Raw genomic sequence first — 72089 nt, 5'->3', positions numbered from 1 at the left:
TAACAATAGGGCCCATAAGTCTGTTTCACCCTGTATATGTGTCTCCTATTGAAAACATTCCTTTCCTTATTGGCAAGGACCTGCTCAACAGGCTTGAGCCACTGATTGACTTCAAGTGCTTGAAAATCTGGGCACAGGTTCACAAACCCCTGCCCATCTCACACTCACATAACCTTGAAGCTCAGTCCTGTCATCTGAAACATCAGGCCCACAGAGACTATTAACACCTTTCACACTTCAACAGTGACAAAGGATGCCATGAGCCAGAGAATCTCAGTCTATGATGAACAAATCTGAGAAAAAGAAGAAGAAGAAATAAGAAGAAATATAGCCGCAAGTGGCAATTCTCGGGGTCCAAGCTAGTATTCGCTGGTAGACGAACAAAACGGCAGCATATGAGCTTTCACGAGATAGAAGGGGGTTTTTGGGGAAGTTTGTGTAGTGTTTTAAAGGCAGTCCTTGGTGTTCTGGCATCTCTGTGGAGCATGAGATGGAGGAGTAGTGGATGACAGTGACAGCATGGAGCAAAGAAGTCACTCTGGAGTTGCTCACTGGTTTCTCACCCTAATGTTCAGGACCCCCAAACAGCAGATATGATGTGGAGTTGCTAGTACTTGAGTCTGTCATCAGTGGACACAGGACACTGTCTGCTGGATGTGTTTGGTTGTGGACTATTCTCAGTCCAGCAGAGATGCTGAGGGATTTCAATCTCTAACACCTGAGTCATACCTGCTGTATGGGTGTACTGACCATTGAAGACCAGTGTGAAAGCGAGTAATATTTGCAGAGCAAGAGGTTAGCCTATGACATTTCCTGATACAAGAGCCATACTTTAGGATAGATTTTATAGTGCTTTTAAATGCTATCCTTGGTGTACTGTTGTCTCAGCAGAGCTGGATTGTAAGAGGGAGAGGTATTGGATGAGTGGGGGAATTTCTGGTCTGCAGACAGGTGAGGGTTGGGCTTGGGTTACAGAGACAGCACAGAACTCACTCTGGTATTTCAACCTGGATTCTGACCCAATGTTCAGGACCCCCACAAAGCAGATATGACTTAGGTGGTGGATAATTCTCAGCACTGCAGCGACACTGACATTGTGGTGATATGTTAGTGTGTGTAGCACTCTTATGAGTGGATCAGACACAACAGTGCTGCAGGAGATTTTAACAACTGTGTCCAATCTACACTTTAACACACACCTACTTTGTTGGTCCAACTGATAGATATAAAGGCAGAAACAGTAGGTAATCTGTTGCAGCACAACTTGTGCTGATTGTCCTGTAGTCATTCATCAGTAACCACAGAACACTGTCTGCTGGAGGACTATTCATAGTCCAGCAGTGATACTGAGTGCTTCAAAACTCCAGCACATAAATCATACCTGCTGTGTGGGCATCCTGACCACTGAGGAACAGGGTGAAAGGGAGCAATGAAATTATGCAGAGCAAGAGGTACACCTATTGTATGGGTCCATGTTATAGATCATCTTTTCTTATAAATCAGAAAGGTAGCTCATACATTCTCAGCACCATAGTGATACTGACATTGTGGTGATATGTCAGTGTGTATTGTGCTCTTATGAGTGGATCAGACAGAGCAGTGCTGCTGGAGATTTTAAAACCGGTGTCCACTCACTGTCCACACTTTTACACACACCTACCTTGTTGGTCCAACTTATAGATATAAAGGCAGAGACAGTAGCTCATATATTCTGAGCATACATGCTGTGTGGACATCCTGACCATTGAAGAACAGGGTGAAAGGAAGCAATTAAAGTATGCAGAGCAAGAGGTGGACCCCTCTCTGTAATTTTAGATGTACAAAGTGCTCCTGTGGACAGTGGAGCTAAAACATGGACACTGAATGTAAAATAAGGAGGTGGTCATTATGTTATTGTTGATTTATTTAGATCTGCATTCAATTGTCTGTGTCCTCTGGCCCTCTGACTGGCAGGGGGGAGGGGAGAGGTGACAGGCAGTGTGTGAGGAGGAGAGGGAGGGGTTGAGGGGGGATTCAGCATAACAGAGAGAAGTCTGCAGGCATAGATGAGATGTGACTTGAACTTTAATAATTAGACACAGACACAGAGAGAACACAGTAATCTGTGTATTCTGTGACTCAAGGTGAGGATCGAACACAGAAAGTCAGCAATTTCTTGTACTGATCTTTTTAACACATGTAATGAATGTTTTAGGGCTTGTAACAACAAAGCAAAGCTACAGCAAAAATAAATAAATGAAATAAAATTAGTCATTATTTCCTGGTCCCTCTTTGAATAAATTTAAGTTTGTTGCTCTGGCCTAGACTAAGGCCCAGACTAAAACATTTGATTAAATTTTATTTTCCAAAGAAGTTGGGACACTAAACAAATTGTGAATAAAAACTGAATGCAATGATGTGGAGATGGCAAATTTCAATATTTTATTCGTAATAGAACATAGATCACAGATCAAAAGTTTAATCTGAGTAAAAGTAACATTTTAAAGGAAAAATATGTTGACTCAAAATTTCACAGTGTCAAAAAAATCCCAAAAAAGTTGGGACAAGTAGCAATAAGTGGCTGGAAAAAGGAAATTGAGCCTATAACAAACAGCTGGAAGACCAATTAACACTAATTAGGTCAATTGACAACATGATTGGGTATAAAAAGAGCTTCTCAGAGTGTCAGTGTCTCTGAAGCCAAGATGGTAAGAGGATCACCAATTCCACCATTGTTGCGCAGAAAGATAGTGCAGCGATACCAGAATGGTGTTACCCAGCGTAAAATAGCAAAGACTTTTAAGTTATCATCATCAACCGTGCATAACATCATCAAAAGATTCAGAAAATCTGGAACAATTGCTGTGTGTAAGTGTCAAGGCCGTAAAACTCTACTGGATGCTCGTGATCTCCGGGCCCTTAAACGTCACTGCACCACAAACAGGAATGCCACTGTCAAGGAAATAACAGAATGGGCTCACGAATACTTCCAGAAAGCATTGTCAGTGAACACAATCCACCGTGCCATCCTCCGTTGCCAGCTGAAACTCTACAGTGCACAACATCATGGCTACATAGGAGAAGGATCCGGGTACTGAAATGGCAGCCTGCAGTCCAGATTTTTCACCTATAGAGAACATTTGGCGCATCATAAAGAGGAAGGTGTGACAAAGAAGGCCCAAGACGATTGAACAGTTAGAGGCCTGTATTAGACATGAATGGGAGAGCATTCCTATTTCTAAACTTGAGAAACTGGTCTCCTCTGTCCCCAGACGTCTGAGTGTTGTAAGAAGAAGGGGGGATGCCACACAGTGGTAAAAAAATGGCCTTGTCCCAAGTTTTTTGGGATTTGTTGATGCCATGAAATTTAGAAACAACATATTTTTCCCTTAAAATGATACATTCTCTCAGTTTAAACTTTTGATCTGTGATTTGTGTTCAATTCTGAATAAAATATTAGATGTTGGCATCTCCACATTGCATTTAGTTTTTATTCACAACTTGTTTAGTGTCCCAACTTTTTTTGGAATCCGGTTTGTAATTTGCAACTTGAGTGGCATTAATGCAAAGAAAAAAAAGACAAAGCAAATGCAATGAAAAGACATTTAAAATTCTGATAGTCATTTATGTTACAATATATCACTCATACAGTTTGCTGATAATGTAATTTTATAGTACTTGCTGTTTAAAACCTACAACACCATGTTTTTGAATGTAAACACTCAGTAGCACCTCCTCAGGGAGTAGTTCTTAAATGTGAGTACATTACAAATCTGAGTTGCTTTGCGTTTAACGTCTTTGTTTTCAGTAATGTGGTCTGTAGTAGAAACCTTACTCCAGTGACTTTTTGACAGTGTCAGGATGTAAAGCACTTTGATATTTAAATAAAAAAATTATTCCAAAATTATTTTCTTCAGTGTGTATAGATAGTGTACTCACACTGTGCTGAAATGTCAGTCTGTTAATTGGTTGAGAGTTCTTCACCACTAGATGTTAGAAAAGACTAATTTCCCCCCAATATGTTGCAAACATCAAATTAACAAAAATTGTCCAGTCAAATATAAATTATATACTTGGTGCATTTAGAAAATTTAAAACGTGTGTTATTTGACAAGCCTAACTGAATATGAATCACCAGTCCCCTATAGAGCACAGAATTATACAGAATTATTTTTGATATGTGAGAATGTCCTGGAGGCAAGTATATGTAAATATTTCAAGAACTTGAGATTTATCTCACCTTCATTTTGCCAATGAGATTCTTCAACATTTTCATTACATTAGCAAGTAAAATATCATCAGCCCACACAATGATTATGAGGATATTCTTCAGAAGATTTTCACAGTAAAGGAAGTTTGTGGACAGTGGCTAATTTTTAATATACAGAAATCCAGGGCATTAATCGGGACTTATTTGCTTTTTTCCTTTAGTATCAGTCTCTACTCCTCTAGCAAGGCTTTATATCAGATGTTGGAATGTTTCTGTGAGGATTTGATGGCAGCCACATTAATAAATGTTACTCAGTGTTAGGAGAATTAGCTCTGGATCCCAACTCATCCTAAAGATATTGGATGGAGCTCCATCATTCCAGAGAAAACCAGCCTAGTGCCTGGCTGCTTTATATCCCTCTAGCAGATGCTTGGAATTGAGCCTCGTGACCTTAGGCTCTGGTTTACTTTGAAAATGTACTATGAAGATTATACAAGCTCTGTGTCCACAGAAGGTGCACCTTAATTTAATTGAATTCACTCATTTAAGAGGTGCCTAAATGCTTGAATATATAGTGTAGCCGAAGCTTTTATGCTGTCAGTATTACAGACTACTCTAGACTCAGCTTTAATCAGCTGCAGCTCAGAGAGACAGGAGACCTGCTGTTTGAGGTGAGCTCAGTGTTGTATTTTGTTTTTGGCCTGAATTAACCTTGAGAGCGTGGGAGGTTTGGACTTGGGGCAAAACCACTGGATCCACATCCACGATGAACACTCACATACACTCAGTTGCAGAGAAAAGGAGAAAGAAAGAGACTGAGGTACAGGGGTAGGTACTTGGATGCATGGAGATGTAAGTATCCAACTAAGATAACAAGCGATTTAGTGAACTGTGGACTCATATGCACTAGTGAACTTCATAAGCACTACAGTGAATACCATACAGTATTGTAATGTGCCTAATGACAACTGGTGCAATCAAAAAAAATCCTAAAAATGTGAGATATGATCATATTTACCACCATAATACCACCTACCCTCTTTCAAAAGATACATAGAGCAGTTTCTGCAGTGCAGAGCCCTGAGTAGAAATGGCACAGGTGATGTTCTCCTTTTTATAGCTCAATGAAGCATCGCAATGATTTTGAAGCTGTAATTTTAAGGTAAAATGTTAAGTAGTGTTCTCTTAAACACAGGTTATTGAGGTCTAAGGTTTGATGCTAAGTGGGATATAAAGCCAATCGTGTACATAACAGTGAGTGAATTAATGGCTAATGTGGGCGGTACAGAGCTAGGTAGATTCGGTGTCACACAGCTCCAGGGTCCTGGGGTTCTGGGTTTGAGCCCCCGCCTTAAATAACTGCCTGTGAGGAGTGTGTTCTCCCTGTGTTTGTGTGGGTTTCCTCCAGGTGCTCTGGTTTCCTTTCACAATCCTAAAACACACATTGCTAGGTGGATTGTCTGTGCAAAATAGCTAATATAAAAATAGCTATAAACTAATAGTGTCAATAGCTGTGAGTGTGTTAGTGTTTTGTGCCCAGAGAGTGTTGGATTCTGCACCCACCGTGTCTCTGAACTGAATAAGAGGTTACAGGTAATGAATCAATGAAATAATTAATTAATGCATAATTGGTACTTCATTCACAATGTCCAAAGCCTAGAGTTGGCTTGATTAGTATAAACTACCAAAGTCCAGCTCGGTCAAATTAAATTTAGCAAATGATTAACTGTAACTTAAAGTTCACAATGAACTGAAGTTTGTAATATAACAATTAACTTATGAAGGCATTCCTTTAATTGTGTGGTTTGCTTCCATCTGTTAATTATTAATTTAAAGGTAGCTCTGTAGTTTGACCTCAGTATCACCTTTGTTCCATAGGCAGACGTTGATGGTGCCAGATGTTGTCATTACATCTACTGGATACTCAGGAGTGGAGAGTGTGAGTGTTGTATGACGAGAATCTTACTCCTTCATAAAATTAGGTCTCAATACTTTCAGTAACTTTTGAATAATAATTCATTCATTCATTGTCTGTAACCGCGTATACTGAGTTGGAGTGGGTTATCTGGAATCACACCCTGGAGTACCAGACCTTCGCAGGGCAACTCACACTCACACATTCAGTCAAACACTCACACCTATGGCCACTTTTAGACAATCTACCTTCCAATGTGTGTTTCTGGACCATTATTATTATTATTATTATTATTATTATTATTCCATGCTGGGCTTCATGCTAACAAATAATGTGACCAAATCGATGCATGTAAATTATGATGACGGCGGGGCCAAAAACGGAACCCTGTGGACCACCTAGTGCAGCAGGTGGATTAGTGATGTCTGATCTGCAGTGAGGTGGGATATAAGCCAGGAAAGAGCAATAGCAGACATGTTTATAGCAGACAGATGGGCAAAGAGTAGGTCATGAGAGACAGAATCTAAAGCAGTGTTCAGTTCACACAGAAGATTATCTGCTCTAGAATAACATACTTATTATATTCACTCTATATGTGTTTAAGATTATCATCTGAAATGAATGGTATTAGAAGTTTGTCACTTTTTAAAGGAAAACATTACACTAGATGTTGGAAGGTTCTGAAGGATTTGATTGTATTGCAGATGTGAGTAATTTATTCTGGATCTGAAATACCTCTCCAGTATATCTCAAAAGAACCGAAGGTGCTACACTGCTCAACAGCCCCGTGCTGGGGGGCTTTATACCTGTCTAGCTGATACTTAGCATCAGGCATGGTGATGTTAGGCTCATGCAGCTGTTCCAGAGGATCCTATTTCATGCTTTTCTCTGGAGATTATACATCTACAGGGTGGCATGTTAGAACAGATAGTGTCACTGCCACACAGCCCCAGCCTCCCACTCTCTGTGAGGAGTTTGGTGTGTTCTCCCTGTATTTGTGTGGGTTTACTTTGAAGGCTGTGGTTACCTCACAAAAAAAAAAAAAAAAACACATATTGGGATGTGGCTTGGTTGTGTGAAATTGTCCACAGTTGTGAGTTACTGGGTTAGTGTGAGATCCTGATGGACTGGCACTCCATCCAGTGTTTGGTCCTACCTTGATCCAAATAATTCCAGATAGGCCCCAGACCCACTGCAGCCCTGAACAGGACGAAGTAAATACAGAACATGAAAAGTAAGTATGATACATCTGAATCCACCAGTTTTTAATTGTGATTCTTGATTTTAAGACTCATACATAATTATATATAAGTTATTTTTAGGCTTTTAGTTTAATAGGCATTAATTTGATCTGATGTTCATTGATGATGGGCAATTGACCAAAATCAATTTTAAAACAGCATTTCACTGATTACAAGTGTTTACCTTTAAAACTGAGATTTGAAAAAACAAATGCAGGAGGAAAGGGAGTAATATAGAGGGAAACAACACACTGTAATTGTGGACACACACTTTTCAAACCACTGCATGCAAATCCACTGGACAGTTTAATGCACTTTGAGGAGAATGATAATTATCCAGATTTGTCACATCAGCCAACAGATGCACTCACTGGCTAGCGCTGGGCTTGGATGCCTGGGGAGACAAAGGGCTGACCTACACACCCATAGATTGACACCAATTGTGGTATTTTGGTTTCCAGTCCACAGACTCACAACAGTAGACCATTTCCTACAGTCTGTCCATCTACCTACATGTGTTTTTGAATTATGGGAGGAAACTTGGGGACCTGGAGGAAACCCTCGCAGACACAAGGAGAACACACCATAACCCTTAAAACAGTGACCCCTCAGGGCCCATGACACTGGAGCTGCACCACCTAAACTTTTCAGAATAAAAAAAAATCTAGAAATATAAGTTCATATAAAAGGTGGAATTTTCAAGTTAAAAAGCAAAAGTGGAGATGCAAGTTTCTGACAGCAGCGCTATGTTCTAAAATCCCCAGGAGCTCTATATGTGACATGTTGAAATGTGTCTCTATGTGTGTACCAGAAATGTATCACTTTGTGGGGAACAAAACATTTACACACATTGTCAGGACACAATGTAAATCATTACACTGTTCATTAATCATTAATTAGGATTAATCTATAGTAGTACTTATGGAAAAGTTAATGGTATGTCTCCAGAAAATGAAAGGAAGTCTATATAATGTCCCCACAATTCACAGATACAAGATTGTGTGTGAGTATTGTGTGTGTGTGTGTGTGTGTGTGTGTGTAACCTATTCTGTAGTTATTAGAAATGGATGACTTCTGAGGGAGGTGTAGAGGCTGTGAGTTTCAGACGTTTGACCTAGAAATGTCTCTCTTGAAAACTGTGCTTAAGTAATGAACTCTGAGTGGGATGCCATCCGTTTCTGCGCTAGGGATTTTCTCAGAAAGCCCCAGCAGTATTCATAAGATTTTATTATGGATTACATGGCATACATAAAATTACTTATAATGCCTGACATGACTCTGTATCTTTGCTCTTTAGCAGTTAGAAGTATACATGTAACATCACATAAACAGTGACGATATTACGTTCATTAAGCCATGATCCATTTACAAGAACATTGTAGAACAGAACACGTTTAAACACAACATTCACAATTTTAATCAAAAAACACTTTATATTAATTTCTGTTTGCTCACCATATGCTGCTCTGCAGTCTGTTTGTGTACTTGAAGCCGAATGTGTTTATGAACCCCGGTGTCTGTAAAAACAGCCCAAATTTCCTCTGTCCAATTTGCTCTGTCTAACTTTTTATACAAAGAAGAGACTTTCAAACTTTGAAAAGCATGAACTGAGATGAGGATATTGCTCTATCACTACTCCATGTGGGTAATACTGACTTATTTGCCCTAAAAAATCAGAAACAGCAGAAATAAGTCAATATTGTTATGCTAGGGAGCAGGAATAAAGCAATATCCTCATCTCTTTTCATGATCTTCAGCGTTGGGAGGGCTCTTTGTGCGGAGACCGAGGAAGTCTAGCATGTCTGACAAGTTTATTTAACTGTTTACTGACACTAGGGCATTGTAAACAAACTAATCTGGTTTCCAAAGTACAAACAGCTTGAAGAGCTAGTAAATTGTGAGAAAATATCTGGTGGAGTGGTGTTGCAGTCACACAGCTCCAGGGACCTGGAGGTTGTGGGTTTGAGTCCCGCTCCAGGTGACTGTGTGTGAGGAGTTTAGTGTGTTCTCTCTGTGTCCGCGTGGGTTTCCTCCGGGTGATCCGGTTTCCTCCCACGGTCCCAAAACACATGTTGGTATGTGGATTGGCAACTCAAAGTGTCCTTAGGTGTGAGTGTATGAGTGAATATGTGTGTGTGTGTCATCCTGTAAGGGACTGGCGCCCCCTCCAGGTTGTGTTCCTGCCTTGCACCTAATGATTCCCGGTAGGTTCCGGACCCACTGCGACCCTGAATTTCATAAGAGTTCAATAGTGTAATTCAGAGGTCTTCAAATCTGGACCTTGGATCTAGGTCCCAGGCCAGGATTTTACAATGGCCAGCATATTTAGACGTCATATTTCTGTGACTAGAGAGAGACAGAAAGAGAAAGAGGGAGAGAGTGATAGTGAAAGAGAGAGAGAATCTTCACATCACACTGGTTCACACACAGTCAACATTTTAGAACCACATACATTTAAGTGATACCTATATGGAAGAGAACTTGTGGATACTTTTGGGGGGTTGGTCAGATTCAGATTCAGAATTAGAAATACTTTATTGATCCCAGGGGGAAATTGCTGTTGTTACAGTTGCAACAGTTGCAAATTTATGTAAAGAATAAACACTCTAATAATTATTTTTTAAAAAAGGGAAAAAATTAAAACAAAAAAGAAATTTGCAATATGTACACATATTGTAGTAGTTTGCTTCCCTTTGGGGCGGCACAGTGGCACAGCAGGTAGTGTTGCACAGCTCCAGGGATATGGAGGTTGTGGGTTCGATTCCGGCTCCGGGTGACTGTCTGTTAGGAGTTGATGTGTTCTCCCTGTGTCTATGTGGATTTCCTCCCACGGTCCAAAAACATATGTTGGTAGGTGGATTGGCGACTCAAAAGTGTGTGTGTCTGTTGCCCTGTGAAGGACTGGCGCCCCCTCCAGGGTGTATTCCTGCCTTGTGCCCAATGATTCCAGGTAGGCTCTGGACCCACCGTGACCCTGAACTGGATAAGCGGTTACAGATAATGAATGAATATTTCCCTTTGCTGCAGTAACATTTTCTACTCTCCTGTGCAAGCTTTAGAATAGACTGTGGAACATTGCTTTGAGGAGTTTATTGAAGGAGTTGATTGCATTAGTATGGTGATACGCTGATGTTGGACAATTTGTTCTGGATTATAAACACCACTCCATCTCATCCCAAAGCCTATTGGATGGTGCTCCATCATTCTAGTGCCCAGTGCTGGGTGGCTATATACCTCTCGCTCCAATGGGCATTTGTCTTGGAGAGACCTTCATGATATCAGTCTCTCTCTCACTTTCTCTCTCTCTCTCTCTCTCTCTCTCTCTCTCTCTCTCTCTCTCTCTCTCTCTCTCTCTGTCGCCTAACCTCTGAAATGTAGGGATAATAGAAAGCCATTTGGGCAGTGGAGTGGAGGCTGGTGGTCTGATGAGAGAGTAATGAATATGAATACTCTGTATCTCTCTTGCTGCTGAGCCTGAGGATTGAGAGAAAACAGGAGCTTGATTCAATTACACTCACTAATAAACTCCCCCACTGTTCTCAAACTGAGCTCCCACTGACACTAAACACTGTTTTATAAACCTCCCTGAAGGACAGAGGATTATTTCAGCCCCCCAAAATTAAATTGATAGTATTTCACCTTCATTACTTTCTTCCTTGTTCTGGAGCTATAGGCACTAGAGTCTGATGATACACAGTAGGCAGGGTTGAATTTACTATGTTTCCAACACTCTTATAGTTTTAACTTGATAAGTTAATTTTAAAAAGGGTTTTAAAGAGGCTCCTCATTGTTGTCGCCTCCCAATTGTTTCCTAAATCTTTACTCTGCACTGCTTTAAGGTATATTTGTGATTTGTTTGCTCATGCTAAAGGCTTGTTCTGTTGAAATTTGTTTCTGAATATTTTTCCTGTTTCTGATTGAGAACACTCATTTATTCATTATCTGTAACCGCTTATCCAGTTCGGGGTCACGGTGGGTCCCTGGAATCATTGGGCGCAAGACGAGAATAGACCCCAGAGGGGGTGCAAGGGCAACACACACGTACACATTCACTCACACCTACGGACACTTTAGAGTCGCCAATCCACCTACCAACGCATGTTTTTGGACTGTGGGAGGAAATCGGAGCACCAGGAGGAGACACAGGGAGAACACACCAAACTCAGACAGTCACCCAGAGCAGGAATTGAACCCACAATCTCCAGGTCCCTGGAGCTGTGTGACTACCTGCTGCGCCACCATGCCGCCTGACTGCACATGGGGAATGCCACAAATAAGTGACTGACATGACAGGGTTTAAAAAAGAGCCATTTAACAGAGGAGTCTTTAAGGAGTAAAGATGGGGAGGGGTTCACCACTTGGTTAAAGTGAAACAATACAAGAACCACCTTTCTCAACTCAAACTTTCAGAGAAATAACTGTATGCAAGAGACAATTCCCATTACTGGATTGCTGTGGTCTTTGGGGCCAAAGTTGACACTGGATGCAGTCTCCTGTGGGTTAAAGAGGATTTTTATAAATGCACATTTCAAAAGCCAGCATCCATGATGGTATGGGGTGCATTAGGGCACAAGTGACTTCTATGTCTTTGAAGGCACCATTAATGCTGAATGATAAATATATAGGATTTGGAGCAACATGCTGCCTTTAAGACAACTTATTTTTTGGGGAAGGCCATTCATTAAGAAAATGATTACAACAACATGGCTCCTTAGTAAAAGACTACAGGTGCTGCACTTGTCAAGGCCTGTAACACATTGTAAACAATTGTTGCATTATGTAAGGGAAAGTACTATTATGGAGACCCTCAAATGTTGAGTGGATGAAATCTTATATCAAGCAAGAATTGAAATTCACTTTCAAACCTACAGCGACTGGTCTCCTCTGTTCCCAAATGTTTACAGAGTGTTATTAAAAGCAGAGGTGATATAACACATTGGTAAAGATGACCCTCTTCCAACACTTTGGAAAGTGCTTCTGGCATCAAATTATCCACCGCTTGTCCGGGTCCGGGTCGTGGGGGAAACAGTCAGAGTAAAGAAACCCAGACCTCCCTCTCCCCAGCCACTGCTTACAGCTCCTCCAGGGGGATACCAAGGCATTCCCAGGCCAGTCGAGACATGTAGTTTCTCCAGCGTGTTCTGGGTATTCCCTGAACATTCCCTCTGCATTGGACATTGGGAGGCATTTGAACCAGATGCCCGATCCACCACTGGATCCTCTTGACATGGAGAAGCAGCAGCTCCACTCCAAGTCTCTGAGCTCCTAACCTTATCTCTAAGGGGGAGTCCAGAAACCTTGCGGAGAACACTAATTTCAGCTGATCTCATTCTTTCGGTCACTACCCAAAGCTTATGAACATAGGTGAGGGTTGGGACGTAGATTGAACGGTAAATCAAGTGCTTTGCTTTTCTGCTCAGCTACTGGATCTGAGGTTCAACTATCAGTCGGACTCACTTCTCCAGTACCCCCATGTAGACCTTACCGGGGAGGCTGAGGAGTGTGATCCCATTATAGTCGGAACACACCCTCCAGTCTCCCTTCTTAAAAAGGGGAACTACCACCCCTGTTTGCCCGTCCAGATGCTCTGCCCCCAATGTCCACACGATGTTGCAAAGACGATGTTGCCAGGACAGCCCCACAACATGCAGAGCCTTTAGGAACCCGGGGCGGACCTCATCCTCCCCGGGGGCCCTGCTGCCAATGAGTTGTCTTACTATCTCAGCCACCACAGCCCCAGTGATTGTCAAGCCCTCGCTGGGATCCGCAAACTCTACTTCATCTGTGGAAGATGTGCTGGTGGGACTGAGAAGTTATTCCAAATTTTCCTTCCACCACCTAATGATGTCCCCAGTCGAGGTCAACAACTCACTGCCCCCACCATATACAGTGTTGGTGGAAAACTACTTTCCCCTCTTGAGTCGACTGATGGTTTGCCAGAATCTTCTTGGAGCTGACCAAAAGTCATTTTCCATATTCCTCCCACATCTGGGTTTTTGCCTCAGCGACAGTCAAAGCCATAATCCACTTGGCTCTTAGGTACCCATCAGCTGCCTTCGGAGTCCCTTGAGCCAACCAGGCTCGATAGGACTCTTTCTTCAGCTTGATAGCCTCATGACAGGCACTGACAACCTTGCAGCCACAGCTCCAGCAAGCCTCTTCAACAAGGGAGGTCCGGAACATGGCCCATTCGGACTCAGTGAGACCAGTCTCCTTCGGGATGCAGTCGAAGCTCTGCCGTATGTGGGAGTTGAAGATCTTTCTGACAGGTTCCTCTGCCAAACATTCCCAGCAAACCCTCAACATGCGTTTGGGCCTGCCAGGTCTGTCCGGCATCCTTACCCGCCATCTGATCCAACTCACCACTAGATGGTGATCAGTACCTCTCTTCACCTGAGTGACCAAAACATATGGTCGTTGATACGACTATAAAGTCGATCATCGAAATGCGGCCTAGGGTATCCCGATGTCAGGTGTACTTATGAACACCCTTATGCTCAAACATGGTGTTCATTACGGATAAACTGTGACAGACAGAATTCCAATAACTGAACACCACTCAGGGTTAGATCAGCAGGGCCATTCCTCCCAATCGTGCCCCTCCAGGTCTCACTGTCATTGCCCACGTGAGCGTTGAAGTCCCCCAGCAGAACAATGGAGTCCCCAGAATGAGTACTCTCCAGCATCCCCTCTAGGGTCCCCAAGAAAGCCAGGTACTCTGAACTGATCTTCAGTGCATAAGTACAAACAACCGTCAGCGCCCTTTCCCCAACCCAAAGGCACAGGGAAATTATCTTCTCGTTCACTGGGGTAAACCCCAACGTACAGGCGCTAAGCCGGGGGCTATAAGTAAACCCACTGTTGCCTTATGCCTCTCACCCTGGTCAACTCCAGAGTGAAAGAGCATCCAGCCCCTCTCAAGGAGATTGTTTGCTGAGCCCATACTGTGAGTTGAGGTGAGCCCAACAATATCTAGCCGGTACCTCTCAACCTCACACTCCAGCTCAGGCTCTTTTCCCACAAGAGAGGATCAGAATGCCAGTCCCAATCCACATTGCACTGGACCCGCATTACTACCTCTCCCACAGGTGGTGGGCCCATGGGAGAGTGGACACATGTTGCTCTTTTGGGCTGAGCCCGGCCGACCCCTAGAGTAAAAGTCCGACTACCAGGCACTCGCTGAGGAGCCCCTCCCCCAGGCCTGGCTCCAGGGTGTACATTTACCATTTCTATTTTATCAGTTCAGATTACTATACAGTAATCCCTCATTTTTCGAGGGGGATGCATTCCAAGACCACCTGCGAAAAACGAATTTCCGTGAAGTAGAGGAAAGATTTTTTTTATGTATTTAACGAGTATTTGGTCTTTTAAAACCCTCCCTGTACTGTTAACAACCCACCCTTTGTCATTCTATAATGTTTTTCAGCTGGAACTACATGTGATATACTACCAGTTTCTTTAATAGAGTAATTCCTAAGCTGTGATTTAGTGTAAGTAAATATCACTCGGATGTGGACATGAACAATACATGAACTGTACGTAAAAAATACTTGTAAATGATATATTTTGTCACCTACAGGCGTAGTCTAATACATGTTTATAATAAAAATGCCCCCTTGAAAAAACCTGTGAGGTAGCGAATCCACAAAAGATGAACCGCAAAATAGCGAGGGATTACTGTAGTACATTTTTCTTGGTGCATTAGTGTCTGTTGCACTGTGTAGCGTTGACTGGAGTTTATTTACACATACACAGGACCATGTATGAGTACAGCTGGATGATCTCAGTCTATCTCAGGATGATCTGAGTTTTAGAAACTGGAGGTTCAGAGATGGAGGTTTCCTTCACGTGCATGCAGAAAAGCATGGGCACAGCTTGGTCATCAGTTTGTCACCAGTTCAGTCTGTTCCCAATCCAGTCTGTGACTGTTGCCAGTCTAGTCTGTTCCCAATCCAGTCTGACACCAAATATTTTAGGAGGGCCTTATATACATTGGAGTAGTGGGGGAAGGGAATTGGAGGAAGACGAGGAGTGAGAGGAGGGGTATGTAGAATGAGGGTGATGAAGAACATGTAAGACAGAGGAAGGGGGAAAAAGGTGAGAGAAAATGGAAATCAGGGGAGGGATAGGAGGAAGAATAGGGGTGAGAGGAGGGGTAGGTGTGATGAGGGTGATGGTCAAGGAAATAAGGAACATGATGAGACATGAAACTATGATAGTTTCTCTCAACTGACATGCATGAAAAAGACACAGCAGTGCTGGTTCAGGTTTTAAACAATGTTTTCACTGACTGGTAACTCTATTAGGCACACCTGCCTTGTTGGTCCACCTTGCGGATATAGAGTCAGACGGGAGCTTGTCTGTTGCTGCAGAGTTTCTGCTGGTCATCCTCTAGTCTTTCATGAGTGGTCACTGGACGCTGTAGGCTGGATATAGTTGGTAAGTGGACTATTCTCAGTCTGTAATAGATATGTAATGTAGAAGTGCACATATTTACTGTTTTGGCTGATTGAGTTTTAATCAGCTCCAGTGTACTACTGAGCCTTGGCTGAATATTAATAACCGTGTCTGTATATACAGACTCTTAAATAGCAGTCTTTAGCAATTCCAGTGATTATAACCTCTTCCCCACTGTTTATTTGCATCTGAAACCTGCTGTAGAGGTAAACATTCTCATACGAGCCATTATTCAAATGTGTTCAGAGAAGCTGAAAGAGGGTATTTCATCCAATCGGCATCATACAGAACACAGCCTCAGAAAAGTGCTCTGTATTCTTCTGCTGAGTGGATTAAATGAGAGAAACTCAAGAGGAGTAATTAATATGCAGTGGCTATTAAAAGCTATTGGAATGCTTGCTGTAAATTGTGAGGGATAAACAAAGGAGCAATGAAGGTATGAATAAAATATCACTCATTATGATTAAGCCTGGCCATTTGAGAAGATAGTCTGATGCACTTCAATAAAGATTATAGCAGTAATAAGCCCAATTTCCCAAAAAGGGAATAGGTAACACCCATGCATTTATCCAGTCCAAACAGCTTTAGAACAAGCTGCTCATTTTTTTGAGAAATATTAGAGATTAAATTTATTATACTGTCCATGTGAAATCGCAAAGATGAAGTTAAATGGAACAAAACAAACACAAATTGTGTGGGGGAATGAGTATACCGAATAAATAGGGAGACAATGAAAATAAAAATTTTTCGCATTGCACTGAGCTGTAGCTCATTCTTATTTAAAGGGACATATACTGAAACTGGTCGTTCTGAATGGGGATATTTAGACAGGGGTAGAACATGTTTTATCTTTGTGTTATCTTAACCGAAACATACAGTTTACTGGCCGGATGGATATAATATGTTCCTTTTAAGGGACAGAACGAAATGGATCTACTTCAAATCCGAATAAACTAGATACATTACATAAATAAATTATAACCTAACACACTATAGAGGCGAGTACCTTAATCCTACACCAATCACATTATGGCAGTCAGTGTCATTTGTGGAGATAAAGGTCAGTTCACACCATGAAAATGCCATGATAACTGCTGGAATATTAGGAACACATGCTAATTACCATAAAGTGGTGTTTTTCCAGAGGTTAGAGACTGTGGGCAGCGAGTGGAAGTGAAGAAAGAGATGCATCAAAGACAACAGAGTTGTCTCCTGATAATTACTGTAACATTCACTTTGATGAACAGCACACGGTACGTTAGGACTGCTCTTTCACAGCAGACACAGCAGCTGTTTCTGATAAAAAAATAAAAAAATAAAATCCCCTTAGCACACGATGGGAAGGAACCAAACGGCAGCAGGAACACAGCCACCAGTGGACTTTAATTCAACTGTAAACCAGTTTTGTTTATTTTAGTTATGAAGTGTGTCCAAGTCTCTAGGGCTAGGGATTTACTAAAATCACACTTGTGGACATGTTGTGGCCACTGGAGTTGCCTATGTCCATCCAGCCCTGAGTACCTGATGGAGGCTCTCAATTAGAAACACTGGCAAAGATGTGCTTAAGTGGTATAAAAGGCTGGAGAGAAGGAAGAGTTAGAGTTGATTTGTTGGTTTTCTGAGCTGAATGGCTTAAGTATTTTGAGTTTGATTTTCATGAGTGTAACTTTAAATAAATCACACCTGCCTCCAATGTCCACTTTCCCCAGGTCACATGGTCACACTAAGACATTAATGACAACGTACATAAATTTCAGGGCAATATCATCTCCAATATCTTCTCCAATAAATGGAATTAATCAGGATTTTCCCCCTTTTTCTGCAGTCACAGCTTTTATCCTTTTGGGATGTATTTACACTAGATGCTGCTATATTTCTTTGAGCGTTTGATGGCATTCGTTCCACATGAACATTAGTGAGGTTAGGTACCAGAGGCGATTGCTCTAAGACTGCAAGGGAAGCTCAGCTTCCCCTAAAATGTCAAAAAATAAGTGATCAAATATATACTGTTGTGTGTACATGTCATTGAATAAATATGCACTACAACGCGCTCAACTTTTGTTTAGAATCAGCTTCTTATCACCGGTAAAGACGTGGCTTTCCTCTCTATCATTCCCGCAGCTTCACAGTGCTTTAAACAGTGAGGACGCTGAGCGTCCACAGAGTTCAGTAGCGAAGCAGTGAAGTGCAGCTAAACGAGACGAGTCATTCGATAAATGCTGGGCTTTGTCCCGTTTTGACGTTCAGCGTCTCTGGGGGTCTATGGGGCAGTGGGCTGGCCTCGGCTGGCCCGGACGCTCAGCTTCTGCATGATGATTGGATGTTCTGTCTGAGGCTGAATCCCTTTTTGATTGACAGCGAAATGAGAGAATCAGCGACCCTTTGGTGTAAGCCAAATGCTCTGTGGGAGCATTAAATGTTTATTCTGTTCTGAGCATCCCCTCCTTGAAAGACCAGCATCCGCCACTGTTAGGTACTGAAGTTGGATGATTAGTTCTGGAACACAAACATTATTCTGACTCATCCCAAAGATACTGGATGGGGATCCAGCAATCCAGAGAATACAGAGCAATGCTGGGAAAGTGTTATACCTTTCTAGCCCATGCTTGGCACTGAGCATGATGTTTCATGCTTTTTTTTTCTATTGCTATTGTTAAACTGATTATAAACCTTGAAGTGAGGACAGTAAATCTCACTGTGCCGTCTCACTGTAGGAATGGGAAGAGCCTCTTTTTAACAGGCAGTGTAAGTTCAATAAACGCACATTTTTGCTAATGGTTAAACAGAACAATAATGTAAATATCAGACATTTTTGCAGTAAACATTTCAAGCAGTGTCATATAAATGTGTTAATGCATCTGAAAAACTTTTTATTAAGAGTGTAAATATATATTTTATAACAGAGCAACTGACATTGTACAACTAATGGTTTATATTTATACTGCATGTCACACTATCTGTATAAGCATTGTATTTGATCGTTTTAATACGTTTCTTCACTGAAATGAGGACACAAGTGAACTTTTTCTTAGGCTATTCTTGTCTGCCTGTCTGTCCGCAGAGTTCTCGAGCCAGATGGTGATGCATGGGTTCTGGTAAGGAACACATTACCATTGCTGCCCTGAGCCTCTAGGTTACCATGGCAACCAGGTAACCGTCGCCAAGGGTTTTTCCAAGCATGTTCACTAGCAATTTGATGATTGCTGTGAAAGTACTTCAGTCCTTAAAAACACCAGAGACACATTTAACCTTTTTGCTGATCTAAGGGGATAGTCCAGGATTTGGCTAATAGTGGCCTAAATAGTCTCCACAGTCATTTAGAAACTGCAATACTGTAAACCTTAAAAGAGTAATCTGTAGGGTGTTAACTGTACTTAGTCATAAAATGTCCAGGGTGTGTGACCGTAGATTAAGGAAACTGCTGCCTCTCACAGCATTGCTAAAGCAGTATATTTTCCTTGAGAAGTGCCCAATCCGGTGTGGAGCTCCTATGATCCCGCCCTCCAAACTCCCAAGTCCCAAGACCCAAAAATCCCCACTGCCCTTCTAAAAATCTCCATGACCAGAGACGGAGTAAAATGAAAGGAAATATTGGCCTTTTGAAAACTGAAGGCAGTTTAGATGCAGCAACAATACAGAACAGAACCAGAGCTGGTTAATTTTCTCCTGAACAGGTAACAGCAAATAATTTCTGAAAGAATATATATATAAGTACAGACACCTATGAATAGATTAAAAAGAAGTAAACGCCATAGTTTGTGTGTTTTAACGTTTCAAAGTTGTGTGTTTTATATGAAGGTGAATAACAACCTGATTGAAAGGTATAAATACCATTGTTTGTTTTAAAGAAATTGATGTAGATTCATGTGTGTTTGTGTGTGTGTGTTAAACAAATTAAGTACAGTAATCCCTCGCTACTTTGCGGTTCATCTTTTGCGGATTCGCTACTTCGCGGGATTTTATTATTATTTACCTGTATTACACTAGGCCTGTAGGTGACAAAATATATAATTTACAAGTATTTCTTACCTACAGTACATGTATTGTTCATGTCCACATGCGAGTCAAATTTACTTACGCTAAATCACAGTTTAGGATTTACTCTATTTAAGAGACTGGTAGGATATCACATGTAGTTTCAGCTGAAAAACATTATAGAATGACAGTTTAATGCAAAGGGTGGGTTGTTAACAGCACAGGGAGGGTCCAAATACTCGTTAAATACATAAAAAAATATCTTTCCTCTACTTCACGGAAATTCATGTTTAGCGGGTGATCTTGGAACGCATCCCACTCGAAAAACAAGGGATCACTTTAGTAAGAACTGTGATAAAAAAAAGCCACACATGTTCACCTATTTAAGGTGGAATGGAGAAATCAAGTTTGGTACACAGCAAATATAAGCGTTTCTCTAGTAGATAGATGTTTTAGTGACATGCTGTACACTTGGTCGTGTGTTTTAAATAGATAAAATGGGAAATAAGAAGTGTTTCAAAACCACTTTTGTTTATAAATCCAGTGCTAGATTTAGCTTTGCATAGCTGTTTAAGTTGGAAATGAGTATTCAATAAGAAGCAGGAGAACAAAGCAAATAATAAACTGACACATTTAAGGTGGAACCAGACAAAAAGATTTTGTGTGTGTGATTTAAACAGATAAAGTGGAATAACAGTTGCTTCAAAAAGTTTCAAAAGTTATAGAGCTTGCTATAAGTCAAGAACGTGACAAATATTGCCAATTCGTAAATGGACACATATAATGCTGAATGAAATGTTTGACTATGAAAATTGTGGATAAGGTCTGCCTCCTAAATAACATTTATTATGGAAGCGTGTAAATGCAGGGAAATGGCAGCCGCATGCTGACTCTTTTGCGTAGGTAGATGTTTTAGTGAAATGATGAACAATACCCAACAATACCTGCTCTGTTGTCCTGAGTATTGAAATGGATGAAATGGGGCAACAAAGTATACAGAGCAGCAGATGAACAACAGAGTGCTCCTATATGGTCAGTGAAGCTGGGATGGACAGTGAGTGTAGTGAGTAGTAGTGGTTATTATGTTTTGGCTAATCGAGGTGTGTGTGTGTGTAATCTCAAACCACTCCATCATGTTTGAAGTTCTATATTTTCTGTTTATTTCTATAATATATTAGTTGTAGATTTGTTTGGATCTGAAGAGAGAGTGGACTTTCATGCTCTCCTCTCCTCTCTTTGCTACGACACCTGTTCTTGTGAGCTTGTTAACTGCTAAACATTTTCTTTCAATTTTAATTTGAAGTGGGTTTATTTTAACCTTCATGAAGCAAATGTAGCTGAAGCCAGCTGCCGGATCCCCAAATAATCCGGATGTCAGACAGATGCTGGGTGAACACATCTTGATTTTGACGTCAGCTGCTGCTGCATAGAGCTGTGCATAATTGCCGCTGTGATTCACAGACTAGAGCAATTAAATAAGTCATGTACCAAAACATCATGGACAGAGACACATTCCCCCATTTGTGTGTTTATTTTTGTTTTTGTCCATGTGATGTTGACTGCAGACTTTCTATTTTCAGATTTATCAGTCATGCTTGGATTGTGAAGTTTGTAGAGAATAGCTTTGTCTCCCTCACTACAGAACAGAGAGAAATTCATTTCATGAGTAATACTTGCAAATGCCACTATTTACTCTGTGTCAAAGTGCCCCTCAAAGCCTTTTGTAATACACCACATAATACTTTGTATCAGATTATACATAGACTGGATGTCTCATTATTAATTTATCATTTTTATGTTTTATTTTTTAATTTTAGGTATTATAAACCCAACCAGCTGCACCCACTGTGGACCAGTGGACAAAGAACACAAACTATGTAATTGAGTAAAAGTACAGATACACAAAGTAAAATATTACTCCAGTAAAAGTAGAAGTCCTCGTTGTAAATCTTAACTTGAGTAAAGGTACAAAAAAGGATTTACCTTCAAATATACTTAAATTCAGCCCTAGTATTTTGGCGGTGTAATTGCAGAGGGACGCATAGGTGAACACTAGGGTGACCAGACGTCCTCTTTAACCCGGACATGTCATCTTTTTTAGACTTAAAAAATGTCCGGGCGGAATTTCACAAACGTCATGGATTTTGTTTTTCTAGAGTTTACAAAGAACTTAGAACACAAACTAGACCCACTCTCCCCTACTCCGATTGGTTCGCTTGAGTGAGAAGGGGGCATGGTGAAGTAGCCTAAAATCTTCGGATTGCACGGTCCAACTGTAGAGCTACCGTTATTGGTCGATAACATTCTCTGTAAACATTTAATTGGTCAATCTGCATGTCAGTAGTCCTTGTTTATGTCAGGCAAAGCTCATGTACCTACCCTCATCTGGAGCAGCTATGCCAAAATGTAAATGTAAGTTCTCGGATTAATTAAAAAAAAAATTCCCATGTTTTCCCATGTGTAGCAAATAAAGGTGTAAAGGACGTAAAAGCACACACAGGTTCAGCTAAGCATACAACGAGGGGCGAGATCTCATCCATCTCATCAAAAAGTAAGATATTTGACTTTGAAATGTAGTGGAATAAAAGTAAAAAGTCACCCCAAATGGAAATACTTCAGTAAAGTGCATTCATTGTCTGCAACTGCTTATCCAGTTCAGGGATGCGGTGGGTCTGGAGCCTACCCGGAATCGCAATGGGCGCAATGCCGGAACACAACCTGGAGGGGCACCAGTTCACAGGGTTACACAGACTCTCACATACACCTAAGGAAACTTTTGAGTCACCAGTCCACCTACCAATGTGTTTTTGCACCATTGGAGGAAACCGTAGCATCGGGAAGAAACCCACACGGACCTGGGGAGAAAACCGCCTCCTCAATTCCTTAAAAACAATCACCCAGAGTGGGACTTGAACCCACAACCTCCTGGTCCATGGAGCTGTGTGACTGCGACACCACTCCACCAGATATTTCCTCACAATTTACTAGCTCTTCAAGCTGTTTGTACATTGGAAACCAGATTAGTTTGTTTAAAAAGCCCTAGTGTCAGTAAACAGTTAAATAAACAAACTATCTGGTCAGACATGTTAGACTTCCTCGGTCTCCGCACAAAAAGCCCTCCCAACGCTGAAGATCACGAAAAGAGATGAGGATATTGCTTTATTCCTGCTCCCTAGCATGACAATATTGACTTATTTCTGCTGTTTCTGATTTTTTAGGGCAAATAAGTCAGTATTACCCACATGGAGTAGTGATAGAGCAATATCCTCATCTCAGTTCATGCTTTTCAAAGTTTGAAAGTCTCTTCTTTGTATAAAAAGTTAGACAGAGCAAATTGGACAGAGGAAATTTGGGCTGTTTTTACAGACACCGGGGTTCATAAACACATTCGGCTTCAAGTACACAAACAGACTGCAGAGCAGCATATGGTGAGCAAACAGAAATTTATATAAAGTGTTTTTTGATTAAAAATGTGAATGTTGTGTTTAATAGTGTTCTGTTCTACAATGTTCTTGTAAATGGATCAATCACCCGGAGTGGGACTTGAACCAACAACCTCCTGGTCCATGGAGCTGTGTGACTGCGAAACTACCTGATGGGCCACCATAAAGTTTACCTAAGTATAGTACAGATGCATGAAAAAAGTACTTAAGTACAGTAACAAATTATATTTACTGCTGTGACCACATCTGATAGAATAGCCTTAGAAATATAGGCTAGAAAAAATGCAATGTGATGAATCAGCTGACCTGTACAGTGTCACAGCTGGCAGTGTAATTGAGAGGCACAGCTCAAGTTGATACACATGTAATTACACAAGCTGTATCCCTATATTTCACTTGTACCTTGAGTTGTTTATAACTCATAAATAAGTCAATAATAGACTATTCAGGACAATATCAAAGCCTCAAATATAATGCAGCTGATTTTTCTGGAGAAGGACCAGGAATAAACAGGGAGGATTCTGAGGAGAAAGAAGCCCAGAGAAACAGAGATCATGAATTTCAAAGACTCTTTTCTTTGGTTCTTTGTGTGTCAGAGTTGGAGGCAATCAGTCATGGGTGAACTGTGGAGAGACTGGAACTGTGGTGAGGATGAACCCATTCTGCTGCTTTAATTAAGACTGTTCTGAGCTCAGTTCCTTTGGGGAACACTGTTCCCATTCGCCTGGAAATGAGGGATTCTGCTCCAACCAAAACGAGCCACACATTCAGCACACACTCGACAAGTGTTAAACAACAAAATAGGCAGAGAATTTTGTATCAGTGGGAAATCTGACATTTTGGCAGGATGTTGGCTTGTCATTCATCAGGCTTCGCCTATGCGTCCCTCTGCAATTACACCACCAAACCACTAGGTCTGAATCATCAGGTAATGATGTTGGATCTTTTGTTCTGGCACTAAACAGAGCCAAATACTGAGGGGCTATACCACTTTATAGTCCTGTAGCCGAGACGTAATTAGCGTAATGAAATTAGACTCGTCTAGCTTCTGTGTTTCATACTTTTCTGTAGTGATTATACACAAAGAGTGTATAAACCCACAGGCGAAAGTTAAAAGTAAATTATTATTATTAGGGGTTCATTCATTTATGAAAATGAAACATCTAAGTGCTTTCTTTTATTTTAAAGCCTTTGGTTAGCATTATAATCGCAGCAATACCTGGCGTTCTGAATGTTTAATTATTCCACTGTTGACTTTTGCACATAACTAATAAGTTAAATCCCCTCCAGTGACGTCACATGAGTCACTCAATCTGTCGTCTGCCAGCGAGCGATGCTGCACATTTCATAGCTTCAGTAAACATATCCAGAGTTAATTTTAGGTCTCGATGCAGTTGGCAGGGAGCCTAGAGGGAGATTAATCGAGTTGGAGATTGTTCTCTGAAACTCTAACTGTCTTTAATACACTTTTCAGTATAAGATCAAAAGTGTGTGGACATCTGCTCGTCCAGGATTTCCTAAACACATTAATAAGGAGTTTGACCCATGTTTTCTGCAGGATCAGCCTCTATCCCTTCAGAGGATGGAGTTCTGTTGTTCCACAGCGTAAAGCTTGGGTGCTTTCCCCGTAACCAGTGTTTGGCACTGAGCACAGTGACCTTAGGCTTAAATGTGGTGTTTGTGATTTTAATCTAATACACTTTTTATTAACAGAGAATGTTTCCATACCATTTCCTAGCTTTTTACTGATTATTTTTGCTGTTAGTTGCATTACTTAAGGAGGAACTGACTCCAAATTTGGGAGAGCACTAACTGCATGAAATTACACACATACAGTCTATGCCTGGCCCACACTACAGGATAATTTGGCCGATTGTGAGGCTGATTTAGTCATCCCAACAATCATGCAAATGATCTTCTCCCAGTGCAGTCTAGGCTGCCCCAATGAACGTTCAATATTTACGATTCAAAATTCAGTGTGCGAAACGCCATGTTAACGTCATGCCTGAAAGATGATAAACCTATAAGAGTCAAACTGGTATTCACCGTTTGTTTACATCCAGTCTGTGTCTGAAATAACCAGAGTGCTGGCTGTTTTTGCTCCAATATCTTCACAGTAATAATTCTGATGAGGGAGCATTATATAAACTGTTAATGTGCTGAAATATTGAACTCTAATATGACTCGGTTACAAACACATTAATTTCAAAATGCTGCAATGTGAGGCAACAAGAGAGCATGGTGTCTGCTGCTTTCTGTTTTGAGAAATTCCCACCTGCTCTCACGATTTAACATTTCGGGAAAAACTCCTGTGAGGTTTTGAGGAGCGGAGCTGTCTGTTGGTGTGTATGACCGGACAGCGTGTGGTGTCTCATTCAGGTTGGATTGTGTAGTTTGGGGACTTTGAAGACTAACAATGATCACCCACAGACAAATCTGTAAAAAAACATCTTTATGTGCGGTGTTTCATGTTTTCAACATTAGTTTAGATTTAAAATCCTGCAGTGTGGGCCAGGCAGAAAACAACAGTGCTACAAAACTAAACAGCTCAAGTTACAAATGATTTTCTGTAATTCAAAAAGCAAATAAAACCTTACAAAGAAGCTGTAAAGCTTACAAAGAAGAGACTTGGTGTAAATGTTATGTTGTGAGAACAGTAGTGCTTCATATTGCTTTATGTTGCCTTTAAATCCCTGATTAGCTCTTATAGACCTCTGGAAAAATTAAGGCAATCCCAGTCAGGCATTTTCTTTCCTGATTTATCATCACTCAAGAACACAGCAATCATACTCATGCCTAGTGACCTGGACATGTCACATATTTGCTGGACCGCCTGCCGGGCTGGCCTACAAGAGGCATATGCTCTTACTGACTGACTGACACCTAATGTTGAAACATGCATGTGCGAGTAGGAACTGTTAATTCATTTTACAGAAAGAACTTAATGTGGCGCCACTACACCACTGCACCACTTGTTATTACTTCAGACACATTTCACATTGCAGTTCGTGAACTATATTTGGAACCGTTCAGTGGTGTCCAGAGGTCCTCTTTTCCCTGGACAAGTACTCTTTTTGGGAACTAAAAAATGCATGTTCAAGTGTTCAAGAGGTTAGAGAGTTGAGAGCAGGACTGGGACACCCTCGCTCTGCTTCAGCGCTGTAGGTCAACCGTCCACCGTGGTGCAGCTCAGTGTTTTACTGGAGCCTCGAACAGAAATGTGTTGAATGTTGTTGAGGTAAAATTTATCATAGTCTCTTCTATATGTTTGGAGAACCTTTCTGTCTTTTCTGTCAAACAGCCTTTTGTTTTCTACTATGTATTTAACAAACAGCGTCATCTTGTTTGTCTCTATAACGACACAAATGACACGGACACATCTCACCGTTACTGACTTTCTGATGAGTAAATTACATCTGCACAGCTATTTGTTTAACTTTACACAAAAAAGGGCAAAATCTCTGGATTATTAAAGTCAGAACACCAGAGCGAGGTGTTACTCAAAATAAACAAGGCTGTGAATTTGTTACAGCACCGGTTTATCAGTCGGACACTTGTAGAAATGTAAGTCAGTAATAAATATCTAGTTCCAGCGAAGCCCTGTTCCTTTAATATAGATTACTTGGCCTAGTTTCTCTTTGTTTATACTAAATTTTAAACAAATCTACCCACATGTGGGGAACCCTCCCTATGACGCAAAAAAAAGTAATTCAAAGACTACAAAGCCATTGAACTTATTGTGTCATTTTAGATGCACTTTATAGAATTTCAATAATAATAATAATAATAATAATAATAATAATAATAATATTTTGCTATAAATAATTATTTTAAAAATCTCTTTTATAAAAACAAAGATAAAGCTATGATCATATTTATCAGGAAATAATTTGGCGCTCTGAACACAATTATAACTGTAAAGGATAATTATAGGACAAAGTTATCTGAGCAGGAACACTGTGTACTTAAGAGGTGCATTAGCTCCTTGTGCTGTGTGATTAAAAGGATTTGAAGTAGCTTTTCCCTGGATGCCTGGCACTGAGTCAGATTTGGAACTGATTGTATGCTCAGAGTCACCTACTCTCTCTCCAGATCCAGCTGTGTCTGAACTGTACCAATACTTCTAGATGCAGATGGAATCAAAAAAAAGGCAGTGTTGCCATGGAGACAAGAGGTGCTTCTTGCTCCTCATATTACTGACGGCATCCACATCCATGTGTTTATGGGAGCACATTTAATTATAATGTATTTTGAGGAAAATGTCTCAGTGTGTTAATTATGTATTATTAATAAATTCATAATTATATCCTCCAAATTCGGATGATGATAATTGTTACTTTTCTAAGAGTTTGAAAACCCCAAGGAGAAGACAGTAGCAATTCCCCTACATGTTGTTCTACATTTAAATAGCCATTGGTCACTTTACACTCACTAAAAAACAGCCTATTTTTTGTAATGAATTGAACAATTTAAGAACCTATTTTAAAACATGTATCCTATTTGTCTTTCTCATAACCTTTAATTTTTTTCTTGTTTATCTCTCCATCATTTCAAATCAGATTCACAGCATACCATGTCACATATATTTATTGATTTTTCCTTTAATGCTCAAAGTAACAGCCATTAAATGCAGAGTGAAATGAAGCTCAAACAGAGACTCTGCTTTCAACATGCAGTTTCTTCAAGTTAAGTTTCTTCAACACCCTATGGGTGACAGATTGATCTAGACCTCCTTTCACAGTTCTACAGACTTGCCCGAAGTTGCTATTCTAATGTAAATAAGCTGCCCTATATGTTCAAATGTTCAAATCTATATGTCATTTATAATAAGTGATTTCATCTACTTTAAGGTGCCAACATGATATAATCTGCTTAGAACAAAGTCCAGATCAGCCACACTTGGCTAGAGGGTTATAAATCCCCTCAGCATTGAGTTGGAGAACAGTGGAGCTATTCGTTGGAGTGATGGAACTCCACTATCACCTTTGAGACGGGTTTTGATCCAGAATTAATCGACTACTTTAGCACCACACTTTGCCATCCTGGCTAAATTCAGTTCCATCAAAGCAATGTCCTGACATCTAGTTTAAGCAGAAGTTTGACAAACAAACGAATATCCTTCATTTCAAAGGAAATGTTGAATAGGTGTCCACAAACCTTTGGACATATTTAGACTAGAAAAGTACGTGGTTCCAGTCACTTATTTGACTGTGATTTGAACAATAAAGTCTTGTAAATGAAGGGGAAATGGCGGCTGCATATTCACTTTTTTTGCGTAGGTAGATATTTTGTGAAATGATGAACACTTTTCTGTGTAAATGTGATGATTATGGCAAATTCTTCTTAGCTATTACAGCTCAAATCCTTAAACTCGTCACTTGCTTGTTCGTTCAGTTTTCCTCAAACTGGCAACCTGCTCGAGCTTCACATCTAGGGATGAGGGAGAGGAGGCAGACAGCTCTCTCCACTTTTCAAACTGTGTTATAGTTCTGTTTTTAAACACTTGGTGTCTATATTACAGATTGTTCCTTTAAAGGGTGGTGTGTTCCAGGTGTAAACAGTCTGGAAAGAGTAGGGTAGTTGGATTCATTCTGATAAAATGGGAGCTGGTGTTGTGGACTGTGTAAAAATAACATTTGAGACTATGAGGTAATTTAATTTTGGTTAGATGGCACTTCTGAACAAAGGGATTTAACAATGCTTCAGCAATGAAATTCAGAGTCAACAAATTAATATTTAAACTTGTCGCTATGTCAACTAATCATTTCCTTAATTTAGGCTCATCTGCAGCTGCTCCAGGTCATTTTTTGATGCATGCTTTTTCACAATGGGTACCTCAGTGTAATCTAATTGACTCATTAGTGCATATTTGGCTGTAATTGGAGTCCTTTTCACCTTTAGGCTGTATATTTTCAACAGAATAAAGAACAGATAACAAGAGATTACACATTGGAATTTATGCTGGTCCACACTTCCAGTCACTCAAGGTAATGCCCTTATTTGAATGTAGCTGAAGATGAAAAATATCTCCTACATTTCCATCTACACTATAGGGTTTTTGGACCAACAGTTCTTCTGAAGTGAAGATTAGTAATAGGAATGTTTCTGGTCAGGTGAACATATCTGTGAGGATCCGTAAGAGCATTATTGAGATAAGGTACTAATGATGGATGGTTTTGGCCAACCCTATTGGTTGGAGTTGGACTGCTCCACTGCTCAAACCTTGCTTAAATATACGCTCAAATCAATTTTTTTTGCATGAGATGTTACGGGTGCACGTTTCAGACCTGTTTTGTACGTACGCACCCTTTATAAATGGGGCCTCAGGTCCCAAAAATTGAGTAGAGCTGAGTTAAGCAGTGTAGGTACTATACAGTGGAAGAGTACCAGTAGCCCACTGTACACTCAGTACTTTCATTCCTCATTCATACTGGTCTATGTTTATACACTGCTCTTTGTTTAGCTCTGATGTTGATCAGAAGAAGATGGGCTCCATTTTTGAGTCTTGGTTCGTCTGAAGTTTTCTCCCAGATGCTCTGAGTGAGTCTGCCCTGCCACTGTCATCTTGGAATGTTGGGTGCATAAATGAGACTAAGAAAAAAGTGAGAGGAAAAAAAATCTATATTTAATCAAGTATTAAGGTTTTTTTTTCCTCTGACATAAGAGGGCCTAATTAAGGGTCTTTGTTCCCATGGCCTGTGACACACACTCTGTGGAGTTTCTTTGCTTTAGTTTAACTGGAGAACTAGTTATTCATGGCTCTGTGAATCATAACCCACTGGTCACCTCTTTTAAAGGAGGATGGATGTAAAAGGTAATTTTAATTTAATTAAACTTATGCAACTTTTCCATCCTGTTTTCTGACTAAGACACATCAGTAGCTCAGCTATCATTGACAGTTAAATCCAACAGATAAAAACATCTGCCTTAAATGTCAAATCTGACACTTGTCTGCTAGCTGCACTCTGAGAGAAATCATCCTGAATCTAGTCTGTGTCTAACATTTCATTCTGTGACTAATAAGAATATTACAGGATCATTCTGCTTATTTCTAGACATTTTGGCTTGTCTTCAGTGATATTATCAGGAGAAAGTGTCTCATTTTCTTGCAATTCCTTTTGATTAGTTCCAGAAATGATGCTCCAAAGATCTGATGTTGGAATGAGAGACTGTTCACCTGATACCGCCATGAACTAATCATGATATAAAACCAAAATGTCTAGAAAAAAGCTGAATAGCCCTGTATTTATCCTTACACTTCCTTCAGAATAAGTAATACTAGATGTGAACTGTCAGTTCTTCAAAGTAATGTTTTAGAAGTAGGGAAAAATGGGTGAGATTGTCTTGATATTTTGGTCAGAGCATCTCTGAAACAGCAGATCCTATAGGATATTCTAAGTATTATTGATCCAGGTGAGTTATAACTGGTGAACTGGCGAAAGGGTCATGCACATTCAAGGCTCAATGATGCATGTGAAGAGCTAGGGTAGCACACAATGCTGAAAATAGTTAATGCTGGCTCTGACAGAAAGGCACTGTAGCTTACTGCCTGTGGGGCTGTGTAGCCGCAGAGCAGTCTCCCTAGGTCCTGGCATTCACGTAGAGAGCTGTTTTGGCAGCATGAGGGAGACCAGCAATATCAGCTTTTATTGTTTTTATGGATCTGTGTATATTGAGTGGATTTGAGATTACCTGAGAAGATCTGTTCATTTATGACTCTCTTTAGAACAGTTGTAAGAGCTGTTGTTAATTATTAGCCTGGCTAATAACCCTGTCCCTATTAGAACCCAATGAACATCATCATTAGCAGCTGCTATAAACCAGCAGCTAATAATCTCAGCCATGAGAACTTTCATTATTCCTTTCATCTGTTCTGTTCTCTCTCTCTCTCTCTCTCTCTCTCTCTCTCTCTCTCTCTCACACACACACACACACACACACATTTCTTCCTAGTGAGAGTCTTAAATTGGATGCCCACTGAGGTTTCCTCCCTTCTACTGTAGGAACAGGATTTACTCTGCTGGAAAATGTTTACATTATTTTTTTAAAAATGTTTTTATTTGATATATATATAGTTTGTGTGTGTGTATTGATTTATTTCAGTAATCCCATTCAAAAAGTGAAACTTTTATATTATACTCATTCATTACACAGATTCAATGCCACGCTGCATTGCTGCAGGAATTCAGGCAAAAGGAGCCCCAACTAAGTATTGAGTGCTGTACATGCTCTTACTTTTAATGTTTATACTTTTCAGTTGGCCAGCATTTCTAAAAATCCTTTGTTTTTGTATTGGTCTTAAGTAATATTATAATTTTATGAGATGCACTAAAGTATTCTTTTAATGGCCAAAAGTGTCCCTTGTGCTCCGCACTTAACCTTGTTTCTTCTCAAATGGAGGTGTTCTCTACTCCATCAGCTCCACCTGTACCTACACAGTGAAATAAGACTAGTGTCAGAGCCTGGGTTGCCATGGTTACAACCCATAGATCTGACCTATGCAAAGGGCTATTACAGGGCTTAGGTGCATGGTCAGTGACCTGCGTATGTGTGTGGCCGTGGGTGTTTGTGTGTTTGTCCCAGCGGTCAGCCTCAATTACTCTCAGTTGTAGAGGTGACCAAGCTGTAATGATGCTGACTGTGGAGTGAGAGTGTTCTTGAGAAGATCTCCGCTCTTCTCAGATGGTAAAAGTGATCATGATGTTGAAGAAGATGGCAATTATTTTGTTGTTTTCTTTTTAATGGCTCTCTTGGTGGAGGGGGTCAAGCTCAGGGCTAGTCAAGCTCTGATTGCAACTTCAGAGAGAATCTTTTTGCTTGTGGACACTTAAGCAGTGGGTCTTTTTATCCTACCAAAACTAACATTAGCATGGGGTGTTTATTCATTGCCTGTAACCACTTATTTAGTTTAGGGTCGTGGGTCCAGAGCCTACCTGGAATCATTGGGCATAAGGCAGGAACACACCAGTTACTCACAGGGCAATACACACACTCACATCTAAGGACACTTTTTGAGTCGCCAGTCCACCTCCCAGCATGTGTTTCTTGGACCGTGGGAGGAAACCCACGCAGACAACACACCAAACTCCTCACAGACAGTCACCCGGAGTGGGAATTGAACCCACAACGTCCCGGTCCCTGGAGCTGTGTGACTGCGACACTACCTGCTGCGCCACCATGCCACCTCAGCATGTGGTGTGTTTTATTTATTTTCATTTTTTTGAGTGCAGCTCACATGAAATTCTAGCCCCTAGCTGAAACAGTTTATGATCCATAGAGTGGGTCCCTCACAGGGTGGGTGACATTCATTCATTTTCTAATTCAGGGTCACGGTGGGTCCAGAGCCTACCTGGAATCATTGGGCGCAAGGCAGGGAATACACCCTGGAGGGGGCGCCAGTCCTTCACAGGGCAACACACACACACACACATTCACTCACACACTCACACCTACGGACACTTTGGAGTCACCAATCCACCTACCAATGTGTGTTTTTGGACTGTGGGAGGAAACCGGAGCACCCGGAGGAAACCCACGCAGACACGGGGAGAACACACCAACTCCACACAGACAGTCACCCGGACCGGGAATCGAACCCACAACCTCCAGGTCCCTGGAGCTGTGTGACTGCGACACCCATGCCTGGGTGGGTGACATACATACATACATACATTTTCTTTTCCGCTTTTCCATTTCAGGGTCGCGGTGGCAACAGGGCGAGCAAAGAAGCCCAGACGTCTCTGTCCCTTGCAACATCCACCAATACCTCCTGGGGGATCCCAAGGCGTTCCCAGGACAGCCGGGAGATATAATCCCTCCAGCGTGTCCTGGGTCTACCCGGGGGCCTCCTTCCAGTTGGACGTGCGTGGTATACCTCCAGTGGGAGGCGTCCAGGAGGCATCCTGATCAGATGCCCAAACCACCTCAACTGACTTCTCTCAATGCGAAGGAGCAGCGACTCTACTCCGAGCTCCTCCCTAGTCACTGAGCTCCTCACCCGATCACGGAGAGTACGCCCAGCGACCCGTCGGAGAAAGCTCATTTCGGCCACTTGTATTCGCGATCTTGTTCTTTCGGTCATTACTCAGAGCTCATGACCATAGGTGAGAGTGGGGATGTAGACTGACCGGTAAATTGAGAGCTTTGCTTTATGGCTTTGCTTTGCTTCTCTTCACCACAACGGTTACTGCAGACACTGCACCTATCCTATGGTCAATCTCTCCATCTCTCTTCCCATCACTCGTGAACAAGAACCCGAGATACTTGAACTCCTTCACTTGGGGCAGGTTCTCACCCCTTATCTGAAGGGAACATGCCATCTGTTTCCGGGAGATAACCATGGCCTCAGACTTGGAGGTGCTGATCCGCATACCGACCGCTTCACACTCAGCTGCAAACTGCTCAAGTGAATGCTGGAGGCCTCCGTGCGAAGAAGCCAGAAGAACAACATCGTCCGCAAAAAGCAGAGATGCCACCTCCTGAGCTCCTCGACGGAAGCCCTCCTGCCCCAGGCTACGCTGCACCACCCTGTCCATGAATATCAGGAACAGGAATGGAGATAAGGCACAGCCCTGACGGAGTCCAATGCCCACACTGAACAAGCTTGACTTACTACCAAGGATGCGAACACAACTCAAACTCTGAGAGTACAAGGACCGTACGGCTCGCCGGAGCGACCCTGGCACAACTTTCCCTGCCATCGGATCCAACTCACCACCAGATGGTGATCGTTGACAGCTCAGCCCCTCTCTTTACTCGAGTGTCCAAAACCTACGGCCTCAGGTCAGAAGACACAACCACAAGGTCGATCATTGACCTTTGGCCCAGAGTGCTCTGGTACCAAGTACACTTATGATCAATCTTATGTTCGAACATGGTGTTCGTTATGGACAAACCATAGCTAGCACAGAAGTCCAACAACATCACACCACTCGGGTTTAGATCAGGCAGTCCGTTCCTCCCAATCACTCCTCTCCAGGTTTCCCAGTCATTGCCAACATGAGCATTGAAGTCCCCCAGCAAAACAATAGAGTCAGTGCATGGAATCCCCTCTAGAACTCCACTCACTGCCATCAAGAAGGCCGAATACTCTGAGTTGCTGTTCGGTGCATACGCACACACAACAGTCAAAGTTTTCCTCTCTGCAAGCCGGAGCCGCATTGAGGCGACCCTCTCGTTTACTGGGAAAAACTCCAGCTGTACAGGCGCCAGCCGGGGACTTGTAAGTATACCCACATCCGCCCAGCGCCTCTCACCCTGTGCAACTCCTGAGTAGGAGAGAGACCAACTCCTATCGAGGAGTTTGGTTCCAGAGCCTACACTGTGTGTAGAGGTGAGCCCAACTATATCTAGCTGGTATCTCTCAACCTCACGCACCAGCTCTGGCTCTTTCCCCCCCCAGTGAGGTTATGTTCCACGTACCAAGAACCATTTTCCACTGACAAGTTCCACGACGCCAGGGGCCCCTTCGCCCCCGTTCTGTGCCTGATGGGCATTGCACCACACCCCTACTCTGGATCTTGCGGGTGGTGAGCCCACATGATTCTCCCACATTGCCATTTCGGGCTGAGCCCGGCCGGGTTACGTGGGCTGCCCGGCCACCAGGCGCTCGCCGTCGGACACTACCCCCAGGCCTGGCTCCAGGGGTAGGTCCTGGTAACCCTTTCCCAGGCAGGGTACACTGAATTATAATGGGTGTACTCATAGGAATGCTTTTGGATCATGTTTGTCTGGATCTTCACTCCGGACCTGTTCGCCATGGGAGACCCTACTGGGAGCTAACAGCTCCCGACGACATAGCCCTGGAGGTCATGAGACCACACAAGCCCTTCCGCCACAACAAGGCCCTGATCCAGGAAGGGGGGTGGGTGACATGTATAAATGAAATCTTTGATACATCCTGACAACATGGTATCTGTATAATGATTGTTAAAATAAATATTGGCACCAAACTAGGCACCCTCTAAACCTGTCCTTACCCTTAAGAGGCACCCATACCCTTGGATTGAGGTGTTGGTTGAGGTTGTTGAGAATGAATTAGACAAAGTTGTGTGTATGTGAAGAGAGTAAGGATCATTCATTCATTATCTGTAAGCGCTTATCCAGTTCAGGGTCACGGTGGGTCCAGAGCCTACCTGGAATCATTGGACACAAAGCAGGAATACACCCTGGAGGGGGCACCAGTCCTTCACAGGGCAAAACACACACATTCACTCACACACTCACACCTACGGACACTTTTGAGAGTAAGGATGTTTTATTTTAAAATGGAGATGGAAACGTTAACCGAGATGTTTCTTGTTCGCGACTTTCCCATCCGTGGGAGCATACACATATTATAGAAAATGTTATCACCCTCAATTGTTCCATAAACAATCTTGCCCTCAAGCATCAAGGTTATAAACCGATGAAACACAGGCAGAGAAGAGACAAACAACTCCAAAAGGGTTCACAGTAACCTAAAACAAAGTATAAGAGAATCAGAATAAAATATAGAATTAATATGAAATTAATCACTTTCCAACAGAGATCTACAGTTCAGTCCCTGGTGATGTCATCTGTAAGTGGGAGTCCAAGGGTGAATACTATTTCTTAATGTTTTTCACCTACCCGTTGTTTTTCAGTGTTAACATGCTCTTGGGAACAGACTTACAATGTGTAGTGGTTAAAATGGTCCCTTTTGAAATGGGACAAACCTCCAAGAGCCTCATACAACTTCAGATCACACAAAAAAGCAGCTGTTCAGGTTGCACTCTGCTGCCGATCTGCAGTGATATCAGATTAGTTCTGGGTTTTAAAGTAGTTAAATGTTGGATTTCACTTTGTCTTCCAAAGTGTTCGACAGTCTAATATCGTCACCCACTCCTTACTCTCTGTGGTATGAAGCTGCATTCAGCTGCTTATTCTGTACTTTTTTATTTGAACCTTTCAGTTCCACTTTAAATGTTGCTGTAGTCACAGGTGCTTGTATGCAACTGGAAACTGACCAGCTAACCATGATGTTTGTTATTAAGTCAAGGGACATAATGCACTGAAATTATATCAAACTAAGACATTACAATGGTTATCATAATTTTTAAAGCGGAAAATACTTACAATTGTGGCTTTTTGTTTGCTTGCATAGCCATCTTGCCGATAATTCACAAGGCATTCTTAATCCTTCTGGTATATACAACAGAGTATACAGGCTTGCCCCATTTTCCCAAAAAGAATTTAGACACCCTACTCCTGGCCAAAATGGAGGAGTAGGGCTAAGGGGGGACCTCACTCTTCCCCACAGCAGAGCAAAATGCTAGCCAGTGTATAAGACAATTTGTTACAGTACATACTATTACAGCTCTACCATAGAGCACTCTAAAGAAAATGGAGGTTCAAAGATATGAAAAAAAGTAGATAACACCCAAATCTTGCATCTAAAACCACATAAAACATAAACATCATCTTAGTCAGTGTGATCTCAGCAGAGGACAGTGTGTGGGCTGTCATTATGCAATTTCACAAACAAGCCGCTGCTGTATATTTAAGAGCCATTTCCTTGTCTGTAATGTGGCCATTAATTAGCAGTTTCTGTCCGCCTTTTAGTTTCTCGCCTGTTAAGACCGAATTAAGCTGGGAGCTGATTTTTAATTACCCTTTCCCCTTTTAATAACACATGTGAGGAAACATTCCTGGAAACATCTCTGTAGACGTCACTGTCTGTAACTGTTAAATCAGTGTGGAAAATGTTGGAGGTATTTCAACATATCTCTATGTAAACCACATTAGAATGTTAATCGACACTCATGAATACAGTACCTTGCTTGATAGGGACTAAAATCCCACAGTATTTACTGTTACTACAGCTTCCATTCTCTTCAGGACACTTTTTTTTCGAAGGGACATGCTTCCAGACGTCCACAGTTCACAGTAGCCATTGTTCTAAATGGGGAACCTCTATCATACCTTTACGATGTCCTTTTCTCAATGTGGGATTCTCTTCTGCTCCACATTCTTTCAGACCCACAGTGCTGTGGTATCCTCACAGTTGAAGGATGGACATAAATGGCTGCTGATTTGTTCAGAAATGGGCGGCTCCCGATCTCCTCTTTCCTCTCAAAGACAAAAGTTGTAAATTTCTGATGGAGATGAAGAAATTTCCCTTTCACACTCATATTTCCTTTAGAAATATCTCTTAAAAATCAATAATTTGCACTGTGCTGAATACTACAATGATCAATAAGAAAATGAGAGAGAGAGAGAATTCTTATACCTTCTGACTGATATGAAATGGTGACTGTGTAATATAAATGAACCAGCTTGCTGTGCTCTTTAGTGTACACTAGCTCTGTGAGTGAGTTAAAATTCAGGGTTTTCTTGAGAGGAAGGTGATCTCCTTTTGGGTGAATTTAGCCTCCACCCACCCCCACCCACATCCATGATCTTTTAGGTTGCTATGGAAACATGGAACTAATTGCTGGGATTGTGGGGATATCCTCGATAACAAGGTGTGTGTGCGCGTGTTTGCGTGGGCGTGTAGAGTAACAGAGACAGAATTCTCTTGTGTTCACTTGTTTGTATCTGACTGTGAAGAAGTAATGTATTGGTAAGCAGTGAAAGGACATTAGGTTCACTATATGGACTTCACTGAGGCCTCCACGTGTATTCCACTGCAAAATCACTGCATTTATATATGCATATATAAATATATTAACATGAAAATAAATAGTATTTACAATTGCAATTTGTGTAAAAAAAATTACTCAACTGACAACACAGTCAAAGTCCTGCAGTCACCAAAATACCCACTAAAGGCAAACAGGGTTAACATAGACCTTTTAACATGGGGTCTTTCGCCTTCATCAACAGGGATGAACAACTGATTAAAAACTCACACAAAGCATTATATTATAGTCATTGCCCAGTTTATAGAGAAGAGGTGGTGCCACAGGGTGCTCATTTGCTCAATTGATTAAATACAATCCGAGTTAAGAATAGAAGAATAGAGAAGTATTATTCCCCACTATTTGAAACATTTAAAGGGGGACGTCCCACCCCACCCCTTTTAAAAATGAATTTCAGGCCCTGCAGGAATATAAATCCCCCCAGCACTGGACTGTGAGGCAATGGAACCGTGTTCTCTGGGGCAATGGAACCCAATTCTATGTTCAAGATGGCGCCGAGGATGGCAGCCACGGTGACGAGCTCCTCCGTGTTATGTTTGTTTTTGTTAATTAATGTTGTCTATTGTACCTCAAACTTGGTCAGCTGGAACAGAGAACAGTTATTAACCGCCAGGGACAACATTTCTCCTGATTTTATGCCGGAATTTATTCAAAAACCTTCAGAGTGTGTGGAAATCTTTACAACGGCCGCGCTGACGCTGCTCGGCCTCGCAAGGAGACGCTGGAGTCGCAGACGAAGGGGCAGACGCGCGGGCGCGCTCGTGCGTCTCAGGCGGCGCGGGCCTCGCACACCTCTACCATCATTATTCCTCTCCAACCTCCGATCTCTCAGCAACAAAACTGAGGAACTACTCCTGCTCCACCGGACCAACAAGGACGTCTCCTCTGCTTCTGCCCTCTGCTTCACGGAGACCTGGCTGAACGAGCTGATCCCGGACAGTGCGCTGGACGTACCGGGCTTCCAGCTACTGAGAGCGGACAGAGACGTGGAACGTAGCGGGAAGAGTAGGGGAGGAGGAATCTGCTTCTACATCAACGAGCGCTGGTGTAGAGACACTACAGTATTGTTAACATCATGCTCTCCTCATCTGGAGTCTCTCTTCATTAACTGTCGGCCGGTTTACTCTCCCAGAGAATTCAGCTCCTTCATTCTGGCCGGCGTGTACATTAGGCCGAGCGCGTGCACCAGCGACGCGCAGAGACAACTGGCCGAACAGATAATGGAACTAGAGAGAGACCATCCAGACTCGCTGCTGATCATTCTGGGGGACTTTAACAGCGCTAACCTCACGAAGGAGATGCCCAAATACAGGCAACATATCGCGTGCGCTACACGTGAAGGCAACACACTAGACAAATGCTACACAAGCATCAAGAATGCCTATCGCGCTGTTGCGCGCGCCGCTCTCGGGCTCTCCGATCACAGCCTCGTTCACCTCATTCCCACGTACCGGCAGAAACTCAAAACCAACAAGCCGGCCATTACAACAGTGAAGAGGTGGACCAGTGGAGATATAGAGAAGCTGCAGGGCTGCTTCGAATCCACAAACTGGGCTGTGTTTGAGGAGGCGACAGACGGACTGGACGAATACACAGACGCTGTGACGTCATATATAAGCTTCTGTGAAGACAGCTGTATTTCAACTAGAACACGTGTTAAACACAGTAACAGCAAACCCTGGTTTTCTATAGAACTGAAACAGCTTAGGCGAGAGAAGGAGGCCGCATTCAGGAGTGGAGACAGAGCTGTCTACAAAAAAGCCAAGTACAGATTGGAGAAAGGGGTTAAAGCAGCGAAAAGAAAGTTCTCAGAGCAGCTGAATAACCACATCACAGCTAACGACCCATCGTCAGCCTGGAACAGTCTTCAGCTTCTCACTGGCTACAAGGTGAGAAATACCCCCCTCCACCTGAACGACCGTCAGCTCACCAACGACCTGAATGAGTTCTTCTGCAGATTTCAAACAATAGACAATCAGCAGACTCTCTCACCCCATCATCAACCCCCCTCCTCCCCCACACTGGCTCTCACACCTCCACCCCCAGCTTGTCTCACCATCAGCCTGCAGGACGTCCACAGACTCTTCAGCAGACAGAAGGTGAAGAAAGCCCCGGGACCTGATTCAGTTTCTCCATCCATCCTAAAACACTGCTGTGACCAACTAGCACCAGTCTTCACCAGCATCTTCAACAGATCACTGGAGCTCCGTTGTGTTCCAGTCTGCTTCAAGACCTCCACCATCATTCCAGTCCCCAAGAAATCCACCATCACTGGATTTAATGATTACAGACCTGTCGCCCTGACATCTGTGGTCATGAAGGTCTTTGAACGCCTGGTCTTAGCCCACCTAAAGACCATTACAGACCCCCTGCTGGACCCCCTGCAGTTTGCATACAGAGCAAACAGATCTGTTGATGATGTGATCAACCTAACTCTCCACTTCATCCTTCAGCATCTAGACAGCTCTGGAACCTACGCTCGGGTTCTGTTTGTTGACTTTAGCTCGGCTTTCAACACCGTTGTGCCGCAGCTACTTCAAAGCAAACTGTCCCAGCTGTCAGTGCCGGACTCCATGTGTCAGTGGATTGCAAACTTCCTCACAGACAGAAGACAGTATGTGCGGCTTGGGAAACACACCTCAGACCTTCGAACACTCAGTACTGGAGTTCCACAAGGGTGTGTTCTTTCACCCCTTCTCTTCAGCCTTTACACCAACGACTGTGTCTCCAAGGAACCAGCTGTAAAGCTCCTGAAGTTTGCAGATGATTCCACTCTGGTGGGCCTCATAGCCAATAGTGATGAGTCTGCTTACAGAAAGGAGGTTGGTCAGCTGGTGTCCTGGTGCAGTGACAACCACTTGCTGCTGAACACAGACAAGACTGTAGAGATGGTGGTGGATTTCCGACGCAACCCACCCCCTGTATCCCCCCTCTACATCAAGGGCACCGCAGTTTCCACTGTAGAGTCACTCAAGTTCCTGGGCACCACCATATCCAGGGACCTGAAGTGGGAGAGGAACACCGTCTCCATCACCAAGAAAGCTCAGCAGAGAATGTTCTTCTTGAGACAGCTCAAAAAATTTGACCTGCCACAGACCCTGATGATCCAGTTCTACACAGCGATCATCGAGTCCATCATCACCTCATCCATAACCACCTGGTTTGGTTCCTCTACCTCACAAGAAAGAGCCAGGCTCCAGCGCATCATCAGATCAGCAGAGAAGATCATTGGATGTAACCTGCCAACGCTTCAGGAGATCCACACCAGCAGGGTGAGGAAACGCGCTCGCAAAATTATGCTTGACCCCTCACATCCTGGACATCACCTCTTCCAGACTCTCCCTTCTGGTAGAAGACTAAGGACCATCAAAACCAGCACAACACGACATGCTAACAGCTTCTTTCCCAGAGCTGTAGCTCTCCTCAACCACAGTGAACACCTCTGAGTCTCCAAACCACTGAACTAAACCGACTGGACATAACTGCACTGAACAGGACACTTTACTCACTTGCACTATGCTATTTTGCACAGCTGTACAGAAGTTCTATTTCTGTAACTTCTACAACAATATATAATATAACCTACTTTAGGAATATCTGGAAACATTTTTATTCATACGCATATCTGTACAGTATAGATTTTATATTTTATGTTGTCTAATTTATGTCTTAACGCTCTTTTTTTCTAGTACTTAACTGTATTTTTTTTAGTCTATTTATTGTTTATTGTACCTCTTTTAAAGTTTTGTTAACAGTCTGTGTACGTGTTACATGTCATACATGTGTTGCTGTCACCAAGACAAATTCCTAGTATGTCTAACATACCTGGCGAAATAAAGAGATTCTGATTCTGATTCTGATCTGATTCTGAATTCAGTGACTCTGGGATGAGTGGGGATCCAGAACTAATCCTCCATCATCAGTGCTTATGGCTTTGTTTCAACATCTGGTCTAAAGCCTTCCTAGAAGAAGCAAGCTCAAGTACATTTGAATGTAAATACATTTGTACTTTTACTCAAGTGAAGATCTACAACGAGGACTTTTACTGGAATAATATTTTACCTTGAGTAGCTGTGCTTTTACTCAAGTACACGGTTTGTGTACTTTGTCCACCACTGCTAAGCGTGCTGAGCTGTCCAGTGACATTGCATTAACTCCATGTCTTGGAGGAAAGTTCCAGGTTGGTGGCATTGTGTGTGATTAAAAAAAGGTACATCAATTAATAGAACATATTTCATACAAACTGCCAATTCAGAGTGCTTGACAGCCAAAGTATAGGGAAAAGAGTAGTAAAATAGTAAAAGTGTAAAGAATAAGAAAAACTGAAAAAGAAAAAAGAAATATTTTGGTAGTTCCTAGCTAATGACGGGAATGAAATTGGGATAAAATAAAATAATTCGTTTTTAACACACCATTGTTCAGTTTGGAAGTGTTTCTTGCAGCTTACCGCTACGGAGAAATAGGTGCCTCCCAAAAGCTGCCTCTTTAAAATTTGCCTGGAATAAGCTGAACTAATTAATGTTCCCCTGTGTTCATCACAGAGTCAACATTAATTTCACTGATTGGCTTTTGTTTGTATCTGTGTATTGCAAATGTGTCTAATTTTTAGTGAATCAAAGCTATTCTTCCTTCCTCTCTCTTATTTGTCAATAATCACTGGTCTTTGTGTCCTTTCACTGGGAGAAGACAACTCCACACCTTGGGTCTGAAAGGATAAAAAGCATGAGAAAAAGGAAACAGACAAAAATAGCAATCAATGAGTTTCTCATTCTAATGTTCACATTGCTGAATGGCTTGGTTTGGGATTCACTTCACACACGTACAACCAACTTCTAAGACTAATCTATTGAAGAGTGGAAGCTGATAAGGAGTTATCACACTAAACAGTGAAGTAATCAAAATTATATTTTGTTGTCAAGGCTTCTGGGTAATTTTCTCAGCTCAGTCTATTCTCTCTCTCTCTCTATCTCTCTCTGGTTTATCAGGAGGATTGATAAAAATGAGTCATGCTGAGATTTAGAGACTCTAGTTTGCAGAAGGATGTACTCCATTTGTTCTCCGTTTGGGGGAAATGTTCAGGTTCAGTCAGGCAGTATTTACAACTCACTGGTCCTGAGAAAACAATACCATTGACTATTTTTCAAATATCTGCATAATTTAAAATGTTGGAGACATGCAATCTATGCTTTCTTCATGCAGGCATAGTGCTAGAGTTATAAACTATGAACTAAAACACAAATTCATCTCTCAGCTATGATTGGAAGCAAGGATACATCAATAATTGGGTGTTGCTAATTGTTCAGTTTCAGAGTCAAAGATACATGAAAAGAGCCAGGACAGAGTCATGATTTATCCAGTGTTCACAGCAGGGTCAGATCATGACACATGATACATGTGTGTAAATGTTGCCTAGTTATGAGCCGTGGAGTGTGGGAACAGCTGTGAAAAGTATTCAACATGCCTCATGTCAGGTGAACCACAGCTCCAGAAAATGCACAGAAATTATTGTAATTATTTATATAACCTACTGTAAATGACCCGTCCAGCTCCACTGTGCGATAACACCTTATTTGAGACTCTGTTCTCTTTCTGGAGTTTCTTTACAGCCATACGCCCACAGACACTATCACAGTTCTTGCTGAAGAAGCTACAATTTCTTGGTTCCAACTCAGAAACTGTACTTAAACTTTCATCTTTGAGAGATTCAGAGACAATCTGGCTCCACTCTTGCTTCAGGTCCTGAAGAAAAATAGGTCAACACAATGGGTCTGAAAGGATGGGAACCTAGGGAAAAAATAAATAGAGACGTTAGGGGGGAAAAAGCTGCTGGTGGATTAGCCACCACAAAGCCCACAGCTCATAATGTGAGTAACTTGTAAGACTGGGCTTCGGAGGTGTGGATACATATTGCTGTGAAAAAAAAAAAATGCAAAGAAGCAATGGCATAGTCCTGATGTAAAACATTGACTTGTTTTTAATCTTGAAAGTGAATGTCATTGATGGCATTGACCTTCATTGAGCCGTCACTCGCCTGCACGCGCACCCATGCACACACACACACACACACACACACACACACACACACACACACACACACAGTGAAGAGTGAAATCAATTTGCTCACCTGAGTGTGTGTTCGCCTGAAGCAGGTGAACACATGCTTAGGTGAGCAAATCGATTTCACTCTCCACACTTTGTGCTTGTGACCAAAAGACTCCTCTTCATCACTTTTCATTTAAAGAAAGCAGAGCATTTCTATTTTATTTCTATGTTATTTAGTTCTATGCTAAATGTCATAATATTGAAACCTCATATATACATTAAAAAAGTCCTGGACAGGTGATTCAGGCTCCAAATAGTCTTATATACATGATATTTCCAAAAGTGTTCACTTGTCTGCTTTCACAAGCATATGAAATTGAGTGACATCCCATTCTTAATCAATAGGGTTTAACATGAGGTCCACCCACCCTTCTCCTCTGGGGAGGTTTTGCACAAAGTTTAGAAGTGTGTTTATGGGAATTTTTGACCATTCTTCCTGAATCGCATTTGTGAGGTCAGATGCCGATGTTGGACGACAAGGCCTGGCTTGCAGCATCCACTTTAATTCATCCTAGTGGTGTTCTATCAGGTTGAGTTCAAGCCAGTCACTTCCACACAAAAATTCACTAAGGCACGTCTTTATGGAGCTTGCTTTGTGCACTGGTGTACCATCATGTTGGAGCAGCAAGGGGCCACACAAATTTGAGAGCATGAAATTGTCCAAAATCTCTTGGTATGCTCAAGAATTAAGAGTTCCTTTCACTGTAATTATGGGTTTGAGCCCAACTGCTGAAAAAGAAACCCACACCATAATCCCCCCTCACCAAACTTGGCATTCAGTCAGACAAAAATACGATTCTCCTGGCAACCACCAAACCCAGACTCATCCGCTGACCCTGCTGTCATTTTATGTGACCTACCACTTCGTGGCTGAGTTGCTGTCATTCCCAGTCACTTCCAATTTTGTTATAATACCACTGACTGTTGACTGTGGAATATTTATTAGTGAGGAAATTCCACTGGACTGGACACAAGTGGCATCTTATCACGGTAACATCTTATCCATGCTTGAATTCACTGAGCTCCTGGGTGTGACCCATTCTTTCACAAGTGTTTGTAGAAGCAGTAGCTTGGTTTTATATACCTATGGCCATGGAAGTTATTGGAACACCTGAATTTAGATTGGGTTAATGAATATTTTTGGCAATGTACTGTATATTGGATAAAACACTTCATATCAGACAACTTAGTTCCACTGCTCCACAGCCTAGTGCTGAGAGCCTTAATGCACCACTAGCTGACAACTAGCATGGGGACCGTGGACCTTGTGCAATTGCTCCAAAGAATTTTACACAGTTTGTCTGAATGGAATTAAACTTAGATGGGTACTCTTATTTTGCATCACGAGAACAGATGGAGCTGCCATAGGGTGAGAGATATTACAACAGAGTGACATCTAATCTGTGAAAGAGAGAGACAGAGTTGACAACAAGATAATCACTGTGCAGAAGAAACTGAACAACAGTGACTCTTCAACCCAACGTCTACTGTCCACCATATATCAATCAATGTCTCTCTCTCTGTCTCCACTCTTTGGCTTTCCCTCTGTTACTTTGAAACCCTATTACATCCTATATATCTCCCAATTTTCCCCTTACTCACTGACTTCTCTCATTCTTTCTAATTCATCGTTTTGGTTGCTGTGTCCCATCTCTCTCTCTGCCCCCACACCCAATCCCATGGTGTACAGTGTTAATTAGGCCAGGTTTCTCTCTGAGCTCAGTTTGATCAGAGAGGTTTGAGGGTGTGTTTTTGAGTGATATTTTGTTAAGGATTAAGATATTTCTCTCTCTCTCTCTCTCTCTCTCTCTCTCTCTCTCTCTCTCTCTTTCCTTAACCCACTCACTTTTCCACCCACACATCCAGTCGACATACCTTTAAGGAGGTGTCTCTCCTTTATTCTTTCATTCCTGCTCCCGTGACACTCTCTCTCTCTCTGTCTCTCTCTCTCTCTCTCTCTCTCTCTCTCTCTCTCTCAACTCCGTAGCTCAGTTTTAAGTCCAGATGGACTATCAGTAAAGCTGGGAAATCCTCACAGAAACCTTACAGAAAAAGCCAGAGGTCACCATGCCCAATGCCAAGTGTTTGAGAGGATCATACAAGCCCATTTAACTGCAACTATGTTCTCTGGAACCCACTACGTGGAACATAAATGGTTCATTCGGGTACTACAACGTACAACATAATCTTAAAGAAAGAAAGCCTACATTCCTTCTCTGATAGACAGGAGCTGCACTTCATAGAAAATTTTACAAATAATGAAATCACTTTTGCTGCATGTTCAGCAGCTTATTACGCCTTTAATGACCTTTTGTGAGGAATTTTATCAGACCTTTTTGGTGAGCATGACATCGGAAGTTGAACATATGAGACAGGTCAGGATTTAACGAGGACGTCTCAAAATATGTTGCCCAAACCTGATGCCATTAGCCTCCACTCATATGTTCATGTGTTTATGAGAAATCCTGACGTGGGAGGCATTAATAATCCCTCTCTGTTATATTGTGCCTTCATTACTGTCTTTTTTTCTCATCCGCTGCCCCCCCCCATACCTTCTTTTCTTCTGAACCTGGCAATTAAAGAGACCTGCGTTCCTCCTTTCTTCCATTCTTTCTTTCCTTTCTTTCTTTCGTTCCATTGTGAGCTTCAGAAAAGTACTGCAGTCAGCTGGTGGGAGGCAAACTGTTTAAAACCATTTCAGAAACTAATTATCTCCCCCACATTTTACCATTCTGTCTGTCTGTCTCTCTCTTCCTTTCTCTCTCACACACCTCCCTTGTCTCTCACACCAAGCTGTGTAATAAAAAAAAAAGCCTAAATTCCTTCACAATCATTGATCACTCCTCAAACATACAATTGTTATCATCTTTTCAAAAAGACACTGTTTATTACTCCAGTCCCATAGTGAACACAGCTGTAGCAAACTGTAATACTGCAGTTAATTATTTTGCATAACAAAAATAAACACTTTATTCCTAAGGCATCACGTTTGCACAAGGAACAAAAAAAGGAAAACATTCTCAACAAAATCAACAATTTCTGTGCCAGAAAGTCAGAAGCCATTTCCCTTCATTTGGTTGATCTCCAATCAAAAGAAATTGCAAATTGTATTCATTTCAATACAGGTAGATATATTATAATTATATATATAAAATATGGTTCTGAAAGGATGTAGACCAGTCCACTATGGAAAGGAAACTGACACACACCTAAAAACAAAAATTGAAGATGACTTCCAAGAGGTGTGGAACAAAAACTCCTGCAATTTATTTTGTGATGTCTTTTAAACCCTGATGTTCACCAGGTTAGTGTGAGACCAGAGCCCACTCTGGATCATTGGGCACAAGGCAGGAAAACACCCTGGAGGGGGCGCCAATCCTTCACAGGGTGACACACACACACACACACACACACACCTATGGACACTTTAGAGTCGCCAATCCACCTACCAACGTGTGTCTCTGGGCTATGTGAGGAAACACATGCGAACATGGGGAGAACACAACAAACTCCCCGTGGTGGGACTTGAACCCAAAACTTCCAGGTTCTTGGAGCTGTGTGACAGCGAGACTACCTGCTGCACCACCATGCCGCCCGGTATTATATTTAGTTACTGGAAAATATACTTACATAATAATGTAATGACTTTTACTGGCTATAAAATCAATGAAAGAAGTGGTCTCTGGCTTTAGCACTGTAAATCCCATTAAAGAATATAGACACTGTGTTGAGAGTAGACTGATTGCACATTACAAATGACATATGAGAACCATCTCACACTCACATTCAAATATAGAATAGAAACAACCCTGTTTAAATCCCTTCCTGCATAAAAATACATTTATAATAACAAAGGAGCTCCAGTATGAATCAGAACTAGACTTTACACCACTTTACACACAGAATCTTTACAGAAGCTCAACACCAATACATTACTCTCAGGTATCCTTGTCTCCTTTAGGGAGGGAATAAACTGATGTGGTTCCAAGAGATACCACTTGTATGTGCTTTGGACTACACTTTTCATAACAAAAACCAAAGACTTGTGTCCAGTCGAATTCTATCCACAAATGTAATAAACCGCTCTCGGAATTGAGGAATGTCTGTATTTCAAGTTAAAGCTGAAACTGAACCTGACGGCATTATTGTGTAGCTCAAAATCTCCTACAGTTCTCTAAGGCACGGTGAGATCCATCAAAATGAATTTTTACAGACTCTGAGCTACAGTTTGGCAGTTGAATCTGAATTATGGGAATGTAGCTACAGTCAAGTCAACTCTATATCATCATATATATTGTCATCCTTGGGTAAAAAAATAAAATAAAATCATTAATTGGAGGAATTTCAAACAGAGAATATGAACGATATGAGTCTTTTAAAGCTGCATATGTATTTAGAATCTCTAGGAAACGTATCTAAAACATCCATCCATCCATTATCTGTAACCGCTTATCCAATTTAGGGTCGCGGGGGGTCCAGAGCCTACCTGGAATCATCGGGCGCAAGGCGGGATTACACCCTGGAGGGGACGCCAGTCCTTCACAGGGCAACACAGACACCTTCACTCACACACTCACACTTTCGAGTCGCCAATCCACCTGCAACGTGTGTTTTTGGACTGTGGGAGGAAACCGGAGCACCCGGAGGAAACCCACGCGGACACAGGGAGAACACACCAACTCCTCACAGACAGTCACCCGGAGCTGGAATCAAACCCACAACCTCCAGGCCCTGGAGCTGTGTGACTGCGACACTACCTGCTGCGCCACCGTGCCGCCCGTATCTATGAGACCTGAGTGGACACTGAGGTTTCACTGGGATATTAGCGTGAGGTGACACAGAGGCCAGATTCCCTCTGGAACGTGTATGATTAGAGCATACATAAATAAAGTAAGATGACCTCTTAAAAGCAGCAGGAACTTGGATTGGATCGGTCTGGAAATTAACACATAGGAAAAAAATTCCACATTGATCTTGGGTACAGACGTATAGAAAATGCCAAAAATTGAGCTGACTGTGTTTGGATTTTTAGACATGTCATGGGGCTGTAAAACATAGTAGAAGTAAGAAAAATAAATACATATTTTAAAATACTTATTCCTTTTCTGATTGTAAAGTAACCACTTTCTTTTGACTGTGCACTGGATTCAAGTAGTACTTATTTTTAATATTACTTCATGAGATCAAGGCATTAATACAAACAAAATTCAAGTCTTATCAAATAAATACATTAAATAATTTCAATCCTTAAAACCATTAAGTCCAGTATTTTTTTTGGCCCCCATATACCTGTTTTTCTCTCAGTGACCTAGTTATGCTGATATTCAATGACAACCAACAAAAATAATCATGTATCTCCTACTGATCACGAGCTAGCAGCTTTCAACATAATAACATCTGAACCTCATTGTTTTGAAGGTACTGTAGTCCTACTTCAAAAGCATGTCTCTGGAATTTGGAAACATATGAGAATATTTGAAGGTAGAAAAGTAGAAAATGTTTGAAGCCTCATGCTCTTTCTCTTTGTGCAGATGTAGCTGCTTTGTTGTGGTTTTTGTTGCTACATTTTTAATCTCTGGTGAGTTCTTAGCCAGTAGACCCTGCTTCAATGTTCTCTGGTTTCGTGGTACATTTTGCAGTAGATTTTTCAGTTTGCCTTGGTTTCTCAGTCTTCGCAGAGTTGACAGCCTTCTGTAGGCCACCGTTCTCCTGTTGCTGGATGGAGGAGTTGATTGTTTGTTTCTGAATGAATCGGTGGACCAGGTCTCGGCAGGTTTGGCGGTACTGGTGCCGGAGGAGTGAGTACACAAATGGGTCACAGGCTGCTTTACTGTAGGACAAACTCTTACACAGCACGCCCCAGTACGGACTGATCGGGACATCCACAAACAGCTCCACAACCCTGAACCAGCAAAGACAAATGGCGCATTAGGCAAGTGCTTAAAGATTCAAGGCAGATTATTTTCAGCCAATGAAATTACACAAGACATTACATTATTTTTGGGATGAAAACTAGTGCCATCTTTAAAAAAAAACTATTTTTATTCTGCTTAAATTACAAAGACCTTTACTTCAAGAACACAGTGTAACAAAATTAGACTTTATACAGTGGCCTTTACTCAGCAACTGCCATGTGACTATTAAATGAAAGTTTCTTGTCAATCATTTTTAAATCATGAATTTTAAAGTGTTATAAAGACAAGTGTCCTGTATATGGTAATCAGCAGATTATATAGAGGTTACAACAGAGGTCACAAAATGCAAACGTCTGCCACATCTCATGTCCTACCAAAAGAGACTTAGAGGAGATTCAGTACCTGTGTTTGGGGTCAGTGCACTGACCTGGTGATGACATAAGGGGTGAAGCAGATGACAAAGGTCCCAATGAAGGTGCTGATTTTTCGAGTCGCTCTCTGCCTCCTCTTCTTTTGCTCCTCCAGACATCGCTGTCTCACACTGAACATCACAAGCTCATTAGAATTTCCAAACAATCTCATCAAATCTCTTCACAGTCTCTCTAGTCTCATGGAAATCTCATTAGTCTCTACACACTCTCACCAGGTTCTCCTCACAATCTCTGTCTTGTGGTCTCAAAATCTCTTCACAGCTGACAAATTGTCCAATCACATTCTCCTCAGTCTCATATTAATTTCAACACATTCTCCTCAGTCTTACCTCAATCTCAAACACAGTCTCACTAATTCTCACATTGTCTCTTCATGATTATCTCCTTTCAATATGCCCATATCTCATTACCATCACCATACAATCTCACCAAAGTCTCAATACAGTCTCTTCATGATCTCCTGGTAAATCGAAAATGATCTCCTCATGATCTCCTCAGAACCCTCCTGTATGATCTTATCAGTCTTACCACTATCTCAAATGTAGTGTCACCCAGTTTTATATTTTGTATTCATTATCTCATCATAATCTCACCACTATCTCATATCACTATGCACGCAACTCACAACAATCTCCACACAATCTCACCAGTCTGTTCACAATCTCAGTAGTCTCTTCATGATCTGATGATCCCAAAATATTCTCCTTATAATCTCAAAATGATCTCCTCACAACCCCTGCAATCTCACCATGATCTCATAAGCTCCTATATTCCTTACCACAATCTCCTCACAGTCTTAACACAATCTCAATCTCCCCACAGTGTCCAGCCACTCTCACCAAAATCTGATCATATATCTGTCATAATTCTCATCACAGTTACTTAACGAGCTCCTCGCAGTGTTTACACAATCTCTGAGTTACATCACAGAATCGTCACACGATGGTGACCACTTCTCTAAAGCAGGTTTAAGAAAGTGATGTCGTAAACAGCTGCTGAGTTCACTGTAGAGATCTGTCAAAAAGCTTTTATTTCTCATAAGCTGCTCTGGAGGGTTTTTCGGTGATTGCCTGAAGGCAAACACAACTCTGCACTCTGAAAAATCAACAGAAATGGTGCACTGTAGCTATAATCAAATAAAAAAAAGCAAAACTTAAAAAAAGCAAAACTGCTGACGGACCTGCTCTCATATGCCTAATGTTTCTGACTGCAGCAAAACCACATCTGATATAAACAGTTCTAATCCATTGACACATCTGCACAAACATACACTATGTGGCCAAATGTTTGTAGACACATGCTCATTAATTGTTAGTTCCTCATACAGCTACTAATCATCAGCTATTTATTTAACATACTGGAACACTGCTGTGAGGAGCCCCATGAAGATTAGTGAGGTCATATACTGAGGTTGGATAATTCAGCACAAAGGAGAACACAGTTTCACTGTTCCACAGCCCAGTGCTGGGGACTTTATAGCCCTCTTGGCATAAACAATAGAGACATTCTATTAGACAAATAATTACTGTATTGTTGGGGTGTATTTAATGATCTACCTGGTGCACTTTATAGGGCACAATTTGAGACACAGCCAGACACATTGGCCTCCACTCTCTACACTCTACACTCCCCTCTCTGGTTTTGCTTTTTTGCTTTAATCAAAAGCTTATGTCCTCAATTCAGAATAACTCTGTTGTATGAGGCGACAAGCTAACAATGAATAAAAGTGCCCAGCTTGACACTTCAATATCAGGATGCTGCTCGGAGACATTTGATATATTGCTTTCCTGCCTGAGAGTGAGCGGGAGTGGGAGATGTGCTAGAGCAAAGGCAAATGCGTGGCCAGTAGACACTGTATGGACAAATGTTTATGGACACCTGCTCATCCAAGGAAGGGTATTGATGGATCCATTTTTTTTTCACATTTTACTGCAGTGAGTCTCTACTCCTCTGAGAAATAATTTTCTTATGGAGATTAAATTTGTGTGTGTGAGAGGGTAAAGTGGAAGAGTGGATATAAAAGCTTTCTAAAATACATTAAACTAAACAGTGAATAAATAGAGAGAGACTATAAAGTCTGTGAAATATAATTTGTCTATTTTACACAATGGCCCAATAATCCCAAAGCCAGGGTCTACGCTGATGTCTGTGTAAAGTGGTAAAGAACCAAACTATTTGCAGTCCCTGAATAAACCAACTTATGCTTCATAGGATGGGTCCCAAATTTCAAATGTGTTTAAACCAGAATCTCTGACAGATCGATGTCACTAGGTGTCAGCACCTGTTTTATAATGTGAGGAGAAAGTTATTGATTTAACTGGCATTCATTCATTCATTCATTGTCTGTAAGCGCTTATCCAGTTCAGGGTCGCAGTGGGTCCAGAGCCTACCTGGAATCATTGGGCGCAAGGCAGGAATACACACTGGAGGGGGCGCCAGTCCTTCACAGGGCAACACACACATTCACACTTACGGACACTTGAGTCGCCAATCCACTGGCATTCATATACAGTATAAAGACTATAAAGACTCAGGTAAACTTGTGTTCTTTTGCTTTTATGAGCCAGTTATAATGAATGATACTTACAAGTTGTTACATATAATCTAAAGCTTGTTGTGTTGTCAAACTATGGGTGTGACATGTTGCCTTCTAGATGATGTCTTTTTCGTGGATATCCAAATCCATGCTCATTTGGACATGAAGGCAGAAGTCACATGTAAGCATGTAATGAGCATGTAATGAGCTTTGAAACAGCTGCACATGAGCCTCCCATCACCATGCTCTATATCAAATGTGGGATAAAAGGGTGTAAATTCCCCCAGCACTGAAGAAGAAGAAGAAACATCTTAACTGATCCCGAGGGAAATCTTCTCTGAATTTGACCCATTTGTGGTAATGAAGACACAAATATACACTAGTGAGCAATTCTTCACAAACACTAGGGGCAGTGAACACACACACACACACACACACACACACACACATACCAGAGCAGAGGGCTGTATGCTCAACGGGAATTGAACTGGCGACCCTCCGGCTTCAGTCTCACTTCTCTACCCTTCTTCGTGATACCTTTACTAATTATTCATCATTGGAAAATGATATCATGCATTATGCCATCATAATTTCACAGCAATGTAAAATATCCCATATATATCATAAAGCGGCAGGTGCGAAGCCAGGGGGTAGCCAATTAATCTTCGGCCACTCCCCGGCCCCCCCCAACACTGCTTTGCAGGCAACTTTTTCGGGAACCATTTCTGTAGGGACTCAATTTAACAGAGCACCTCAAACAAGTAGTTCTCCGAAGAGTCGATGCCTGTATCAGTAAATGGGTGACTGATCAAGAAACACTACTAGATCCACAGAGGTTTCACACAGAAAAAAATAAGGTATCATTTTCTGTGCCACCCCTGTGTGAGCAATAGTCTCAGTCTGGCCACCCAATTTTCTAGCTCCACCACTGTAAAGTGGTGCCAGAAAAGTAGAGGCTGGGTTTCATGTTCTGTTCAAAAATGTGTCACAATGCACTTCATAACTCAACACAAGCTCCATTCTGAGCATTTCCACAAGGGGTGCTACAGCGAAAGTAAAGTTGTCTATTGTTAAATGTCACGGTAGACTAGCTGTCTGAAGTCATTTGTAGAATCGATTCCTCAAACAAACAGATATTCCACAAGGGCGAGGCCAGCGTTGAAATTATAATACAGCATCTATTATATTTTACTCATACATGGGGATCTGAAATCTAGTGCTATCTGGATGTTTACATACATACATGCTGTATGATGTCAGCGTTTTAAAAAAGATGAGTTTTGGCTGTAAACACAACTCCACCAGCAACATTCTGGAGAACGTTTTCAGTGGCCTAAAACAGTTTTCTTGTGGACAGGAGTCCAAAGTGCAGACAAAGCCTTCGTTTTTAAAAATATCCAGATATATGTGAACCTCTAGCAAAGAGAAAGAAGCTAGAAATGCTGGATGAGCAGGTGTCCACACGATTATGTCCATAAATAGTAGCCGTAGGTAAGAGCATTACAGTCCAGTCTTACCTGGGATGGATGTCCACGAGCAGCACGAGCGTCTGCATAGTGATGACGTCGATGCGCTTGCAGTGGAAGCGTGCCACGCGCAGCACCTTGAGGTACGTGATGCACAGCACCACGAGTACGAGCAGGAAGGTGAGGGCGTGCATTGACACGGTGTAGGCGGCAAAGTGCGCGCGCGAGGAGGCGGAGTTTGCTGTAGAATCGTAAAGCGTGCAGGAGGCCGTCGGTTGGTGGTAACCGAGCCAGGAGAGGCACGCGGGCGCCACTGAGAAGCCTAGTGAGTGGAACCAAGCGTAGGTGAGCGCGAGCACGGCGTCGCGGCGGCGCATGCGTGAGTGGTAGCTAAGCGGGAACACCACAGCGAGCCAGCGGTCAATGCTAAGCGCGGCCATGCTGAGCATGGAGTTGGAGGTCAGGAAAGTGTCTAGAAAGGCCGCGAGCTGGCAAAGTCCTACCGGAGGCGGTGGCGCGTGGTTCAGGAGACCCGCCACGGTCAGGGGCATGTTACACGAGGTAAGCAGAAGGTTGCAGCACGTGAGGTTAAGCACGAAGAGGCCTGGCACGTGCTTCCGGATCTCAGCGCTGCACGCGAAGCAGGCGAGCACCAGCAAGTTGGAGAGCAACGACACTGCGATGATGGCCACGAGCCCCAAGGACAGTGCCACGTCCACCGCGTGCATGGTGTTTAGCGCGTGGAGTGGGGGTAAAAGGGTGAACCTTGACCACACTGTAGAGTAAGATTAAGGTTTAGGCCAGACACAGACAGGGGTCATTTTTTGGGAAAAAAATCCATAAATAAAACATACCAGGGACAAGCAAATAAGCCCATTATTAAAATTTAATCAATATTTAGCATTTTGATGTTGGAATTGAAGTTACTGAAGTCTGATCAAGTGGATATAAATTTCATAAATGTTCTTCTGTATGCAATAGAATCAATATGTCAATTTTTTATCAGTTTTTTTTCTAGAAGCTGGAACATTTGGTTCTGAAGCTGAAACGGCATTAAAAATAGTTTGCAATTAAGCTTCAAATATATACATTTTTTTCTGGTTAGCTCTAAAGATGATTTTCACTAATATGTGGTGGCAGGGTGAGTGGAGCAAAGCTTTCATTAATGTTCATTAAAATTTGGAGATAAATTCAGTAAACAACTTGAAATAAACATGTTTTTCTTGAGGTTAACCATGTTATTGATAATTGATCCAAATTGAATTAGCTTCTGCTTTTGTCCTGTTGTAAACTCATTAACTATTCTATTGGGTTGTTTCCATAGAGACAAAATGTAGCATTAAATGCATTAACCTTATGAAAATAGAGGTTTACCTGTGGCAGCCAATCACATTTCCCAGATATGCCACGGTCGGATGTCCACATCCAAACTGTTCTCTGAAATAAACATTGATGGTAGATGGCGAAACATTGGCCCGAGTTGTGTATTTGAACATTAATTAATTGGTTATAAAGTCATTTTAAATACATGTTCTGTCCAAACAGGAGCACCGAACTTAACCAGAACTTAACAAATCTGCCGTGCGTTTAGTGCCACGGTGTAAATGTGGTGTGTATTAATGTAAACAAACCGAACCGTTAAGCCACTTTTTTTAAATCAAATATTACTCCGTCACCTCTCGCTCTTCGCGCTGCCGCGTGCACGCTCTCGCGCTCCATGTCGCCAGCCTCGCGCCGGTCCGGCTTGTGGTGGGAAAATCCATGACAAGTTTAGCATAAAAAGTCTCTCACACGCCTCTTTGTGGTCTTCTAGTTTTGACGCGTTTGTGTCTCTCTCCAGCTTCGCAGTCCCCTCCGTTCAAGCGTCGCACAATTGCGCAGTTCGCGAGCTCGTGCCCTGCTCCGGCTCGCGCGGGCTGCTGAGGCGCTTATGGGGGATTTCGTTCGTTTGAGCGCGTTTTATACGTCAGGAATATCGCTCTCCTCCTCCCCCGCATCCTTCATCGTCATCTTCATCTTCATCCTCCTACACCACTGCGATTGGAAATGTCCTCACGTGAGCAGCCTCGCGGGAATCCTCAGGTCAGTGACCTTAAATATTGAGAAAGATAGAAAGAGTTGAAACAATGGAGGAAGGAAGGAATGGAGACAGACGAGGAGGGGAGGAAGATGGAGAGGAGTGATAGACAAAATTGGGAGAATGAGGAGAGACTTGTGAAGAAAAGGGAAAGTGATAGAGAAGTGGGGAGAAATAGAGTGAATGCTAGATGAGAGGGAGAGAAGAAATGGATGGAAATGGAAGCAGAAGAAAACTGACAGTGGGGACAACGCAGAGCCTGAAAGAATAAAAGAGACGTGTGTGTGTGTGTGTGTGAGAGAGAGAGAGAGAGAGATCCCATTTTTTCAGGATGTGGCATCACAGAAGGAATGTAAATATGCTGGAAAATGTAGATATGTTTGGCGTTTAACCCATCGATGGCAGTGAACACACACAATCCTTGGTTGGGGGCCCTCCAACAGTTTCAAAAATAAATTAATTTTAGCTTTTAATTTTTATGCTCCCACTTATTAAAAAATATTAATACCAGACTGCATCTTTCATCATACGTTCTGTTTGTTTTTAGGTTTTGTCTTTAATTTCTCCACCTTTGCCCCACCAAACACTCTGCCTCAAAACAAAGTGGCTTCCCTGAGAAAGAAAGAGCAGACTCCTCTACATTTTTTGATTCAGCGGAACTTACAAGACAAGGTGAGCTCAGGCATACAGGTGGTTAATAGGTGTTTCAGCTCTCAAGAAACCATTTGTTAAAAAATTCTGTGTAATTTGGAGAGGAGGTCCTGTGCAAACTGCTGTGCCCAGGGCCCACTATTTGGTGCTCTGCCCCTCCTCAAAAATACCCACGGATTACTATCCTAATGTATTTAAGATGTTTTAGTTCAAGTTTGTGTTGATAATTCAGGACCCTAACCAGACAACTGTCTTGGACACAGTCTTTTCTAAATTTATTAAAGAAGCACCTAAATGTCTTGATCTCCATTCATTTTGTGGAAAATTACCCCTAACCTCTAGCTTAAGGTATGAAGGTCCCCAAAATGTGAGTGTTTAAAGTTTGGTCCCCACATTGTGATAAATATCTAGACCCCCACACACACTTACTGGAACACCTTCATAGATTCTGACAGGTTTATTCAAACGGAATGATCAGAAAAGTAAAACGTCAGCTCTAAAAACAACTCAAATCAATGTCAACATCTTTCAAGACCGTCTCATCCTTTCAGCTTTTGGGTTGGAGAGATATAACTCCCCCCTCTCTCTCTTTTTCTCTCTTTCACATACACACACACACACACACACACACACACAGACCTGTGGAACAGTACAACTGTGTGTTCTCTGGATTAAAGAAGCTCCATCCAATTCCTTTGTGATGATCTGGATTTGTGTAACAACAAATAATCATCCACAGTCAGCACAGAAACCTCAGTAATGTGCTGTCTGCCATCTTGTCCTCACAGCAGTGTTTCAGCATCGAGTGTAAAACCTTTTTTGTCCTAGGCACTAAAGCCACTCATAGACTCTTTATCTGAAATAGCCTTCTTTTCAATTAACGTAAATTAATGGTGAAGAGTCTGAAAGAAAAGCCAAGTGAGAATCATCCTCCCATGAGGAAACGGTATTAAATTCCCCAGACCCAGCTGAGGAATGTGAAGATAACATTAGCTTAATTCAAAGTGATTAATTTCCTCCCACCAGCCAGATTCATGTGAAAGGCTTCTCACAATCATAGCTTTAAAATAATCGATTCAGGCTTTTTCCAAGTCAACCGCTTTGTCCACCTTAAAACCTTTTAAAACATTTGGCTCTAGGTATCATCTATTTTTCTGGGTATATTGAACATGTTCCCAGACAGCGTGGTGCTGCATGCACAGCCATTATGCCTGGGGGTCCATGCCCCTGGTCACTTTCAGTATGAATATGTGACTACATTATTGATGACAATTATGAAAAGATAACACTTTACCGATCACAGATTTCATTTCTGCAATCGGCAAAACAGCCTCTAACAGTGGTGTATTTTTGCTAGCACATAATACTTAAAATTCTACAATATTTAGCCAGGTGGTAGGGGTATAATATATATATAATATATATATATATATATATATATACAGGGGTTGGACAATGAAACTGAAACACCTGTCATTTTAGTGTGGCAGGTTTCATGGCTACATTGGACCAGCCTGGTGGCCAATCTTCATTTATTGCACATTGCACAAGTAAGAGCATAGTGTGAAGGGATATTCCGATGCTAACCCGGATTGTATCCAAAAAACATAAAACCACGGCTGCCCAAATCACGGCAGAATTAAATGTGCACCTCAGCTCTCCTGTTTCCACCAGAACTGTCCGTCGGTAGCTCCACAGGGTCAATATACACGGCCGGGCTGCTATAGTCACACCTTCATGCCAATGTCAAACGTCAGTTTCAATGGTGCAAGGAGTACAAATCTTGGGCTGTGGACAATGTGAAACATGAATTGTTCTCTGATGAGTCCACCTTTACTGTTTTCCCCACATCCGGGAGACTTACGGTGTGGAGAAGCCCCAAAGAAACATACCACCCAGACTGTAGCATGCCCAGAGTGCAGCATGGGGGTGGATCAGTGATGGTTTGGGCTGCAATATCATGGCATTCCCTTGGCCCAATACTTGTGCTACATGAGTGTGTCAAAGCCAAGGACTACCGAACCATTCTGGAGGACCATGTGCATCCAATGGTTCAAACATTGTGTCCTGAAGGCGGTGCCGTGTATCAGGATGACAATGCACCAATACACACAGCAAGACTGGTGAAAGATTGGTTTGATGACCATGAAAGTGAAGTTGAACATCTCCCATGGCCTGCACAGTCACCAGATCTAAATATTATTGAGCCACTTTGGGGTGTTTTGGAGGAGCGGGTCAAGAAACATTTTCCTCCACCACCATCACGTAGTGACCTGGCCACTATCCTGCAAGAAGAATGCCTTAAAATCCCTCTGACCACTATACAGGACTTGTATATGTCATTACCATGATGGATTGACACTGTATTGGCCACAAAAGGAGGCCCTACACCATACTAATAAATTATTGTAGTCTAAAACCAGGTGTTTCCATTTCATCATTTCATTGTCCAACCCCTGCATATATATATATATATATATATATATATATATATATATATATATATATATATATAGGTCTGTTTTTTTTGTTAGCCCTTAAACATCTACAACTTTTAGCTAGCTGCAGTACTTTTTCTGTGCTTATTGAAACCCACAGCGACCCTGATAAGGATGAAATGTTTATAGGGAAAGACTGAGCAAAAGTGTGGTAGGGTGTTGTTAAAGTAAACAGAGATGATGTAAATTCATGTTGCCATACCTTGGTGGTGTTAAAGTGTGAGTACCATTTCCACCTGAGATCTGTTAGATGTGAAACAGGTCCAGAGCCTCAGCGAGAGCCAGACACCCCCATTATCTCTGGCTGTGGACGCTCCCTAATTGTTTGACTTTGATTTTGTTGCAGTGTCTGTCTTTGTTCGCACTGTTTGTGTTTTACTGTAATCAGGTTTGTGTTACACTTTGATGTAGGCCTCACTAATGAGCACTGGGTGCTGGAAATGCTGCAAATGGCCTTTATTTTTGTACATATGCCATGTGTGTGGGGGTGGGGGTTATATATTTATGTTTGGTTCATAAGTGTATGGACTAACATTGTTTTAGCTTGGCACTGCAGTGCATTACACAGGATTCCTATTATCTCAAGAGCAGTTGTTAAGACAAAGACATATTTGATGCCCCGTGTTTGCTACTTTTATTTGGCACACCAACTAGTGTTGTACTTAGTCACACATGTCTCAAGCTATATGGAGTATGTAAGGAAGCTCAAGGAGACTTGTATTAAAAATAGAGAAATATAACAACAAAACCATGCCTTATTTTCAGGGTTCTACTATTCACTGGTGTGGATTTGTTTCATGTTGTTTATGTTTGCCTTCAGTTTGTATGAACTGAACGAAATGCTGCAGGTTTCAGGTTGTATTTTGGTCAGTTGACCTTGTGGAACTGAAGCCTCTGTGTGGGGATCAATTCTTAAATCTGGTTCATAGTTAACACAAAAGGAGAATTATTGTGCCATGCATCAGATTGTCCATGTTGCTTTATGTTCATAATTCTTGCATCATTGTTCACTGCCAACAATATACTTCTATGGCCGAGCTGGGGGGTGGTGTAGTGAAGCTACTCTTGTCAGCACAGTAGAAATGAGGAACAAAGAAAAGCCAAACTGTAATCACACACACACATCACACTACTCGTACAGCTGTTCTTGGCCACAATAATTTTACTTTGGTAAAATGAACCAGCCTTTAGAATGTGGACATACCCCCTTAAACGCCAACAGAAGAGTCTGTACCCACACTGTTCAAATGACAATCTATGTGCTTCTATGTTGTCTACCACTGTGTATAGATGCACTGTATAAAAATGTACACTGTAAGGAATGTCAGTAGATTTATTAAAAAAATTGTAAAATCATTTTGCGAAGTGAGGACCACACCTGAAGAAAGCAAGGCAAGGAAGGGGAACTCAGAAGAACTTGGGCTGGAGTTCTGGGCGGCTTCTGCTGGTGGAGAGTCAAGCCAGACCCCTAAAGCTCTGGTTCAGAGAGAAGCAAGTTTCTCATGTGCTAGTCTGAGATCATTGATTTGGGAATGTATGTAGCTATGGTATGCCTGAGGGGACCACCGCCTGAGGAGTTGAATAGTGAGATCTGGTAGTCCCTGACAGGAAGTAGTAGAAGCTGCACCGATTCTGAATGAATGGCTTGAGAAATACCCTGGAGGGTAACCAGTGAGGAAGGGAACGTGATGGAGATGAGTATGGAACCAGTGTCTTGATACGACGGACCTGGATTCTGTGATGAAGAGTGGGTCTGATGGTTGGGCATTCTGGGAATTTCTAAGGTTGATGTACCGTATGAGGGGTTCATAGGGACTGAGTGGAGAATTTAACTTAAAAAGATGTAGGTGGGTAGTTTTGCCGAGTTGATCGGTTTTGATGTGTTTGATGTTAAAGATTAATGTACCAGTATCGAGGATGGTGAGATCAGATATGAGGGGGTAAATACATTAATTGGATGTGACTGAGTCATGAATTCTGAAATTCTGAGAAAGCCAAAGAAAGCTAGGAGAAACATGGCTTCGAGTGTAGTGGCAATAGTAGGGGAGTAGCATCCAGGGCGGAGCATGATCAGGCAGCGTTATAAAATGTCTGAAGTGATTGGTGATCTCTGAGATGGAAGATGGGGTTCCTTTTTGGATTCCTTTGAGGAGAAGTGTAACCTGAGGGTGACTGGAGGAAGAATGAGGCGTACCGGTTATAAGTTTTGTAAAGAGGTTTATTGCCACTAAATATACTCTTAAGGTGGAGGAATGGATGGAGTGTTGTGTGTTAGCTGAGGTAAGGAAGGCAGCAGTTATGGAGAGGTTTTAGAAGGAATGGTGATGTTATGCATGGTATGGAAATTCTGGAAGAGTTTCAATCCTGACCAGTAGGTGGAGAGTGTTTGTAGCGAGATAGTTGAAAGTATTGTTTCGTGGGCTTGAGATATCAGCTGTTGCAGATGGGGGTTAGGTAGTGTATGGTCTCAAAAAATGGTGGCACTGGTATGGGTTGAAGATCCGCTTGAGGTGCTAAGGTTCTGAATTTCTAAAAAATGAAAACGAGAAAGTCAGTCAGCTATTGCATTTCACTGGCCTGGAATATGAACTGCCTTAAGAATGAACTGGTGGAGTATGTAGTGCCAGGTGAGGCGACGTATGAAGGGCATGAGTGATAGGGATGTGGAATGGCTTTTGTTGATTATACGAACAGTTGCAGAATTGTTAGAGTGAACTAGAATCGAGTTTCTTGTCCACTTGTGGCGCCAGACAAATGCGGCGATGACAATGGGGTAATGTTCCCAAACAGCAGAAGAGTTGTTGGTTTTGGCAGCAAAGCTGGCAGAGAAGCGAACCAATGGCTTCCATAGTAACCACCGAAGCCAATACAAGGAGCAGCGTCTGTAAAAAGCTGGACGTCCAAGGGGTAGGAAATAGTATTGTTGTAAAAAAAAGGAGATGCCATTCCAGTGGCAAAGAAGGGTGAGCCAGAATTTTATCTCAGAGAGGCAAGAGTTGTCTAAGGTGACTGAAAGGTGCAATGATCAGACTGAAGAGGCAAGATGAAGGAGCTGGGAGATAAATGAGCGTCCTTAAGGGATGACTCGAATGGCATAGTTGAGGTGGCCCAAAAGAAAGAGGAGCTGCTGTTTCGTACAGATAGGATAGTCGATAAATGCGGAGAGAGCATGGGTGATACACTCGAGTTTTCCTGAGGAAGGGAAGCTTGGAAAGAGTTTAAAGTGATGCCAAGAAACTCAAGAGAGGTTGAAGGGCCTGCAGTCTTTTCCCTGCAGAGAGGAATCCTGAGACGGTGAAAGGTGCTGGATAAGGCAGTGAGGCCATGAACTGGAGGTGAAGAAAGGGATCAGTAACGAGAAAATCATCGAGAAGGTGGAGAACAAAAGGCAGTTTTTGTACATTTACTAGAATCCAACAGAATGTTTCGGCAGTGGTATAGAATATTTTTGGACTGCTTTTACAGCCAAATGTAAAACGGATGGCAAAGTAGTATTTATTGTTTCAGCAAACCTCGAAAAGATGCAGAATCTTGAAGGCAGAAACAAAATCAGCCTTAGTGAGCCAGGCACCATGATCGGCAAGTTTGATTAAGGTGATGGTCCACGGTTGCATAGTGGAGCGAGAACTCGGAACTGGGACTGAGACAGTTTATGGAAGGTTCAGAGGTACCACGTGTAGCGGAAAGGTAGATGATGATCCGGTTCTTGTCTGAATACTTGCGGGTAGCGATGTAGCGATGTTGATCCTGTACGTTGAGAAGGGAGGAGAAGAGAAAGGCCCGATCATGAAACCGTCAGAAACCTCTTTAGCCAGAAGGGATGAAACGACATCAGGTTCGGACAAAGCGGAGAGAAGGTTTTGGCAGGTGAAGGAGGAAGTAGGCAGTGTTACGAGGCCCAGAGAAACACCCATCCATCCATCCATTATCTGTAACCGCTTATCCAATTCAGGGTCACGGTGGGTCCAGAGCCTACCTGGAATTATTGGGCGCAAGGCAGGATTACACCCTGGAGGGGGCGCCAGTCCTTCTCAGGGCAACACACACACATTCACTCACACCTACGGTCACGTTTTTTGAGTCGCCAATCAACCTACCAACGTGTGTTTTTGGACTGTGGGAGGAAACCGGAGCACCCGGAGGAAACCCACGCGAGAGAAAAACCCAAAGTAATCAAAGTGGAATTTGCATGCCTGGCTAGATCAGAGGCTAAAGCGGGCACATTAACTGGGGTAGAGAGAAACCGAAGAAGTCAGCTGCTGCCAAATTTAGGAGGCCGCTGGGGGCAGGAGGAGTGGGAATGTGCTTGGCCACAGTAAGAGCACACATGGAGTAGCCTGCAGGAAGAAGAAAAATGGAATTAAAGCTATTGCAGACCATTTGACCATCCAGGAAGTACACGGGTCATCCACAGCTGTCGTGAGTGCTGGTGAAAGATAGATGAATAGCAGACCAGGCTGGACGTACGGATGGAGTGGGGGGCCGGTACAAAGAGGAGTGTTTGTCAATGAGCGAGCAGAAAGACGCAGGATTGGAAGGGCAGCCGCACACATCACACGAGAGTGCAGTGCGACCTGCGAAAATGCGACAATAGAGTTCCAGGTCCAAGGCACCCCAGTAGGTGGGAAGGTTCGCACGGTAGCCCAAGCAGAGAAAAGTCTGCGGTAGCCATAAAACCCGGTTCCACCGAAGTGAACAGCCAGATCCAGAGTTATGGCAAGGTAAACATCCAACAGCTGGTGACGAGAAGGGAAGACGATAGGAGAGGTGGGTTGAATATGTGGACATTACTGGGTGGCACGGCCGGAGGAGCAGTGGAGAAGGTGAATGGTGTATCCGCAGAAGCAGTCTGGGTGGAGCAGGAGGCATGGCAGCAGGGGGACGTGGAAGAGAGACAGAGGGAAGGGGTCAAGGGATGATTGGGGGGGAAGGGTTGATTGAGGGAAGGGAACTTGGGATGATTGGGGGAAGGGAGCTTGGGAACAGAGGAGGCAGGGAGAGAGGCGAGAAAAGACACCAGAGCCAGGCGGAGGGCCAGAAGAGGCAGGCACGGTGCATGTAGGAATGGCAGTAGAGGTAGATTCAGGCCACACTAACGCGGAAGCGTCAGCAGGGGGCAGTGAAACAACACCCGGAGGGATTGACTGTGCCAGAGCATGCAGGAGGCGTTAACGTCATTGATTGCACGACCGGAACTGCGTTGCGCACCCGTTGTTTACCTCCAAGGGAGGCCAGGTACAAGGAAACCAGTTCAGCCTTGAGGGCAGTGTGAGCGAAGAGAACACAGCGTTCCCTCAGAACCTTTTGTAGTTTAGCAAAAAAAAAGGGGGGGGGGGCAGGAGGAGGAACGGGTTGGCTAACAGTTGGAGACAGCTTTGTCGGTGTGAATTTTGTCATGAGAAGGTGAGGAGAGAGAAGTGGTTTTTATAGGGTGTGTAATGAAGAAGAGGAGTCGGGGCGTGGTCCTTTTTCCAAACTTAAGTTATTTCATATCTCCATGATGTAAATGACTTGTAAACTCTAAAAAAGTCAAAAAGGTTTCTGTAACAGTGTGAAATACCATAAATCCTTCTATCAGCCACTGTAAAAAACATATTATTTCAAAGTTAAATACACCCCTTAATATTTATATAACAGACAACACTGTAATTATGCTTTAAATTTTTGTAAAAAAAAAACTTTTGTCACTTTTAAATATACGAACCCTCATGAGTGGTAAAATGGCCAAGGACCAGAAGTAGATGAGACTCTCATTAGCAGCAAGATCAGCATCAATTTTTTTTTCTGTGATGTTCAGTTTCTTGTTTTTTCCCTGTCTTTGAGGCTTTTTTGGTTGCATTGAGGTGACTGTTTTGTGTATTTGTGTGTGTGTGTGTGTGTGGGTGTTCCTGTGCACGTTTAGTGTTGAAGTGTGACGAGATGTGTGTTGGTCAGTAAAGTTCACTGTCAGCCTATGTTCAAGGGCTGGAGTGTGGCCCCCAGATACTGCACATTTCTTTGCTCCTTTTGGCAATACATCCTTTTAAGGGCTGAATATAGGACACTTATTTGGAGTATGGCTATATCTCAGTCTCCCTTTTTTTTAAACAGTGTATCAATAGATTTGTACCTTTTTATAATGTTTAATTACTGTAATGAAAGCAAGCACTATGCACCAGATTCATATCTTGAGTGAGGTTCATGAGTAGGAAACAAAGTTTTGTTACATTACATTTCTTACAGCCGAGTTAAACAAAATGTGACAGTGTTAATGATACGAAGATCATTAAATCATTAAATAATGAATTTTGTGAAGCATTTTGTTAAAAGTCAATGAGTGGGTGAAATACAAGCCATATCCAGGAGCTGCTTCACATCTAAAAAACCCTTTAAATATTAGAAATAGTTTATGCTCTTTTTAAAACATTGCCACTGAAAAATGTCACAATAGCTTCAGCTGTATATAAGTTTGTGGTTTTGATGCTAGATCAAGGCTTACCCAGAAATTTGGAGACATTTGGTTGGATTTGTGTGTTTAAGTCGCTTCTGTTCACTTCAGAATTCAAACTGCCTTAATGGCCTCATTAATCCAGCAGTGAGTCAGTCTCTCTGGCAGCTACACTTCGCCTTTCCTCCACAGATAATGGTTTATAGATAAGAATACATGCTTTCAAAGGGGACGTATTATAAAAAATCACTTTTTAAGTGCATTTTCACATTCACTGGTGATCTGTAGAGTCTACAACCCCACAAACTGAAATGACACAGCACAATCAAGTTTATGGGGTACGTAAGACAGAAAACATGAATAAAAAAAAGCTTTTTGATTTTGCTTCACATTTTACTTAATAAAGATAATTATGAGAGTTGTACCGTTCCTTCGTATAAGTATAACTAATCACAGCATCGGACCCACTGTCATCTGAGAGCACAAATGTGGGATTAAACCCAATTAATACTTAATGAGAGAAGAGAAATAAGAGAACCAGCAAGAACAAGGGTAAAGTGTTAGAATGTTGCTGTGTTGTTTGATGCGTGTGGTATTTTGACCAAACCATGTCACATTTCATTAAAACCCAGGGACTGAAGACACAAGTCAGTTGGAAGTGAATCTGATTCGTGCCATGAGTCACTGAGTTGAGCCACAAGTTATTGGGGTATGAGTTTGAGTTGAGCTATGAGTGCAGTAACAATAAATCCTCTTCTCTGGATATGTCCTCTTTTTGGGACATCAAAAATGCTGTATTTCTAAATCACTAAAATGTCTGAGGTTTTACCATCTGCATTTTTCCTTCATCCCAATTCTTGCACTAAGACTTTGATGACATTCAATAAGATTGTTAAAGGGTGTGCAAGAGCTCAAGCAATTGTTGGGACACTCTTCTACTTGCGAGCCTCAGGAAAACATTGACTGTTATTTTCAGCCCAAACTGGACTTAGCGTCTTACTAGGGTTTCAAACAAAAAATGCCTTGAAAGTTAAAATAAATTAACACAGTCTCTCTTTGTGTGTGAAGGGATTTCTGTGAACCATGCTCTATGTTTTAAAATACTGAAAGTCATCTGATCTGTCTATATACTGAAACTAATTTCTTGTTGATCAAATGTAAAGTTGCTTTTAGAAACGTTAAACAGCACTGTAAAAATGTGGTCTTATCCTGTCATGATCAGACAGTTCTATGCTGTAAATAATGTGCTTGAATATCTCCAATACAGGGATTCAGCTTTGTAGTTTGGTATGAACAGGAAATAATGTTTTCAATGGTCATAAACTGAAGGTGGGCCATCCTACACACCCAGAGAGAGGGAAGGAACCTCTTGAATTGCCATCTAATCAACAGATTTTTGATAGATTATTGTATTTAATCATCTGTTTCTATGTATTTTGCATATGTAACAATGACCACCCAAACACACAAATATTTAATACATATCTTTTTGATACAGGGCTTTTATTTATTTATTTATTTATTTATTTATATTTTTTTAACAAAACCATTTAGCTGTGCATAACGCAATACAAAGCATTTTTCTGTCATCAGAACATTTCCTACATCATGCCTGCGGAGGAGAATCCCCCCCTACCACCAAACACACTCACACACACAAGGCTTCCTCTGATTGGTTGAATCACTCCGTGCTGTCAGATAGGATCTTGGGATGGATCGCCTACTCCCCAGACACTGTGGGCGTTTCCACGGTAACAGAGGACAGCCGTGACCTCCGAGAGAGTCCTGAGTCTCTAATGAGTGTGTGTGTGTGTGTGTGTGTGTGTGTTGATTCACTTTAAAATTCTGGTGCAGTATATGTTGAACAGGCACAAGAGTGTGATTAGGTACTTACAAATCATTTTCTCCAAAAAAGGTTGTGGTATTTTTTCTGGATGAAACTTGTCTGTTTTGAGTTGTTCTGCTAAATACCTCATTTGTGAATACTTTTACTCTCTTCTTTTCCCTTTTATTCTGCTTATATCTTTATGTTTATTTTTCAGCACTGTATTAGCTCTTATCTGATCGACCTGGAACATGAATGTGTGACTCCTGTGGATTCCCTTCGATAGCTGCGAGGCGTCAGCGTCTGGACCAGTGGCTAAAATGCTTCTTAATGCTACAGTAACAGGCTAAAAATGGTCCCTAGTTATTCCACTATAGTGAAATTCCCCATTAAATTACAGTGAAATGTGTATTTATCTTGTATCTTCAGCAGCTCTTATTAATTCTTAATTAATAATTATACCGCTGGAAAGCCTGTTAATTTCCCTTTTAAATGATGCCACATTTGTAAGGAGCATGCATTTGTGGGATGAGCAGTAGAGACAAGTATGTGGGTTGCGCCCATGAAAAATTTGCCAAACCCTCTCTGCCAATGCCAAACAGCTTATTCTGTATGATGGTGCGGGCGGCATCTCCCTCACTGGAAAACCAAGGCTTGTCATCATTGGAGGCAATCTTAATGCAGAGATATCGAGGTGAAATTCTGCAACCAGTGGCAATCCCATATCTCCACAGTCTGGACCGAACTCCAAGACGACAAAGCTCACCCCCACAGAGCGGGGTTTATCAGAGACCTTTGTGACTGTTTGTGCCAGTGACCAACACAACATCATTGACTGACATATGACAAATGCTGGTTGAAGAATGGGATGCCATCCCACAGCAGTGTGTGACCAGGCTGGGGACCAGCATGAGGATTAGGTGCCAGGCTGTTGTGGCTGTGTATGGTTCTTTCACAGGTTACTGAGTCTCCTGTTTGTTAAATGAATAAATTGTTAAAATGCCAATATGTTCATCAAACACCAAAAGAGTCAATGGCAGAATAAGCTGTTTGGCATTGGCAGAGAGGATTTGATAAATTTTTCATGGGCACAACTCGCATACTCAGCTCTTCTGCTCATCCCACATTTGTATGTTTCCTGCAAATAGGGCACCATTTAAAAGGGAAATTAACAGGCTTTCCAACGGTATAAAATTTATTGCCAAGAAGAATTGCTACAACAAAGAAATGATCTACAAATATAAATTTCCTTACCTTTTGTGCTTTTTGTGTTTATATTCCCAAGGACCCTAATTGATAAAACGTGTGCCCACCCTTGCTACGAATTAAAACCCAGTCAGCTGTGTGGATGTTATATTCTACAGTATGCCATTTCTATATTTGACCAGTCACATGGCAAATACTGTGTATTATACTTTGTATATTATACTACATGTGTCACAAGCTTCAGGAGGGCAGGCGGAGTGGGGTAAGTCCACGTTCCTACTGAGAAAATGAGATGGAGAGATGTATAACTAAGGAACATGTCCCCTAACTCTGGTGTCCTCCCTCCCAGGGAGGTGTTTTTTGCCACACTAAATTACAGCTTTTGTGATATAGTGGCATGCGTAGAATATAAAGTTCAGGATTTTCCTAAAATTCTGTTGAATGTGTGTAACATTCGAGCATTCACACAGCACTACAAGAGCCCCTTATGCACCATTGATTAAAATAAACACATGGGCTCATATGTAATTTGGGAAACAACACAGTCCTCCTCTGCATCGTGAAATAAAACCTTAAACTCTGTTATAAAGAAATGATGCCAGGTTCTCAGCACAGGTTTATCCAACAAAACCGATATCTGTCATGGTAGACATCTGTGCCCACGGCATGTGTGACTTGCATATGTAAAGGAATTGTAGAGAGGTTTTACTAGTTGCTACTAGGATATCTTCTTTTAGTAGGCATATACATAATTTGGCTGGGCCCAAATATTTAGAGAAGTGTATGTGTGTGTGTTTTGTACCTCTGGGTTTGCAATGCCCAATCCAGACATCTGTAGACATGCCCTGCCATCAAGGTTGCCATCAAGTGCATGAGGTTTTCCTCAGAAGTCCAAAGTATGTTTCAGGAAGACAATTCAAGGCCTTATTCTGCATGTGCTACCACTGTGAGGCCTCAGAATGCATTTGCTTGACTGATCGGCCTGCAGGACAGATCTCTCTCTTATGGTGCATCATAAGAGGAGAATAAGATAAGAGTGAAATCGATTCAGGGAGCAGCTGAAATTCTGTGTAAAGAGTAGGCGAAAGCCCCACTGCCAAACAGTTAGTATCCTCAGTTCCCAAATGATTAAAACATAATTAAAAGGAAAGATGATGTACAATGGTGGAAACCTGCCTATATATCAACGTCTTTTGAGTGTGTTGCAGGCATCAATCTAAATGTGTTTACACTGAAGAAAAATATAATTAAATTGGTCTGTGGAAATCTTTCCTTTGTATCTTTTTCTGTTACATAAATCTCCAAGTGCATCAACAAATCACATTGAATTCGTATTGAATTGTTGAAAAGAAAATCCCAACTTTTCCTAAACAGGGTTTGTACATCTTGTTTTGGACAAAACTACACAGACTTTACTGAAATAACTGTTATTTAGTGTAAATAAAAGATCACTTAGCGAGACATCAATTAGCTTCCTCACTCTGGGATTTTACTATGATTTAATTGCTTCCAGTAATTAGCAGTTACAGTTCCATTTGTACAGTAAATGTTACTAGACAGAGCCAGTCAGCCATAGGCACTAAAAACAGCCCAGCTGGAAATTGCTGCAGAAATAAATATAAAACATCCATCCATCCATTATCTGCAACCGCTTATCCAATTTAGGGTCGCGGGGGGTCCAGAGCCCACCTGGAATCATCAGGCGCAAGGCGGGAATACACCCTGGAGGGGACGCCAGTCCTTCACAGGGCAACACACACACTCACACATTCACTCACACCTATGGACACTTTCGAGTCGCCAATCCACCTGCAACGTGTGTTTTTGGACTGTGGGAGGAAACCGGAGTACCCGGAGGAAACCCACGCGGACACGGGGAGAACACACCAACTCCTCACAGACAGTCACCCGGAGCTGTGTGACACTACCTGCTGCGCCACCATGCCGCCCTAAATATAAAACATGTTATTTTTATTAGGCTGAGTACATCTAAATAGAAAAGAAAGAAAATCATGTAAAATTATATATATATATATATATATATATATAATAGTTTGGAGCATTAATGTGCAGCGATGAACTCCACACACTTGTAGGACGTGGGATTTTCAGTGTAACGGTGTTGCCATCTGCTGCTAGGACCGTTCTATTACAGGTCGCGTCTTTGTAATGTACGTTATAGTTTACTCGCTGAATTTAAAATGGAAACAAAAATCTCAATAAAGCTTGTGCGAAAGTTATAGATATAGTTTTATATTTTCTCTTATGTTAAACTGAACAGATTATACGTGCATTGAAATTTGCATGAAACGTCCTATAAGTGTGCTGTCAGCAGAGAATCATATTTTTACTTCAAACATACATTTTAGGTACTAAAACATTTCTAAATTTAATACTTTAATTACATGTGCAGAAATCACACAAATCAAGAAATGTGCTACCAGCGTTTATCTGGAATAAAGTGGCCAATTCTGTTTAGTTGCAATTTCTTCTTCAGACACTAGAGACTGCCCTTGTATTTCTGTCCACCACTGAAAATGAGACTCAGTCTTCACATTTCATCAACGTTTATTTAAGAATGCGCTGGTTGCCAAGTGCTGGTTGTCAGTTGTTGGTTGTTGTCAGGTGTTGGTTGATAATTGCTATTCACTGGTCACAGTTGCCAGATGCTGGTTGCTGGGCCCAGGAGTCCAGGCACAATTTACCAGGCACTTTTTGCTGGGCATTGGTTCCTGAGCATTGGCTGCCGGGTGCAGGTTGCTGGGCACTGGCCCCTGGGCACTGCTTCCTCTGTGCAGATTGCCAGGCATTGGTTGCCAGAGCTCAGTTAAGTGCTGTTTGGCATCAACTCAGAGGTCACTGCTGGGGTTAAGCTGAGATGATGGAGTTGAACTGAGAGAGCTATTGTTTTCTGACCAAGTTCAAACTCACTGCAAGGTCTGTGTGTATGAACCAAGCTGGAAAAAACAATGAAATTAAGCAGATAAGAGAAGATACACAGGAACAATCAGAGTTATTTTATTATTCTGAGCAGGTTAACTAGCTCTCACTGGCAAGGCCTTCAGGAGCTGAACA

The 72089-nt window shown here is 42.0% G+C and overlaps 1 protein-coding gene and 1 long non-coding RNA gene across 4 annotated transcripts in view; both read right to left on the bottom strand.

Annotated features, from left to right (window-relative positions):
• Positions 1 to 46880: 46880 nt before the first annotated feature.
• On the bottom strand, positions 46881 to 56090 carry gpr26 (G protein-coupled receptor 26). Of its 3 annotated transcripts, XM_066681569.1 has the most exons (5): positions 56007 to 56090; positions 55705 to 55767; positions 54382 to 55105; positions 50325 to 50438; positions 46881 to 49884 (listed from the first exon to the last, which is right to left on the bottom strand). In XM_066681569.1, exons 3-5 carry the CDS (start codon positions 55056 to 55058, stop codon positions 49569 to 49571), a joined length of 1107 nt encoding a protein of 368 aa, XP_066537666.1. In that variant the 5' UTR covers positions 55059 to 55105; positions 55705 to 55767; positions 56007 to 56090; the 3' UTR covers positions 46881 to 49568. The 3 variants fall into 3 exon arrangements, with proteins under 3 accessions (XP_066537666.1, XP_066537675.1, XP_066537684.1); XM_066681578.1 differs by having other exon boundaries at positions 54382 to 55767; XM_066681587.1 differs by lacking the exon at positions 56007 to 56090 and having other exon boundaries at positions 54382 to 55845.
• A 15456-nt stretch (positions 56091 to 71546) lies between these two features.
• The window catches only part of LOC136688581 (uncharacterized), a 17166-nt gene continuing 16623 nt past the window's right edge, over positions 71547 to 72089 (bottom strand). Inside the window, exon 3 of the long non-coding RNA XR_010801280.1 lies at positions 71547 to 71971. This is a non-coding gene — a long non-coding RNA (uncharacterized lncRNA). The remainder of the gene's footprint in view (positions 71972 to 72089) is intronic.

Source organism: Hoplias malabaricus, chromosome 1 (assembly GCF_029633855.1).
Source record: "Hoplias malabaricus isolate fHopMal1 chromosome 1, fHopMal1.hap1, whole genome shotgun sequence".
Taxonomy (NCBI): domain Eukaryota; kingdom Metazoa; phylum Chordata; class Actinopteri; order Characiformes; family Erythrinidae; genus Hoplias; species Hoplias malabaricus.
The sequence above is the reverse complement of the archived record's forward strand: the minus strand, read 5'-3'. Positions and strand labels throughout refer to the sequence as shown.

Coding starts and splice junctions, on each gene's coding strand:
- gpr26 (XM_066681578.1), bottom strand. CDS start 55,058: ATGCACGCGGTGGACGTGGCACTGTCCTTGGGGCTCGTGGCCATCATC. Junction 50,439..54,381: donor CTCGTGGACATCCATCCCAG/GTAAGACTGGAC, acceptor TGTGATGTTCAG/TGTGAGACAGCGATGTCTGG. Junction 49,885..50,324: donor ACCCCTTATGTCATCACCAG/GTCAGTGCACTG, acceptor TTGCTGGTTCAG/GGTTGTGGAGCTGTTTGTGG.